A 64611-nucleotide genomic window follows, 5' to 3' on the forward strand; every position below is an offset into this window, starting at 1 on the left:
ACGCAGGGGCACCTCCTACCCCAATACCCCACGCAGGGGCACCTCCTACCCCAATACCCCAAGCAGGGGCACATCCTACCCCACGCAGGGGCACCTCCTACCCCAATACCCCACGCAGTGGCACATTCTGCCCCAAGCAGGGGCACATCCTGCCCCAAGCAGGGGCACATCCTACCCCAAGCAGGGGCACCTCCTACCCCAATACCCCACGCAGTGGCACATTCTGCCCCACTGCCCGCCACCACGGCAGCCGCTGCTCCGCCCTTCCCGCTCTCCCCCCCAGCCCCACGGCCGCGGCCCACCCGCCCGCCGCCGGCCCCTTACCCCCGAGTTGCAGCCCACATCGAGCCCCAGCAGCGGGCGCTTGGGCGCGGGGAAGAGGCTCCGCAGGAGGCCGCGGGGCAGGAGGCGGACGCGGCCCTCGGGCGGGTGGAACCGGGAGTAGTTGGGGAAGTTGCCGTAGGGAGCAGCGCCGGGCTCCGGGCCGGGAGAGCCCTCGCCTATGGGCGCCGCCATCTTCGAGCTGCTCCTCGCGCGCACCCCGGGCGAGCACCGGACGCGAGAACAAGCGTTCCGGGGAAGGAAGGTTCCGGGGGGGGGGGGACGGGGGGGGGGGACCGATCGCGCATGCGCCGATCTGTAGTGGGGCAATAAAGGGGCGATGGAGGGGCAATAGTGGGGCAAAAGAGGGGCAATAGCGGGGCAAAAGAGGGGCAATAGCAGGACAATGGGGTGGCAATGAAGGGGCAATAGCAGGGCAGTGGTGGGGCAATGGAGGGACAATAGTGGGGAAATAGTGTGGCAATGGAGGAGCCATAGTGGGGCAATAGAAGTACAACAGTGGGGCAATAGAGGGGCAATAGCGGGGCAAAAGAGGGGCAATAGCAGGACAATGGGGTGGCAATGAAGGGGCAATAGCAGGGCAGTGGTGGGGCAATGGAGGGGCAATAGTGGGGAAATAGTGTGGCAATGGAGGAGCCATAGTGGGGCAATGGAAGTACAACAGTGGGGCAATGGAAGTACAACAGTGGAGCAATAGTGGAGCAATAGAAGTACAACGGTGATGCAACGGAGGGGCAATAGCGGCTCAATGGTGGGGCAAAGATGGGGCAATAATGGGGCAATGAAGGGACAATGGCAGAGTAATAATGGGGCAGTTGTGGGACAATAATGGGGCAGCAGCAGGGTAATATCAGGGTAATGGGGAGCAATGATGGGGCAATAGCAGGGCAATGGGGCAACAGAGGGGCAATAGCAGGGCAATGCTCAAGCACTAATGGAGCAATGGCAGGGCAATAATGGGGCAATTGTGGGCCAATATCAGGGCAATGGCAGGGCAATAATGGGGCAATTGTGGGCCAATAGCAGGGCAATGGCAGGACAATGGTGGGGCAGTAAGGGGGCAATAGCAGAGCAATAACAAGGCAATAATGGGGCAATGGTGGGGCAATAATAGGGCAATGGTGGGGCAATAGCGGAGCAGTAAGAGGGCAATGGAGAGGCAGTAACAGGGCAATAATGGAGCAATGGTGGGACAATGACAGGGCAATGGCAGGCTGCAGCCTTGGTGGGCTGACAGTTCAGTGATGGGGACAAGGAGCAGCTGCCATGGGACCAGCACAGCCCGAGTGCCCCAGCTACAGTCCTCCTGGGTCCTTTTGAGTGAAAAGATGGATTCTGAGTGATTTGGTGTAAAAAAAAAGGTCTCATCACACCAGGGATGGGTCCAACCACGCAGGAGTCACCTTTGCCCAGAGCTGCCATGGGGATGCTGTGGCGCAGAATAGGGGTGCAGGCTTGGGGAGATCATAGGACCCTAGACTGGTTTGGGCTGAAGGGACCTCAAAGCTCACCCAGTTCCACCCCCTGCCATGGGCAGGGACACCTTCCACTGGTGCAGCTTGCTCCAAGCCCATGTCCAACCTGGCCTTGAACCCTGCCAGGGATGGGGCAGCCACAGCTTCTCTTGGCAGTTCATAACCCTTCCCTCACAGGGAAGAGCTTCTGCCTAAGAGCTCATCTCAGCCTCCCCTCTGGCAGGTTCAAGCCATTCCCCTTGGCCTATCCCGACAGGCCCTTGTCCAAAGCCCATATCCAGGTTTCCTGCAGCCCCTTTAGGCTCTGGAGCTGCTCTAAGGTCTTCCAGGAGCCTTAAATCTCTTAAGGACTGATCTTAAAAGTCGTTTCCAACCCAAATCATTCCATGACCCTAAAAACACCCCAAATATCCCCAAATGCCCCGCCCCAGCCCCACTCCCTGACCTGAGGACTTCACCCTCCCCATCCGGCCCCCCCACCCCATCCTGAGCCCCCAGCCCCAAGACACCCCCAACACCCTCCCCCAGCACCCTGGGGTCACCCCGGGGTCCTCCTGTCCCTCGCCCCCCCCCCCCCCCCATGTACCCGGCGGCGACGCGTGCGTGAGCCCGAGCCTGGACTACAACTCCCGGCGTGCCCCGCGCGGGGGGGAGCCGCGCGCTGATTGGCTGCGGCCGTGGTTTGAACAGGGCGCGCGGCGCGGCCTACACCCGGCGGCGGCGGAGCGGGAGCGGGTGAGGGCCCGGGGGGGGGAGCTGCGGTGCCCCCTGAGGGGCTGGGAGGGAGCTGAGCCCCCCCAAAGGGGATTTGAGAATGGGGGAGGGAGCTGAGGGCCCCCAAGGGGGTTTCAGAGGGGCTGGGGGTAGCTGAGACACCCCCCCCCAAGGGGCTGTGAGAGGGGATGAAGGCAGCTGAGGGCCCCCAAAGGGCTGTGAATGGGGCTGGGGGGAGCTGAGGGCCCCCAAAGGGCTGTGAATGGGGCTGGGGGGAGCTGAGGACCCCCCAAAGGGCTGTGAATGGGGCTGGGGGGAGCTGAGGGCCCCCAAGGGGCTGTGAATGGGGCTGGGGGGGAGCTGAGGGCCCCCAAAGGGCTGTGAATGGGGCTGGGGGGAGCTGAGGGCCCCCAAAGGGCTGTGAATGGGGCTGGGGGGGAGCTGAGGACCCCCAAGGGGGCTTGAGAGGGGATGGAGGGTTCTGTGTTCCCCCCCCGCAAAGGGCTGGGGGGAGCTGAGCTTCCCCAAGGGGTTTTGAGAGGGGCTGAGGATGAGCTGGGGACCCCCAAGGGGCTGTGAATGGGGCTGGGGGAACCTGAGGTCCCCAAAGTGGTTTGAGAGGGGCTGGGGGGGACCTGAGCCCCTGCCCCCAAGGGTCTGTGAGTGGGGCTGGGGAGAGCTGAGGGTCCCCAGGGCGATTTGAGAGGGGCTGGGGGGGAGCTGAGCCCCCCCCAAAGGGCTGTGAATGGGGCTGGGGGGGGAGCTGAGGGTCCCCCGGGAGATTTGAGAGGGGCTGGGGGGAGCTGAGCCCCCCCAAAGGGCTGTGAATGGGGCTGGGGGAGCTGAGCACCCCCAAGGGGCTGTGAGAGGGGATGGAGGGATCTGAGCTTCCCCCCCCCAAGGGCTGTGAGTGCGGCTGGGGGGATCTGAGGTCCCCAAGGGGGTTTGGGAGGGAGCTGAGCCCCCCCCAAGGGGCTGTGAATGGGGCTGGGGGGAGCTGAGGACCCCCCAAGGGGCTGTGAGAGGGGATGGAGGGATCTGAGCTCACCCCCCCCCCCCCAAAGGGCTGTGGGTGAGGCTGGGGGGAGCTGAGCTTCCCCAAGGGGGTCTGAGAGGGGGTGGGGGAGAGCTGAGCACCCCCAAAGGTCTGTGAATAGGGCTGGGGGGAGCTGAGGCCCCCTCCCCCAAGGGGCTGGTTGCTCCGTGAGGGCCAGAGAATGAGGAAAGGAGGCTGCAAGCACTGGGGAGTGGGGCTGGGCTTGCCTGGGGTGGGGGGGTCTGAGAGTCATGGGGGTCCTACTCCTTTCCCTGCCTGTCCTTCTCCAGCCCCCCCCGAGCCGCCGGCCTGGTGTCAGGAATGAAGCACCTCAAAGGAGCTGATCCTGCTGCCCCGAGGGACGACTGGGAGGGCATCGAGGAGCTGCTGGCCCAGCTCTGGGTGAGCCGGGGGGCCAGGGTGCTCTGCTGCTGGAGCTGTGGAGGGGAGAACCCTCCCTGGGGCTGCCCTGTGCTGGGCTCTGACCCCATCCCCATCCCTAGGAATGCCTCTCGCCAGCCCTGGGCGATGCCTCCGGTGCCAGGCCGGCCTCGTGGCTGCGGCGGAGCCAGACCTGCGACCGGGTGCTGCGGGCGTGCGTGGAGCAGATGGGCAAGGCCGGCGGCAGCCCGGGCAGCACGGGCAGGCTGCTGAGCGTGGCCGAGGCCGCGTGCCAGGGCTACGTGAGCGCCGTGCCGCAGCCTGCGCCCCTCTACCTGGAGAAGATCCTGTACCACCTCCTGCGGAACACGGCCGGCCGGGCCGGCGGGGCCTGCTGGAGGGCGGCCGAGCTCCTCCGAGCCCGGCTCCTGGCCTCCCGCCCGGGCCAGGAGCCTTCCAAGGACTTCAAGGCCATCGCCTACAGCAGCTTCGGCTTGCTCTGGAGAGGGGGCTCCTCCCTGGCCGAGCCCCACTGGCCGCAGGAAGAGGCTCAAGCTGTCCTCTTGGTCCGCCTGCGAGCCCTGCGCTTCCTCCTGCTGCTGGAGGAGGATGGGGAGACGTTGTCCCCGCTGCAGCCTCCCTTCTTCACCTCCCAGACAGCCCAGCAGGCTGCTGCTGCCGCTGCCTTGTATGAGGCCCAGCGGGAGCCATCCTCAGCTTTCCTTGCCCAGCAGCTCGGGGACTTCTTGCTCGCAGTGCTGAGGAAGGAAGCGACGGAGCCCCCAAGCCTCCAGCAATGCCTCTGCTTCTTCGAGCTCACCCAGGAGCAGTGCCGGCACCTCTGCAGGTGCAGCTGCTACAGGGAGGCCAAGAAGGCAGTGAAGGAAGCAAGGAGCTTCCTGGGGGCCAGCAGCAGCTCAAAGTCCTTCGGTGCCCCCCTGGCCCTGCTGGAGACCGGGGTGCAGCTGAGCCAGGCTCTGGCTGATGATGCTTGCCCGGCAGAGCCGCTCTTCTCCCAGGCTGCAGCAGCTCTCGGGGACGTGGCAGCAGTCTCCGAGCGGTTCCTCCTGGTGCTGGCTGAGAGCTGCCAGTTTGTCAGCTCCATCCTCAGCGAGTGCATGAAGAGGAGCAAGCAGCAGCCCTTCGGCTGGGGAGATGTGCTCGACCTCTGTGCCTTCACCGAGGGGAGCTGCCGTGTCCTGCGCAGGCTGCTGGAGAGGGTAAGGCTGGGGTGACCACATAGCATGGTCCATCAGAGCCTCTGTGAGTGCCTGCTCCAGGCTTGATGCTCCCCTTAATCTATCAGTGGGGTTTCTCCAGCACCCCCGTTCTGAGCAACAGTGCTTGGTGCTGTCCAGGCTCCATAGATGCTGCTTTGCTCCTTCCAGTGTCTGAAGGGGGCTATGAGGAGGCTGGAAAGGGGCCTTCATCAGGGACTGGAGCAAAAGGGGTGATGGGTTCAGACTTTAACAGGGGAATTCAGGTTGGAGATAAGGCAGAAGCCCCTTCCCTGTGAGGGTGTTGAGGTGCTGGCACAGGGTGCCCAGAGAAGCTGTGGCTGCCCCATCCCTGGCAGTGCTCAAGGCCAGGTTGGACACAGGGGCTTGGAGCACCCTGCTCCAGTGGAAGGGGTCCCTGCCCGTGGCAGAGGTTGGAACTGGATGATCTTAAGATCCTTTCCAACCCAACCCAGTCTCTGATTCCCTGCCTGCCACAGGTCCCTCCTGAGGGTGTCAAACAGAAGCTGATGGTGAAGCAGCTCCTATACCGCAGCCTCCAGCTCTTTGCCAATGTGGCCTACGATGCCCTCCAGTGCTCCCAGGTACAGGGGATGGAGGGGACAGTCTCTGGCACTGGGGATGGGTGAGACCTTTGTAGTACTGGGTAGCTTCTGCCTTCAGAGGGAACCTTGGTGGGATTGGAAGGGGCTTCTGTGTGGGCTGTGGGTCCTTGGCAGCCTCTTGCCAGTCCCTTCTCCCCACAGCCATTGCAGGGCTGGCCAGGCCTGGAGCAGCTCCCAGCGGGCTGCAGGAGGAGCGTGGAGTGGATGCTGGAAGCACTGGAGGAGCTCCCTGAGAGCGAGCAAGCCAAGTACCTGGATGTCACTGGTCAGTGCTGTGGGGGGTGGCACCAAACCTGGCTCCTTGGCCATGGTTTGGGTCAGCCACAGTCACAGAACTCTGTGTCTGTGTCCCCAGGGAGTGACAAGGGGGTTCTCTGCCACGCACAGGACGTGGCTGGTGGGGTTGGGCAGGGGGTGACAGTCCCTGGTTGGACAAGGAGAGGGTCCTTCTCTCTCCAGCACATCTCTAATGGCTGGGTTTCCCCTGTGCAGTGTCGTGCACCTTCAAGCTGGCGTACATCTTCTACAGCCAGGATCTTCACGAGGAGGCCAGCTCCATCTGTGAGCCCCTCTGCAAGGGGCTGCAGGCACTGGATGCCTATGCATGTCCAGAGATACCTGCAGAGAGGGTAAGTGCTTGCTTGATGCTTCCAGGAGTAACAGGGCTGAACTGGGCACTCTGGTCCCAGTGCCAGGGGAGCAGGGGAGGGGATGGCACCAGCTGTGGCTCATGGAACAGTTCCACTTCTCTCCTCTGCCTCTGAACTGTTCCCTTTGCCTAGAAGGAAATTGGAGGATGGGACACGGAACGCAGTGAGTTTGCTCCTGTGGGAGGCTGAATCCTGTTCCTTCTGCTCTCCCTGCAGCTGCACAAGTGCTTCAGGCTGCAGGTCGAGAGCCACCGCAAGCTGGGCTGGCTGGAGAGGGCCCTGGCCTGTGTGGGGCAGTGGCTGCTGGCGCTGCAGGGCCATGCTGGGGACCTGCTGGCAGAGCCCATCTCCCTCTGGGTCCGAGTCAAATCTGAGGCTGGGAAGCAGGGGCACGAGGAGCTGCGCTTAAGGTATAGACCTGGGCTGGGTGTCCCGAGCTGTCCCCATGCTGGGACTGTGGTGTCCAGTGTGCAGAGCCCCAGCCAGCCCCAGGGGTCTGAGGGGTTGAGGGCTTCATGTCTCATTGTAACCAGTTCAACACTCTAAATCCCCTCATGATTATGGATGCACGGTACTGTTTGTGGAAGCGACAGGAATACGGATTTGGAATTGCCATTGATAGACTCACTTAACTGCATTAGAGCTAAAATTCAAACTAGCCAACAAGTAATTGAACAGGAAAACAAGTTAGGCCACGTGGTTCATTGAAATTAGTTTCATTGGGTGCCATCCCACATAGTTGAGGCATAAATCTCGCCTAAAAAGTGTCCCTGCTCTGGGGAGGAGAGAGGATCAAGCCCCTGGACTTGTTGGGGTCATATCCTCATCAGGAAGCTCAAATGCCCAATTTATACTTGGAGAAGTGGAGGTGAAGCTGGAGTCAAACTCCTGGCTGTGGTCATGGGGGGGGGGGGGGGCAGCTGCTTTCTCATCCTGCTGTATTTGGTGTGTAAATGAGAGATAATGAGAGTCTCGGCTGCATCCCTGGCACGAGGGGCATAACAGGACCATGACGCATCAGCATCACCCCCTCTTCCACCCTGCTGAGGCCACCCACATCAGGCTCCTGCACTCACTGCTCCCTTCAGCACATCTCCCAAGGCCTCGGGCCTCATCCCCATGCCCACCTGCTGCTCCCATTTCCCCTAGGACCCTGAAGGACGGCTTGAAGGGGCACAGCCTGGACACGGAGACCTTGGTGACCGTTCTCTTTGCGGAGCTGAAGGCCTACAAGAGCGTGCGTGCTGACACGGGGCAGGAGCGCTACAACGTGCTGTGCGACCTGCTGGAGCTGTGCTCGGAGGAGAGCGGCCGCCTGCACGAGCGAGCCGTTGGCCTCACAGAGCTGGCCCAAGTGTTGTGCTACCACAGCTACTCCCAGCAGACAGACTGGTGGGTACACACCGGAATACTGGGATCGTCTCCCAGGGTCCCTCAGAGCCCCCCAAGGAGCATTTGAGGGCCCTCAAGGGGAGTTTTAAGGAGCTGGAGTGGTACTGCTCTGGCTCTGCACTGTTTGGGGTCCCTGCCCTCCGATGCTCCAGGGGTTCTGTGGGCTGAAGGCAGTTTCTAACCCCTCTCTCTGGCAGCTCCTCCCTGGACTCTATCCAGGAAGCCTTGAGGCTGCTGGAGCTGGTGCCCAGGAGCACCCAGAACCGGGACCAGCTCCTCGATGATCGGGCACAGGCTCTGCTCTGGCTCTACATCTGCACCCTGGAGTCCAAGCTGGAGAAGGTGGGTGGGGGCTGTGGGATGCCGAAATGGGTCCGGATCCAGATCTGGAAATGCCTTGGGGCTCCATAGATGTGTGAGGTGCTCTCCTCAGCCTTGCTGGCAATGCTCAGCTCTGCACCAGGACCACCAAAAGCCACTCAGACCCCACTGGAAAGCCTGTTGCTGTCTCCTAACATGCTGCCTTCTCTTCCTCTGCAGAACATAGAGAGGGAGCAGAGAGCCAAAGCTCAGGGGCTGAGACACACGGAAGACTTTGAGCCCAATGATCTCAACTATGAAGGCAGGCTGCTGGAGCAAGAGTTTCTGTATGATGGGATCTCCTTCAACCTGGAGACAGAGACTGGTGAGGACACTGGCAGGTTTGGGCCCTTTGTGAAGAGGCTTTGTCTGGAAGCACCGGGTTTGAGATCAGGGTGTCTCAGACCCGTGGTGTGTCCTCAGCTCTGTCCAAAAACCTGGATGAGGCCTTTGCCTTGTGGAAGCAGCTCCTGGCAGCACCAGGCATCCCAGCTGTGCGCAGCCCTGAGCAGACTGTAGCCTCCCTGCGCCTTCTGGCAGCTCTTTACAAGCTGATGGCCAAGGTAACGCTGCTGGGGAGGAGGCTGATGCGTCATCAGCCTCCCCGGGCTCACAGAGCCCCTCTGAGGTGGACTCTGAGTGTAACTGGGGGTGTTCTCTGCCCATAGCCCTTGCAAGCCCTGGAGAGCTACCTCCTGGTCAAAGCCCTGTGCAGCGCACTTGGAGATAGCCTGGGCACGGCCAGTGCCCTGTGCCAGGTCACCAAGCTGCTCTTCCAGCTGGAATGCCCCAGCTATGCCCAGGTAAGGCTGGCAGGGAGGGAAGGGGCCGTGGGTTGAGCCCAGCCTTAGCTGTGGCTGCAGCCCTCATGCTGCTGTGGTGTTTTCCAGCTCTTCCTGGAGGAGACAGAGTCCTGCCTGCAGAAAGCCGACAGCAGTGACAGTTCCTACGTGGTGCTGCAGCAGAGCTGCCTCCTGCTGCGCAGCCACCTGTGCTGTGTCACCCAGCAGGTGAGCTCCTGCAAGGCCTCCTCTGCATCAGGAGCAGTGTTGGAGGCCAAGAGGCGGCTGCAGCAGCTGCTGTGTCCTCAACATAAGGACATGGAGCTATTGGAGCAAGTCTAGAGGAAGCCACGGGGGGGATCAGGGGCTGGAGCAGCTCCCATAGGAGCCAGGCTGAGAACATTTGGGCTGGAGAAGAGAAGCTGCGTGGAGACCTCAGAGCAGCTTCCAGTGTCTGAAGGTGGGCTATGAGGATGCTGGAGAGGGACCTGCATCAGGGACTGAGTGATAGGACAAGGGGTGATGGGTTCAGACTGGAACAGGGGGAGTTCAGGTTGGAGATAAGGCAGAAGCTCTTCCCTGTGAGGGTGCTGAGGCACTGGCACAGGGTGCCCAGAGAAGCTGTGGCTGCCCCATCCCTGGCAGTGTTCAAGGCCAGGTTGGACATAGGAGGTTGGAGCACCCTGCTCCAGTGGAAGAAGGGGTCCCTGCCAGTGGCAGGGGGTTGGAACTGGATGATCTTAAAGTCGCTTCCAACCCAAACTATTCTGTGTTTCTCTGAGCTCCATTTCAATACTGTGGGTAGGGACTTTGGGCATGGAGACACCCTGGCCTGCAAATGGTGACTCTTTCTCTCCCTGCAGATTGAAGAGGGTCTCTCCCTGTTGCTGAAGGTGCTCCAGAACATGGCTCTGCAGAAAGTCACCAAGGTCTGGTACCTGCTGCGAGCCCAGGTCCTGCAGCTGGTGGCCACCTACCTGAGCCTCCCCCTTGCTCGCCTCTCACTGGAGCTCCGGCAGCAGATCTTTGAGCAAGGTGAGCTGCTGGGGGATGTTAAAAGCCTCCTGCTGAGCACCAGGCTGACAGGGACCATGGGCAAAGCTCCATGCACATGTTTTACCTCTGGGCTTCTCCAGACCAGCCTGTTTGGGGTGAGGAGAGGGGATTTGCTGGGGCTGGGGAGGGTCTTGGTGCTGATACCCAGAGCTGCCCTCACACAGGGTGGAAGACACCCGAGACAGCTCTTGTTGAAGCCCAGAAGCTCTTCCGCAGCATCATCCTCCTGCTGATGGGCAGCAGTGTGCTGGGATGTCAGTCAACAGCATCTGATGGCCACTTTGTGGATTATGGTGAGTTGGTCACTCCTGTGGACCACAGTCCCCCTGCTCCTCCACGAAGAGTTGGGCTCCTTCCCTGCCTCTGTGAGGAGCAGCTCTGGTCACCTTCCTGTCCTGCCTTGCAGGGGACAACCTGTTGCTGAAGTGGCAAGTGCTGGCTGATGTGCTGGCCTGCTCAGAGCACCTCGTGGCTCTCCTCAGCAGATTGGAGGTGGTGTGTAAAGCCAAAGCCTTCTGCTTGGAGGCTGTCAAGCTGGCCATGAAACTGCAGGCCACACGGTGGTGAGTTCACTGTGGAGGGGAAAACAGCCTGGCCCTAGGCTTGGTTAGGGATGAGCTACCCTTATGCCCACAGGGGCTGTTGGTGTCTGTGTCCCTTCAGTGGGGGACTGGCCCTGGTGGGAGGGTTTGGCACTTTCTCAGCTTGGTCTGGAGCAAGCATCTGCTTTGGGGAACGTTATTCCATGAGTTCATCTTGTCAGGTCAGATGTGGGCTCATTCCTCGCTGCCCATCAGCTTCCCTCCCACACTGCCCTAGGGATGGAGTGAGAGCTGTTAGGGGGGTGGGTTCCCGTGAGGGCTGTTGTGGGGTGGTCCCTTGAGGGCTGTTTTTCCCCTCTAGGTCTACTTCCTTCTTGGTGCTGAAATCCCAGCTGGAGCTGCAGCAAAGTGAGCTGGAGCTGAGCCACTTGGACCTGCAGCAAGCTCTCTTCATCCTGGAGCCCGACAGTGGTGAGTCCCTGCTCAGGGCTGGAGGAGGGCAATGGAGGAGGTGAGCCCCAAGCCTGGGCAGCTCCAGAAAGATCTGCCTCGTGCAGGTGCTCCCCATCATCATGGGTGCAGAGGTGAGAGGTGACTGAGCCATGTTTTGGCTCCTCAAGTGACTCCTCCAGCCACTCAAGGTGTAGGTGGGGAAAGCAGCATCTTTGGCTCTGGTTTCTGCACCCCTCCTCGGGATGCAGGGGTCAGGGCTGAGCAGGGAGGACCCAAAGAGCCATCCTCTCCACCTGCAGAGTTGAAAACCAGCAAAGAGCAGCAAGGCTACATGAAGATCCTGCCCAGGAAGGGCAAACTGGAGGGCAGGAAGAAGCAGGACTCCATCTCCGAGCCCCCTGGGGAAGAAGAGGGTTTCCTGAAGGGCCCCACGCTGGCATTTGTGGCCACTGTGAGTGAGCCAGGGAAGGCGGATGCCCTCACTGCCTCCCCGGAGCTGAAGCCTGCGAGGAGGAAGAGGCCAGCCTTCCTCAGCCACCCCACAGCCTGCCCCTGCTGCCTCTGCTCCGACCTCTGCCTCTCTGCTCTCTGCCTGCGCTGGCTCCTCTCCTGTGCCCAGGCTGAGCTGGCAGCAGGCAGCACGGCCAAGGGGCTGGCTCTGCTCCGTGCCATGGTGCCGCGCTGCGCCGCCGTGGCCACCCGCTTTGCTGCCGTGCTGCAGGACAAGCTGAGGGACACCTCCACCAGCCAGGACCCGCCGGCACTGGAGCTGCTGCACGAGCTGCTGGCCTCTTGCTACGCCACCCTGGCCCTGCAGAGCCTGGCCAGCCCCCACCTGGCAGAGGAGCTGGAGCCAGGGTTGAAGTTCTTGGCGTCCTGCAGGCCCCACGTGCCCAGCCTGGAGGTCTCCAGGGCCACGCTGCTGCTCGCCAAAGCCACAGCCACCTTTGGCCACGGTGACTCCATGGATGCCATCTTTGCCAGCTCTTGGAGCCAGCAGCTGCCCACACCGACTCCGGCAGAGCCTGAAGCGGTGGCTGCGCCCCAGGCCCTCAAGACAGCCAAGGCTCAACCCCAAAGGAGCAAGAAGACACCCTTGGCTGTGGCTGTGCCTAAGCCCAGAGTGAAGAAGGGCCAAAGAACAAAGCCCTCAGCTGTGCCAAGCACCGAGGACGTGTTTGCTCTGAGTGACCTGGACACGGAGGTGCCCCCCATCGTCATCCGTCCGGTGACGGTGCCTTGCACCCCACACCAGAGACCGCGTCTCCCCTCTAAGGCCCGCGCAGCCCCGGGCCCCAGGACCCCCTTCACCATCTTCAGCGAGTCCTCCCCGCCAAGCAGCAAGGCCCAGCTCCTGCGAGCACCCAGAGCGCTGGGGAGAGTCAAGACTCGCCTGCAGGTGAGTGGGGAGGGAGGTGAGGGGCAGCTCCGTGTGCCCAGCACCAGCCCCAGCACCCTCTGTCCCTCTGCTCCAGGTGACATTCAGCGATGACAGTGACCTGGAGGCTCCTGCAGCGGGGGGGACCCCCACAGCTTCCCGCAAGCCCTCCTGCCCCCAGAGAGCTCGGTCCCCCCGGCCCACGAGGTCCAAGGGGAGCTCGCAGGGGCTCGGCACCCGCAGGAGCTGTGCTCAGCCCCGCAGAGGGCGGCCGGGCACCCACAGGGCTGGGGCTGCAGAGGAGAAGAGGGAGCGAGCGCCCCGCAGGGCTGCCAGCAAGAGAGCAGAGGAGGAGTGCGAGCTTCCCAGGGCCACGAAGGCAGAGGAGAAGATGGAGGAAGAGCTTCAGATCAGCTTTGAGGTGTTGCAGGACTCTGAGGAAGAAGCCAAAGCCCCAGGTGAGCTGGGCTGCCCCAGGATTTGGGGGGGGGGGGGGGGCTGTTGCTTTCATGCCCCCCTATGCACTTGCAGGGGGTTGTCCCCATCAGTCCCAGGCACTAGACATCTCTGTCCCTCCCCACAGTCAGCAGGCAGCAGGCTCAGTGCAAGCAGGAAGGTGCAGGCAAGAAGCACAAGCAGCAGGAGGCTGGTGAGGATGTCCTGGCAGTGCAGTGCCTGGGCAGCAGGGACACACTACACCCGGAGGGGACCCTGCCTGCAGCTGGTGGTGAGCACCCAGCACAGTGTGATGGGGAGGTTTGGGTGCTGGGGGGGGGGGGGGAAGCTGAAGCTGAGCCTGTGGCAATTGGTGGCAACTCTGCAAAACCATACTTAAAACGGGTAAAAACTGCAGGCAGAGGGTAAAAGAGCTGAGGAGGAGGCATGAGAGGGGCTGCTCCCCTTTTGTGTCTTTATCTTGACCACAGTGGGGTTTTCATCCCAGTTCCTCACCATTTCCTGAGGAAGGGAAGTGGGTGAGTGTCTGGGGGGGGGGCATCAGGCTGCTCACCAAGGGGAGCATGAGGCTGCCCTGTGAGCTTCCTGCACGTGGGATGCTGGTCTTCAGCTGGGAGCTGGTGGCCATGCTGGGGACACCACGTCTGTCCCCTCTGCTGCCCTCAGCACCACTTGGCGTGCGTTGCTCAGGGCTCCGTCACTGATCCTGCCCTGGGCTCTTCCTGCTTTGTCCCTTCCAGATGTCTCCTCCCTGGACACAGTCCTCAAGCTCCTGAAGGATGCTTTTAACTGCATCAGCCACTGCCCTCCCAGCACCCTGCACAGCCAGCTCTGCCAGCTCCTGGCTCTGGCCACGGGCAGCCGGGATCCCCTCTCCACCGCGTACCTGCTCTCCGAGTCCCTCTCCATCACCACCCGCCACCAACTGCTTGATGTCATCCACAGGAAGATCCAGTGCGTCCCTCCGTGTCCTCCCCCTTCACCCCAGAGCATCACAGAGAAGGGGCTTGCCCTTTTGGGGTGCTTATTCCCCTCCTGAGTGCCTTTTTCTCTGCAGCAAAGGGAAGAAGTCAGTGGGGGACGTGACCGAGCAGCTCAAGGGGCTCTGCCTGCAGGAGGGGAGCACTGCCCAGCGCAGCCAGCACCTTGCTGAGCTTGAGAGGCTCTTCATGTTCAGCTCCACGGGGCTGGGGCCTGAGGAACGGGACAGGTTTGGGATGCAGCTGCAACAGATCCCCAGCGGTAAGAGCCAGTGTGAGTCCAGTAACGCAGGCAGCCCATTGCCCAGGAGGGCGCTGGGTGACATTTGGGTGCTGTCCTTATGCTCTTGGTGTGACTTTCAGGGGTGACTGTGTGCATGCTGACCCTCACCAGCACCCAGCCTGGCTCCGTAGGGGACACGCTGCTGCTGACACGGCTGGAGGAGGGCAGCACCCCTGTGAACATCCGCATCCCCACGGCGCTCACCAAGGTGAGGGTAGGGATGGGACAGGGGCAGCCCTGCCATGCCAGGGGCTCAGGTCACTGCTCCCTTCCTCCTCCAGACCCCGCTGCGCTCGGTGCTGAGGGACTTTGACACCATCCAGAAGGAGCAGAAGGAAGCCAACGCCTGCACGGACAAGCAGGACTGGTGGCTGCGCCGCTTCGAGCTGGACCACAGGATGAAGGTGGGGGGGAAACCACCCTGTGGGGTGTATTTTGCACAGGGTTTGGGGTCCAGCCCCCCTCCCCCCCAGTGACTCTCTGACCTCTTGCAGAGCCTCATTGAGACCCTGGAGCTGCAGGTCCTGGGCTGCTGGAGAGGGGTCCTGCTCCCCACCAGCCCCGAGCCCACTCTGGCAGAGGAAGCCACCCGGTTGCACCCCCAGCTCCTCCAGTGTGGCTGGAGGGACACGGATCCCACCCTGCTCAAGGTGCTGGGCTTGGGCAGGAGTGCAGGGAGCTGAGCCCTTACCTGGCCTCTGCTCTCACCCTCACCTGGCCTCTGCTCTCACCCTCTTCTTCCTACCTGCAGGCACTGCTGAACGCTGCTCCCCTCCTCTCCCCCTGTGATGTTCAAACTGTGGCCTTCAGCCTCTGCTCAGCACAGCCCCGCCAGGCTCAGCAACTCTTGCAGGAGGCAGTAGAGAAGAGGAAAGCCTGCGCCAAGCAAAGCAGCAGCTCCCTTGTCCTGGTTCTGGATAAGGTGAGAGCCCTGCCCTGCATCACCTCCTCCTGGCTCTGCTGCCTCCCTCCTGCTCAAACCTTCCTCCTCCTCCTCTCCCAGCACCTCCAGAAGCTGCCCTGGGAGAGCATGGGGTGCCTCAAGGCTGTGCCCGTCACCAGGCTCCCTTCCCTGCGCTTCCTGCTCAGCTACTCCCTGGCACAGAAGGTGAGAGGATGTGGGGGGACCCCACGTAGCCCAGCCCTGGGGTGGGAGGGATCCCCCAGACCTTGCCCTTGACGTCGTGTGCCCCCTCCTGCAGCAGGCAGGGTCTGTGCTGAGCCGTGGCGTGAACCCCAGCAGCACCTTCTACGTCCTCAACCCGCACAGCAACCTCAAGGGCACCGAGGAGCGGTTCCGGGGCTGGTTTGAGAGGTGGGTGAACAGCTCTGGGGGGGCTGCAGGGGTTGGGGGGCGTCTGTGCCCCCCCACCCTGTTCTCACCAGCATTCCCACAGTGAGCCCGGCTGGAAGGGGGTGACAGGAGCAGTCCCAAGCCCTGAGCAGATGCAGGCAGCCCTCCTGGAGCACGACCTCTACATGTGAGCATCCCTGGGGCTGCTTGGGGCCACCCTGCGGGGTAGGAGGTGACACCAGGGCTCACCCAGGGGTGCTTTCTCCCTGTAGCTATGCCGGGCATGGAGCAGGCGCCCGCTTCCTGGACGGGCAGACCATCTCCCGGCTGGAATGCCGCGCTGTCACCCTGCTCTTCGGCTGCAGCAGCGCCCTGCTCGTCGTCAGAGGCAGCCTGGAGGGCTCCGGCATCATCCTCAAGTACATCATGGCCGGTTGGTGAGTTAGGGGGGGGTCTCTCTGTGAGACTGATGGGGGGGGGGGTGTGTGTGTTCATGCCCAGTGTGGGATCTAAGCCCCTTTTCCCTTGCAGCCCCTTCGTCCTGGGGAACCTGTGGGATGTGACGGACCGGGACATGGATCGCTACGCACAGGCACTGCTGGAGGGCTGGCTCAGGGGGGGCTCGGGGGCCCCTCTCCTTGACTACATGGCCCAGGCACGCCAAGCCCCCAAACTCAAGTACCTCATTGGGGCAGCCCCTGTTGCCTATGGGCTGCCTGTCTGCCTGCAGTGAGGGCTGGGGGTCCAGGAGGGATGCTGAGGCCCTTTGGGGTGCCGGGGGGGGGGTTGTTTTCTGTCTTATTTATTTTAACAGAAGTGCTTTTAGGCGTTTGTTCTGTACCAATAAAGCTGCTGCTCTTTCACCTCTGCCCCCCCCATGTGTGTTCCCATTTCCCTTCAGTCCCTAGGGCTGAACCCCCCCCCCCAGGGAAGGTCACTGAGGCTCCTGCCCCCCCCGCTGCTGGATGGGACCCAGAGCCCCCACTCTTGCGCCCCCATCCCTTGTTGGGTTGGGGGGAGGTCTGCTTAGGGCCCCTGTCCCCATGGCACTGCTGGGGGGGGGGGACACACCTTGGATGTCGCTCCCATGGGATGGACACGGTTCTTGGGATGCTGGAATGTGCCCCCCCCCCCCCCATCCACACCCCCCCAACGTGGGGCGGCTGCCGCCTCCTTCCTCCAGCCGCCAGGGGGCGCTGTGGGGCGGAGCAGCGAGAGGCGCGGGCGGCGCCGGAGCGTCGCGGCCGGCCCAAGATGGCGCAGCCGGTACCGGCGGGAGAGCTGCCGCTGCCGCAGCTGGAGCTGCTCAAGGGGCAGCTGGACCAGGTCCGGGGGGGGGCTGCGATGGGCTCTGTGGGGCGGGGGGGACCTGCTGGGCGGGGGTCATTGGGGTTGATGGGGGGCTCGGTTGGGAAGGGGGCATGTGTGGGTCTAGCGTGGGCTGTGGGCCTGGGGCGGATGTGTGGGGCCTGACTGGGGTGGGGGGGGGGGGGGGCTGTATTGGGCTGAACTGGGTTAAACTGGGCTATGGGGCTGGGGTTGATGTGTGGGGCCTGAGTGGGTAGGAGGGGATGTGCTGGGCTGAACTGGGTTAAACTGGGTTATGGGGCCATTGAGACATGGGGCCTGACTGGGTAGGGGGGACTGTACTGGGTTGAACTGGGCTAAACTGGGTTCAACTGGGCTATGGGGGCTGGGGTTGATGTGTGGGGCCTGAGTGGGTGGGAGGGGATGTACTGGGTTAAACTGGACTATGGGGCCATTGAGACATGGGGCCTGACTGGGCAGGGGGAACTGTACTGGGTTGAACTGGGCTAAACTGGGTTAAACTGGGCTATGGGGGCTGGGGTTGATGTGTGGGGCCTGATGGGTGGGAGGGGATGTACTGGGTTAAACTGGACTATGGGGCCATTGAGACATGGGGCCTGACTGGGCAGGGGGAACTGTACTGGGTTGAACTGGGCTAAACTGGGTTCAGCTGGGCTATGGGGGCTGGGGTTGATGTGTGGTGGTGGGGAGGCTATGGGGAGGCTATGGGGGGGCTATACTGGGCTCTGGAGGTTGGAGGGGATGTGTGGGGCCTGGCTGGGCAGGGAGGGGGGCTGTACTGGGCTATACTGGGTTAAACTGGGCTGTGGGGTTTAGAGGAAATGTGTGGGGATGGGCATGGGGGGGCTGTGCTGGCGCTGATGTATGGGGCTGGGGTTGATGTGTGGGGCCTGGCTGGGCTGTTGACACTGGGCCCCAGGGGATACTGGGGTGGGAACAGAGGGGGGGGGGGGGGGGGCTGCCTCATCCCCATGTCCCCATGCGTGACACGGGCCTGGGGACACCCCGATCCCCCCTTCCCGTCTCCAGGAGGTGGAGTTCCTCTCGTCCTCCATCGCGCAGCTCAAGGTGGTGCAGACCAAGTACGTGGAAGCCAAGGACTGCCTCAATGTGCTCACCAAGAGCAACGAAGGCAAGTGGGGTCTGTCCCCCCCCCACCCCGAGGCTGGGACCCCCCTCCCTGCCTTTGCACCCTAAAACTGCTTCTTCCTGCTCTGAGCCACCCCCCCAAGCCCCATCTGCCCCCTCTTGGTGCCGGCAGGGAAGCTGGGGGGGCCCTGATGTCGTTCTGGGCTCCCCTCACTCTCCTCTTGCCTTCCCCCAGGGAAGGACCTGCTGGTGCCGCTCACCAGCTCCGTATCCTTTTCCTGCTCCCAATTCCCACCCCTCCGGGCTCTCTGTGCCAAACCTTTGGCATCCCACGGTGCTGCCGGTACCCGGCACATCCCGGCTCCATCCCGGCTTTCCCATGGGAGCCACGTACCCCTCCCAGCTCCCATTCCCTGCTTTCCCTGACCCCCTTCCCAGATGTACGTCCCCGGAAAGCTCTCTGACGTGGAGCGAGTCCTCATTGACATCGGCACCGGTTACTACGTGGAGAAGGTGAGGGGATGGCAGGGGGATGCTGTCGGGTTTGGGCCTTGGAGTTCCCCATCACCCTCTTTATGCTCCTCCTCACTCCCTTTTCCCCCTTTTCCTCACCCAGGAAAAAGAGGGAAATGGGAGTGAAGGGGAGGGAAATAGAGGGTGAGGGGAAAAAGGGGAAACTTCTCCCTGCCCTTTCTTCCTCCTTCCCTTCTTCCCCCATGTTGCCTTCCCTGTCTGAGGGAAGAAGGGGACAGGGGAGAAACCTTTCCCTTCACCCCCCTTTTTCCTCCTCTTTCCCTTTTCCCCCTCTTCTCCCTCCTCTCACCCCCCCCTTTCCCCATTTCCCCCCCATCCCAGTCAGCCGACGATGCCCGGGACTTCTTCAAGCGGAAAATCGACTTCCTGACCAAGCAGATGGAGAAGATCCAGCCGGCGCTGCAGGAGAAACACGCCATGAAGCAGGGTGAGACCCCCCCCTTCCCTCCCTCTCCCCTGCCATGGGGGAGCCAGCACCCCCCTCCTGACCCCCTGCTCTCCCCCCCAAGCTGTGGTGGAAGTGATGAGCCAGAAGATCCAGCAGCTCACGGCCCTGGGAGCAGCACAAGGAGCCACCACCAAGGCGTAGCCTCCACCTTCACCCTGGGATGCAGCAGAGGCTCGGGGGGGGGGGGGGGGCTGTGGGGCACTGCTCCTCTTTCTCTACCTCTCCCCATTCCCTGCTGGCTCTTCCCAGCAGCACTGGACCCCTGTTTTTGTAGGCAGCATGGAATAAACGGGACTTCTCAACAGGGGGGCTCTGTGGCCATACCACTTGGAGCAGCCTCATCCCGGAAGTGCCCCCCTTCCCCTAAACACACTCCATGTGCCCCCAAACAGAAGAACTTTATTCCCAGCCAAGGCCCCATCCAGCCCCGCTCCACTGGCACAGGGACCCCCCCATGGCTCCCACCCCTGTCCCTCCCCCCAGTATCTACATCCATGGGGCCACCCCATTGCAGGGGGGGGCACCGAGGTCCAGTCCAGGGCCACTGGGGCTCACACGCAGGAGGGCACTGGGGTCTGGTGGGGCTTGAGGCACCTTGTCCCCTGCCTGTGGCAGTCCATGTGTCCCTGTTGAGGTGACAGCCTCGTCCCCCTGCCCATAGCTCAGTCCATGTGTCCCTGTTGAGGTGACAGCCTCGTCCCCCTGCCCATAGCTCAGTCCATGTGTCCCTGTTGAGGTGACAGCCTCGTCCCCCTGCCCATAGCTCAGTCCATGTGTCCCTGTTGAGGTGACAGCCTTGTCCCCCTGCCCATAGCTCAGTCCATGTGTCCCTGTTGAGGTGACAACCTCGTCCCCCTGCCCATAGCTCAGTCCATGTGTCCCTGTTGAGGTGACAACCTCATCTCCCTGCCCATAGCTCAGTCCATGTGTCCCTGTTGAGGTGACAACCTTGTCTCCTTGCCCATAGCTCAGTCCATGTGTTCCTGTTGAGGTGACAACCTCGTTCCTATGCCCATAGCTCAGTCCCTGTGTCCCCCAGCTCCATGTCACCTCATCCCCCTGCCTGTGGCTGTCCCTATGCCCTCAGTTGAGGTTTCACCTCATCCCCCTGCCCATACCTCAGTCCCTGTGTCCCTTGTTCAGGTGTCACCTCATCCCCCTACCCACCAGTCAGTCCATGTCCCCAGCTGAGGTGTCACCTTGTCCCCCTGCCCATTTCAGTCCCTGTGTGTTGAGGTGACACCTCATCTCCCTGCCCATAGTTCAGTCCATGGGTCCCCTGTTGTGGTGTCACCTCATCCTGGTACCCACAGCTCAGTCCCTGTGTCCCTTGTTACGGTGTCACCTCATCCTGGTACCCACAGCTCAGTCCCTGTGTCCCCTGTTACGGTGTCACCTCATCCTGGTACCCACAGCTCAGTCCCTGTGTCCCGTTACGGTGTCACCTCATCCTGGTACCCGCAGCTCAGTCCCTGTGTCCCCTGTTACGGTGTCACCTCATCCTGGTACCCACAGCTCAGTCCCTGTGTCCCCTGTTACGGTGTCACCTCATCCTGGTACCCACAGCTCAGTCCCTGTGTCCCGTTACGGTGTCACCTCATCCTGGTACCCACAGCTCAGTCCCCGTGTCCCCTGTTACGGTGTCACCTCATCCTGGTACCCACAGCTCAGTCCCTGTGTCCCCTGTTACGGTGTCACCTCATCCTGGTACCCACAGCTCAGTCCCTGTGTCCCCTATTACGGTGTCACCTCATCCTGGTACCCGCAGCTCAGTCCCTGTGTCCCGTTATGGTGTCACCTCACTCCCGTGCCCACAGCTCAGTCCCTGTGTGTTGAGGTGACACCTCATCTCCCTGCCCATAGTTCAGTCCCTGTGTCCCCTGTTGTGGTGTCACCTCATCCTGGTACCCACAGCTCAGTCCCTGTGTCCCGTTACGGTGTCACCTCATCCTGGTACCCGCAGCTCAGTCCCTGTGTCCCATTACGGTGTCACCTCATCCTGGTACCCACAGCTCAGTCCCTGTGTCCCCTGTTACGGTGTCACCTCATCCTGGTACCCACAGCTCAGTCCCTGTGTCCCCTGTTATGGTGTCACCTCATCCTGGTACCCACAGCTCAGTCCCTGTGTCCCCTGTTACAGTGTCACCTCATCCTGGTACCCACAGCTCAGTCCCTGTGTCCCCTGTTACGGTGTCACCTCATCCTGGTACCCACAGCTCAGTCCCTGTGTCCCCTGTTACGGTGTCACCTCATCCTGGTACCCACAGCTCAGTCCCTGTGTCCCCTATTACGGTGTCACCTCATCCTGGTACCCGCAGCTCAGTCCCTGTGTCCCGTTATGGTGTCACCTCACTCCCGTGCCCACAGCTCAGTCCCTGTGTGTTGAGGTGACACCTCATCTCCCTGCCCATAGTTCAGTCCCTGTGTCCCCTGTTGTGGTGTCACCTCATCCTGGTACCCACAGCTCAGTCCCTGTGTCCCGTTACGGTGTCACCTCATCCTGGTACCCGCAGCTCAGTCCCTGTGTCCCATTACGGTGTCACCTCATCCTGGTACCCACAGCTCAGTCCCTGTGTCCCCTGTTACGGTGTCACCTCATCCTGGTACCCACAGCTCAGTCCCTGTGTCCCCTGTTATGGTGTCACCTCATCCTGGTACCCACAGCTCAGTCCCTGTGTCCCCTGTTACAGTGTCACCTCATCCTGGTACCCACAGCTCAGTCCCTGTGTCCCTTGTTACGGTGTCACCTCATCCTGGTACCCGCAGTTCAGTCCCTGTGTCCCCTGTTACGGTGTCACCTCGTTCCCCTGCCCGCAGCTCAGTCCCTGTGTCCCCAGCTCCGCGTCACCTCGCCCCTGCCCACAGCCCAGTCCCCGCGCCCCGGTGCCGCGCTCAGGGCACGAAGAGGGGCTTGTGGACGCGCTTGTGGCGGTTGAGCGTGGCGCTGCGGGCGAAGCTCTCCCCGCACTCCACGCAGATGAAGGGCTCGTGCCCGTGCGCCTGCGCCCGGTGCCGCTCCAGCTCGGCGCCGTCGCGGCAGCTCTGCCCGCACTCGGGGCAGGCGGGGGCCTGGCCGCGGGCGGCGTGGACGCGCTGGTGCTTGAGCAGGTTGGTGCTCTGGGCGAAGCCGCGGCCGCACTGCGCGCACCGGTGGGGCCGCGCGCCCGAGTGCGTGCGCTGGTGCTTGATGAGGTTCTTGCTCTGCGTGAAGCTCTTCCCGCACTGCCCGCAGCTGTAGGGCTTCTCGCCGGTGTGGATGCGCTGGTGCTGGATGAGGTTGGAGCTCCAGCTGAAGCTCTTGCCGCAGTCCCCGCACCGATACGGCTTCTCCCCGGTGTGGGTCCGGCGGTGCTGCACCAGGTGCGAGTTCTGGCTGAAGCTCTTCCCGCACTCCCCGCACGTGCTGGGCCGCTCCCCGGTGTGAGTCCGCTGGTGCCGCAGCAGCTTGGACCAGTGGCTGAAGCTCTTCCCGCACTCGTTGCAGATGAAGGGGCGCTGGCGTCCGCCCCGGTGCCGCGTCCCCCCCGCTTCCTCCTCCTCTTCCTCCTCGCCGTAGCCCCCAGCCGACGTGGCGGCGCCGGAGCTGGGTTGTGCCCCCCGTTTCTTGGCTTTGGGGGGCAGGGGGCTGTGCGGGATCACGGTCTGGATGATCTCGTGGGGCAGGACCTCGTCCTCGCAGTCACTCACGATGCCGTCGTCGGCTGCGGGGAGGGGAGAGAGAGAGGCTGGGGATGGGGCTGACACCCCCCACAGAACCACAGAACCCCAGCCTGGATTGGGTTCAAGGGGCCTTAAAGCTCCCCCAGCTCCAATCCAGCTCCAGGGACCCCTTCCACTGGAGCAGGGTGCTCCAAGCCCCTGTGTCCAACCTGGCCTTGAACACTGCCAGGGATGGGGCAGCCACAGCTCCTCCGGGCACCCTGTGCCAGCGCCTCAGCACCCTCCCAGGGAAGAGCTTCTGCCTCAGAGCTCATCTCAGTCTCCCCTCGGGCAGGTTCAAGCCATTCCCCTTGGCCTGTCCCTGTCCCTCCCATCCCTTGTCCCCAAGCCCCTCTCCAGGTTCCCTGGCAGCCCCTTCAGGCCCTGGAGCTGCTCTCAGGTCTCCCCTTCCCGCAGCAGAGGGGCAGGATCCCCTCCCAGAGCTGCTGCTCCCACTCTGGGGGTGCAGCCCCGCACTGGGGGGGGTGTTCTGGGCTCCAGCGCTCCCTGAAGCCAGCTCATGAGGAGCTTCCCATCAGGTCCATGGGGACAGGACCCCCCCCCACCCCCCCCTCGCCCCCTCCTCACCGATGTAAACCCTCCGGACCACGTCCCCCTCGTCCGAGTCGTGCAGCTCCACCACGCAGGGCTCCTCAGGCTCCATGGGGGCGGCCGCCGGGGGGCGCTGTGGGGCAGGGGGAGCCCTCAGCACCCCCACCTCACACAGGGGGACACACTCCCCCCCCAGGCTCCCCAACCCCATCCCCAGCTCCTCCCACATCCCCTTTAGCTCAGGTTGAGTCGGAGCCTGGCCTGAACCAGTGGGAGGAGTGGGGGGCGAATGGTCCCCCTGTGCCCTCCCAAATCCCCTCATGCACCCCCAAATCCCTTTGTCCTGCATCACATCCCTTCATTCCCCCCCCCCTCAACCCTCTGTGGGATTCCCCTGTCCCTTTGTGCCCCCCAGTCCCTTCATGCACCCCAATCCCTGTGTGCCCCCCAACCCCCCCCCCATCACCCCCCATTACCTGTGCCCAGGGGGGGTCTCGGGGGGCTCCTGCTGCTGCTCCCCACGGCTCTGCCCTGGCGCTGGACCCCAAAACACACACAGGAGGTTACAACCCCGCGGGGGGAGGATTCACTTGTTCCCCACCCCAGGGACCTGCCCCCCATTCACCCCCCACAGGGAGGCTGTAACCCCCCCGGTTCGGGTCCTGCAGCACTGGGGGGGTGAATCCGTCCCTGGGGGTCCCGGTGCCGGAGGGGAGAGGCCTCGGTGCGGGGGGGTCCGGGACCCCCCCGAGCATCCCCGGTTCTGGTCCCGGTTCCCCCCGTGCCCCCCCCCGCTCACCGGCCCCGTTGCGGCGGCTCCGCCGCTTCCGCCGCTTGCCCGGCCCGAGGGGGCGGTGGCTCCGCGGGCCGGCCCCCGAGGGGGGCTGGAGGGGGGGGGGACCCCCGGTACCACCCCCGGTACCGCCCCCGGGCGCGGGGCTGCGCCGGCAGCAGGGCCGGAGCACCCCGAGGTGCCTGCACCCCCTATTGGGGATGCTCTGTGCACCCCGCAAGCGCCTGCATCCCCATCCATAGCGCCTGCAGCACCCCAAAAGAACCTTGGTACCAACAAGGGTGCCCACTGCACCCCCAAAATGCTTGTCCCCCCTCCTGGGGGGCCTGGATGCTCGCTTTACCCCTCTCCATGGTGCCTGGAGCACCCAAAAGGGCCTTATCCCCCCCCCCGGGTGCCTGATGCACCCCAATAGGCGCCTGTACCTCACCTCCTGTATTGCTTTGTACACCCCAACAAAAGTGTCTGCGTCCCCATCCATGGTGCCTGGAGCACCCAAAAAGGCCCTTAACACCCCCCCAGGGTGCCTGATGCACCCCAATAGGTGCCTGTACCTCCCTCCTGTGATGCTTTGGGCACCCCAAAAGTGCCTGCATCCCCATCCATGGTGCCTGCAGCACCCCAAATGCTCCTGTACCCCCCCCCCCCAGGTGCCTGGTGCTCCCTAAAAGGTGGCTGTACCCGTCTCCATGGTGCTTGCAGCACCCCAAAAGAGCCTTAACTCCCCCCTCAGGGTGCCTGGAGCTCCCCCAGAGGTGTCTGTACCCCACTCATGGGGTGACTGGAGCACCCCAACAGTGTCCACATCCCCTCCCCCTGAGGATTCCCAGTGTACCCAAGGTGCTTGTACCCTCCTCCCAGGTTGCCTGCTCCGCCCCAAAACACCTTCACCCCCTCCCAGGATTCCAGTGCATCCCAAAAGTGCCCTTGCTGGTCCCCTGGGGTGCCTTCATGCACCCCAAAAGCACCTGCATCCCTCCCAGGATGCCCATTGCACCCCAAAGGTGCCTGTATCCCTTTTCCTTAGCGACTGATGCACACCAAAGGCATCCGTACCCCCCAAACCCGTGGTCCCCGAGCAGTGCCTGTACCACCCCAAAGATGCTCAGTGCGCCCCACAGGTGCTAAATCCCTCCCAGGATGCCCATTGCACCCAAAGATGCCTGTATCCTTCCCATGGTGCCTGATGCACCCCAAAGGTGCCTGCACCGCACCACCCGCAGTCCCCCAGCAGTGCCTGTACCACCCCAAAGATGCTCAGTGCACCCAAAGATGCTACATCCCCCCCAGGGTGCCCTGTGCACCCCAAAGGTGCCCACAGGCCCCTCTTGGGGTGCCCAGGATTGTGGCCCCCCCAAAGCTGCTCAATGCACCCAACGCACCCCAAAAGCTCCCCAGAGCACCCCCAGGTCTTCCAGTGCCCCCCAGAGCTGGCCCAGTGCAGGGTATGGGGGGGGTGCCAGGTCCCCTTCCAGGCGCCCCACACACACATCCGATGCCCCCCCATCTCCGGGCTGTTTTAGGGGGTCTTGTGGTTATTGGGGGCTAAAGCAGCCCAATCCCCACCCCTGCGCCGCACCCCGAGGGGGGAAACTGAGGCAGTGACCCCCCGCGTCCATTGACCCTAAACGGGAGGCCCCCCCTATGGAGGGGGGGGGGTCATGGCAGCGTTCCCTTTATTGGGGGGCTGGGGGGACCGAGCTGAGCCCCCCAACACATCAATGGGGGGGGCACAAGGGGTCTCGGAGCATCGCGCGGGGGGGCACAGGCGCTGCAGGGCTTTTGCCCCCCAAACCCTCCCCATTCCCCCCCCCTTTTTCCCCTCCTCTCCCTGCCTCAGTTTCCTCCCCCCCCCCCCGTTGATGCCCCGGGGGGGGGGGCGCGGCGCGGGGGCCGAGGGGCACAAAGGAACGGGGAAGCCCCGGGGGGACCCCCCCCACCCCCCTTCCAGCACCGCTCCCACAGCGGCTCCGCAGCCCCGGCCCCCCAAGATGGGGGGCGAGGGGGGGTCCCCATCCTCCTGCATCCCCCCCCCCCCCATCACCCCCAAGGGCAGCGGCTCATCCATGTGTGTGTGTCCCCCCCAAACCCGCCGGGCCCCCACTCACCTCTGTGGGGCTGGAGCGCCTGGGATCCGCGATGGGAACGGGCGCAGGGCTCGGAGCTGGGGGGGGGCTCTGGTGAAGGGTCCGGGTAGGGGTTGGGGGGGGGGACGATGCGCGGAGCTCGAGGCTGCTGCGGGGGAGGCCGGGAACAGGAAGGTCCCAGCCTCATCCCATTCCCCGGCCCCGCTGCCGCCGGATGCGCTTTTCCCACTCGGAGCACGGAAAACACGGGGGGGAGCCTCGGATAAAGGGGGGGGGGGCAGCCCTCGACACCCCCAAACCCCACAGAGAGGATGAGGGGGGGGAGGTCCTCCCTGGTGACGGGAAATCCGGGATTCAACCGGGATTCGGGTGTTTTTATGACCGCTCCGCTTGGGAAACGTTCCGGAGGGGGATTGGGAAGGGGGATGGAACGCGGCTGGGTTTGGGGGGGGGGCAACGGGAGGGGAAATGAGCGGCCGGATCCCCCCTTTATCCCCCCACATCGCTTTGTGTAACGGTTCGGCTCCAGCCCCGCGTTTTCCGCCCCCCCGGCGAAGGAAAATGGTTGGGAATGGTGCAAGGAGGCCAGAACGGGAGCGCGGGATCGGCCCCAGCACCCCGAGTGTTATAGGGGTGCAATGGGGGTGCAAGGGGGGATCTCCCCCCCCCGGGCCGCTGCGGAATCCGGCCCCGCGGGCACCGGGATCGCGGACGGGAAAAGCCTGCCCATGGCGGCGCTGGGATCGCGCCATTGACGCGGCCGCCGCCCCGGCCCCGGGGGGATCCGGATCCCTGCGGTGATGCCCGGGGAGCGCCGCTGCTCGGGAGCCGTTTATTGAGGGTCCCCGGTTTGGGGGGGTGGGGGGGGGGGGGGCTGAGCCTCGGCCCCGCTCCTGCCCGACGCGGCCCCCCGGCCCCGCGATGCCGGTGCCCACTGGTGGGGATGCGCCCCAAAGGCATCTCTTCCTGGGGCACTCATCCCGGTGTCCCCTGCATCCCCATCCCAGTGTCCTCATTCCCCATCCCAGTGTCCCTCTCCCCATCCCAGTGTCCCTCTCCCCATCCCAGCGTCCCTCTCCCCATCCCAGCGTCCCTATCCCCATCCCAGCATCCTTTTCCCCACCTCGGTGGCCCGTCCAGCATCCCAGCCCTGGAATCCTTGTCCCCATATCAGTGTCTCCATTCCAACATCCCCATTCCAATATCCCCAACCGTGAGTGTCCCCATCCCCATCCCAGCATCCCCATCTCAGCGTCCCCATTTCTGGTGTCCCCATCCCATCCTGGCATCCTCATTCTAGCGTCGCCATCCTGGTGTCCCCATCCCAGCATCTCCATCCCTTCATCCCACCCCCAATGTTCCCATCCTGATGTCCCCATTCCCATCCCTTCATCCCCATCCCAGTAGCTCCATCCTAGCATCATCATCCTGGCCTCCTCATTCCGGTGTCCCCATCCTGATGTCCCCAAACCCCATCCCTTCATCCCCCATCCCAGCACCCGCACCTTGGTGTCCCCATCCCAGTGTCCCATCCTGGCATCTTCATCCTGATGTCCTCATCCCAGTGTCCCCATCCTGATGTCCCCATCCCTTCATTGCCATCCCAATGTCCCATGGCTGGTGCTCCATCCCCATCCCAGTGTCCTCATCTTGGACTCTCCATCCCCATCCTGATGTCCCCATCCCCATCCTAATGCCCCCATCCCCATTCCAGTGTCCCCAACCCAGTGTCCCCAACCCAGTGTCTACATCCCAGTGTCCCCATCTTTGACTCTCCATTCCCCATCCTGATGTCCTCATCCAGTGTCCCCATCCCTTCATCGCCATGCCAATGTCCCCATGCTGATGCCTCCACCCCAACCCATTGTCCACATCCCAGTGTCCCCATCTTGGACTCTCCATCCCCATCCTGATGTCATCCTGGTGTCCCCATCCTGGTGTCCCCATCCCTTCATCGCCATGCCAATGTCCCCATGCTGATGCCTCCACCCCCACCCAGTGTCTCCATCCCAGTGTCCCCATCTTGGACTCTCCATCCCCCATCCTGATGTCCTCATGCCAGTGTCCCCATCCTAGTGTCCCCATCCCTTCATCGCCATCCCAATGTCCCCATGCTGATGCCTCCACCCCAACCCAGTGTTCCCATCCCAGTGTCCCCATCTTGTACACTCCATCCCCATCCTGGTGTCCCCATCCCTTCATCGCCATCCCAATGTCCCCATGCTGGTGCCTCCATCCCCATCCCAGTGTCCCCATCTTGGACTCTCCATCCCCATCCTGATGTCCCCATCCCCATCCTTGTGTCCCCATCCCGCTGTCCCCATCCCAATGTCCCCTTCCTGATGTTCCCATCCCAGCATCCCCATCCCGATGTCCCCATCCCTTCATCCCCATCCCAACGTCCCCATCACACGGCGTGAAGCTTCTGGTGCCGGCGGAGCTGGGCCTTGTGCCGGAAGCCATCCCCGCAGTCGGCGCAGACGTGGGGCCGCTCGCCGGTGTGGGTGCGCCGGTGCCGGATGAGGTTGGAGCTGACGCTGAAGCGCTTCCCGCACTCCCCGCAGCCGTAGGGCCGCTCCCCGGTGTGGGTCCGCTGGTGCTGGATGAGCGCCGAGCTCTCGCTGAAGCGCTTCCCGCAGGCGCCGCAGCCGTAGGGCTTCTCGCCGGTGTGGATGCGCCGGTGCGTCACCAGGTTGGAGTTCTGGCTGAAGCCTTTGCCGCAGGCGCCGCACCTGAAGGGCTTCTCGCCCGTGTGGGTGATCTGGTGCCGCGCCAGGTCCGAGCTGCGGCTGAAGCCCTTCCCGCACTCGCTGCAGATGGTGGGGCGCAGGCGGCCCCCCCGCAGCCCCCCCAGCAGCCCCAGGCCCCCCGCTTGTCCCGGTGCCTTGGCTGCTCCACGGGCCGGTGCCTTCCGTCGTGGCCGCGCTGGGCGCACGGGAGAGTCCCTGCCCGAGGCCGGCGGGATGGGGTGGGCTGTGGGGAGAGGAGAGCTGGGCACCAGCAGGACGCACTGGCATGGGTGGCACCGAGGGGTTGTGTCCCCCCTGTGCCGTCCCCTCTGTCCTCTTCTCCATCCCTTTTCCACCTTTTCTATCCCCGCTTCCCCTTCTCCATCCCCGCTTCCCCTTCCCCATTTGTTCTGCCCCTTCCCCACCTCCTCTTCCCCTTTCTCCATCATTATTTCTCCATCCCTTTTCTAACTCCATGCCCTCTTCCCCTTTTCCATCCCTTTTCCACCTTCTCCATCCCTTTTCCACCTTCTCCATCCCTTTTCCACCTTCTCCAACCCATCTTCCCTTTCTCTGTCCCCTCTTCCCCCTTCCTCTTCCCCTTCTTCATCCTCTTTCCACCTTTCCCATCCCCTCCATCCCCTTCTCCATCCCTTGTTCCCTTCTTCATCCCCTTTTCCACCTTTTCCACCCCTCTATCCCTCCTCCATCCCCTCTTCCCCTTCTCCATCACTTTTCCACCTTCTCCAACTCATCTTCCCTTTCTCTATCCCCTCTTCCCCGTTCCCTCTTCCCCTTCTTCATCCCATTTCCACCTTCCCAATCCCCTCTTCCCCTTCTCCATCCCTTCTTCCCTTCTCCATCCCCTTTTCCACCTTCCCTATCCCTCTGTCCCTTCTCCATCCCCTCTCCTCCTTCCTTCATCCCCTTCCCACCTTCCCCATCCCTCTCCACCTTCCCCCATCCCCTCTCCGGTTTGGGGACAGCAGTGACACCCCTGTCCCACTCCCAAGCCCAGGCTGAACTCCCGGTGCAGCCCCTGCTGCATGTCCTGCCCCCGGGATCAGATCATCCCCATGCCATGGGATTGGGACATCCCTGTACCCCGGGATCAGGGCATTGTCATGAAGTGGGATCAGAACATGCCCACACCATGGGATCAGGACGTCCCTGCACCCCAGAACTGGGGACATTCCCATGGTGTGGGAGCAAGGTACCCGAGATCAGATCTTCAGCATGCCATAGGACGGGACATCCCACGATGTGGTACTGGGGCATCCCTGCATCCTGGGATCAGTGTCCCCTGCACAGTGATGGGGGATCCCTGCATCCCTAAACTGAGGCTCCCCACACCACACAGCAGGGACATCCCTGCGCCCTGGGACTGGAGCATCCCTGTGCTGTGGGGCTGTGACATCCCTGCACTGTGAGATTGAGGTATCTGGATGCCATGGGGAACCCCTGCACCCCGGGACTTGGATTGCCCCACAGCATGGGACATCCGCTAACCGCAGATCAGAGCATCCCTTCACCATGCACCGGGACACAGCTGTGCTGCAGGGATGCGGTACCACCATGCCACTGGACCTGGGTACCTGCACCCCAGGACTGGAGCATCCCCTCCTTCTGTAACCAGGGCAACCCCACACCAAGGGATGGGGGCACCCCCATACCCTGTAATCAGGGTAACCCCTTGCCATGGGAATGGACATCCCTGGATCCCTTATAACACACCCCCATACCCCAGGAACAGGGTATCCCAATGCAATGGGAATGGCACATCCCTGCACGCCAGGGCTGGGATACCTCTGTGCTGTGGATCGTTGTAGCCCCATACTTAGGGGTATCCTTGTGCCATGGGAATGGAGCTGCGATACCCCTGTGCTGTGACATCGGGGTGCCCCCATGCCATGGGAACAGGACATCCCCCATCCCCTGGAGCACCCACATAGCAGGAATCAGAGCAGCCCCACACAATGGGAACGGGAGAACCCCCATAAGAAACTCAGCACCCCACAAGGAAACCACCACAGCCCCTCACACATGGCCAGGAGCTGCTTTTTTTTGGGGGGGGGATGTGTCTCACCTGCGGGGGTCCCCTCTGGCACCTCCTGTGGGTCCCGGGCGGGCGCTTGCCCCTCCGCATCCATCGCTGCCATCCCAGCCACGCTCAGACGGGGCGATCCTGACCGGGATGGGGGGGCAAAGAGATGGGGTGACACGTGGGGGGGGGGGGGTCCCCATCCCATCCATGCCCCAGCTCCTGATAGTGCGGGGGGGGGCACCAAGCCCATGGGTTGCGGTTTGAGGCATCCCCATCGCGAACCCCCCCTTCCCCTCCTGACACCACCCCCCAATCTGGGGAAGGGGCCGCGCTCCCCCCGAGCATCGCCATCATCACGGGAAGGGGGGAAAGGGGCGGGGGGGGGGGTGTCCCCTGTTCTGCCTCTTTTTTTTTGGGGGGGGGGGGTCCCGGCCCCACTCACCGCTGCAGCCGGGCCGGCCCGGGGAGGAGCGGGGCCGCGGCGGAGCGGGCTCTCCTCATGGCCGCCCTCGGCTGCCGCATGGCGAGGCCGCGGGGCCCCGGGGCTGTGCCCCCCCTCTATGGGGTGGGGGGGGGGGGGGGGGTGGTATTTGGGGTGTTTGCCCCCCCCCCATTGTGGGTTTGGGGGGGGGATTTGGGGGTGCCCCGTCCATGGTGGGTCTGGGGGCACTAGGCCTCGTTGCCATGGTGACACCGGGAGCGGGGTACCCCCCGCCATGGCTCCAGGTTGGGGCCGAGGAACCCAGGGGGTCCTCAGGGAGACAGCGGATTGGTGGAGAGAGAGGAGAGAGGCGGGGCTTGCGGGCGGGCACGGGAGGCGATTGGAGGAGAGCAAAGAGCGGGGGCGGGCACGCGACACCGCTGAAGGCGGGGAAGAGGCGGAGCCTCGAGGGACGCCGGGAGCCGGATTGGTGGAGAGGTGGCGTGGCATCTGCTTGCGCATGCGCTGAGGCGTCACTTCCGGGTGGCGGCGGCTTCCGTCTGTCTCTGGGCCTGGAGCGGCCGCGCTGGGGCTGCGCGAACCCCGGGACCCCCCCACGGGACCCCCCCACGTGACCCCCCCCGGGACCCCCTTAGCACCGGGACCCCCCCACGGGACCCCCGTTAGCACCGGGACCCCCCCCACGGGACCCCCGTTAGCACCGGGACCCCCCCACGGGACCCCCGTTAACACCGGGACCCCCCCCACGGGACCCCCCCCACGGGACCCCCGTTAGCACCGGGACCCCCCCCACGGGACCCCCTTTAGCACCGGGACCCCTCCACGGGACGCCCGTTAGCACCGGGACTCCCCCCACGGGTTTCCCCCACGGGACCCCCCCCACGGGATCCCCGTTAACACCGGGACCCCCCCACGGGACCCCCGTTAGCACCGGGACCCCCCCCCCGCCCCTGCCCGCCGCCCCGGAGGGGGAGCCGCTGAGGGCCTGAGGCCGGGGGCTCGTCGGGGCCGCCCGGGGCATGCTGCCGTCGGCCCCGCACTATGTGGTACATCATGCAGAGCATCCAGAGCAAGTACTCGCTGTCGGAGCGGCTCATCCGCACCATCGCCGCCATCCGCTCCTTCCCGCGGGACAACGTGGAGGATCTCATAGGCAGGGTGAGACCCCAGCCAGGCCCGCAGGGGCTTAGGGGAGGGCTCCGCGGTGGGACGCCCCGTCCGGTGCCCCGAAGCTGCGGGTCGGGCCGCGGGTATGGGTCCCCGCTGTTGGAACACCCGGGAGGGTGAGGGGCTGGTGGGGCTGGAGCCCGTCCTTGCCCCCACGGAGGGTGGATCTGGAGCTTTGCCTAGGTCGGGGCAACCACGGGTACCAGCACAGGCTGGGGATGGAGGGGTTGAGAGTAACCCTGAGGGGAAGGACTTGGGGTGTTGGGTGAGGAGAGGCTCCCCGTGACTTGGCTTCAGTGGGCACTTGAGCCCAGAACCCCCCCGTGTGCTGGGTGCATCCCCAGACCGTGAGCAGCAGCTCAGGGAGGGGATCCTGACCCTCTGCTGTGCTCTGGGGAGACCCCCCCTGCAGTCCTGACCCAGCTCTGGGGCAGCAGCACAAGAGGGACGTGGAGCTGCTGGAGGGAGGCCAAGGGGATGCTACAAGGGCTGGAGCAGCTCTGCTCTGGAGCCAGGCTGAGAGAGCTGGGCTGGGGCAGCCTGGAGAAGAGAAGGCTCCTGAAGGGGAGACCTTATCGTGGCCTTTTAGTTCTTAAAAGGGGCCTGTAAGAAAGATGGAGAGAGACTTTTCAGCCTAGCCTATTGTGACAAGATGAGGGGTGATGGTTTTAAACCAGGAGAGGAGATTCAGTCTGAATGTGGGGAAGCAATCCTTTGCAATGAGGGTGGTAAAACCCTGGCACAGGCTGCCCAGAGAGGTGGTGGATGCCTCATTCCTGGAGGCATTCCAGGCCAGGCTGGATGTCGTTCTGGGCTACCTGATCTAGTTGAAGGTGTCCCAGCTTATTGAGGGGGAATTGGCCTAGATGAGCTTTAGGGTCCCTCCCAACCCAAGCTATTCCATGATTCACCTCAGCCCGGGTCACTCCTGTGGGCACTGGAGAGCCCTGGCTGCGCCTGACGGCTCCAGGCAGCTGGTGAGCTATTTTGGGTGGTGAGGCCACTGCAAAGCATCATAAACCTCCTTGGAGACACCCTTGGAAAGCCCCCGAGCCCCCGGGTTCAGCTCAGGGCTGTGTCCCACCAGGGATGCTCCCATGCCATGCCAGAGCCTCACCGGTGGCTTCTGAACCACTGCTGGTGAGCCAGAGACCCCAATTCCCTTTCCAACCCCTCCTCTGGGCCCATCCAGCCTCACACCAGCCATTCCTTAAGATCCCTCCGGAGCAGAGAGTCGGCACATGGAGGATAACCACCTCCATGGGTCACACCAACCCCCTGCAGCGCTCGATGTCTTCAGGCATCATTTAGTGATGATAAATGAACTAAACCCAAAGCCTGGAGCAATGCATGAGCTCCTGCCCCTCAGGGAGCTCCGTGCAAGCCCTGAAGCAAGCCCCCAGGCTGTGCAGGAGGGGTGATGACACTTCTCCATTAACAAACCTCGGGGGGGGGGGGGGCTGGAGGTGCTGTTTGGGTTGGAAGGGCCAGGCTGGGCCGGTTTGCTGGTCCCAGCTGGGCTTTGCTGTGCTCTCCAGGGTGCAGATGTGAACTGCATGCACGGGACGCTGAAGCCGCTGCACTGCGCCTGCATGGTGGCTGATGCCGACTGCGTCGAGCTCCTGCTGCAGAAGGGAGCAGAGGTAGGCCTTGAAACTATAAAAGCACGGTAAAAAGATAAAGGGCCCTTTGAAACAGGGGGCTGGGGAGTTGGGAGGCTGGGGCTGGAGCCCGTGAGATTATGTGGTACTGTTTTTGTGTTGGTGGAGGCCAGTGTGAACCTCGTGGGGCTCAGTGAGGCCAAGGGCAAGGTCCTGCGTCTGGGTCGGGGCAATCAACACGGACACAGGCTTGGGAGACCTTAGAGCAGCTCCAGTGCCTAAAGGGGCTACAAGAAACCTGGAGAGGGGCTTTGGACAAGGGATGGAGGGACAGGACAAGGGGAATGGCTTTAACCTGCCCGAGGGGAGACTGAGATGAGCTCTGGGGCAGAAGCTCTTCCCTGTGAGGGTGCTGAGGCGCTGGCACAGGGTGCACAGAGAAGCTGTGGCTGCCCCATCCCTGGCAGAGCTCAAGGCCAGGTTGGACACAGGGGCTTGGAGCACCCTCCTCCAGTGGAAGGTGTCCCTGCCCGTGGCAGGAGGTTGGAGCTGGAGGAGCTTTAAGGTCCCTTCCCACCCGACACATTCCATGATTCTATGGTTTCGTGCCCCTTGCAAGGTAAAATGGACCCAGGTGAAGGTTTCTCATCCCACCAGGGAGTGCAGTGTTTGTGCCTGAGGTCTTGGGGTGCCCTTTCATCTGGGAGATGGAATCCTGAAGGAAATGAAACCTCTATGGTGCCTCATTTGTGGCACTTCCTTCTGGCTGCTCTTCAGGTCCCGTCGTCCCCCCCACCTCATCTTCCCACCCACTAGACTTGGGACGTGGGAATGCTTTCACGCCATGGAGCTTCCCTTGATGCCCTCAGGAGCCCTGAACCCATTCTCCTCTCTCCCCTCATCCTGCAGGTGAACGCTCTGGATGGCTACAACCGCACAGCCCTTCACTACGCGGCGGAGAAGGACGAAACGTGCGTGGAAATCCTCTTGGAATACGGCGCCAACCCCAACGCCCTGGACGGGAACAAGGACACCCCCCTGCATTGGGCGGCCTTCAAGAACAACGCGGAGTGCGTGCGGGCGCTGCTGGAGAACGGCGCCCTGGTCAACGCCCGTGACTACAACAACGACACCCCCCTGAGCTGGGCCGCCATGAAGGGCAACCTGGAGAGCGTCAGCGTCCTGCTCGACTTCGGCGCCGAGGTCCGCGTGGTCAACCTCAAAGGGCAAAGCCCCATCTCCCGTCTGGTGGCGTTGCTGGTGCGGGGCTTGGGGACGGAGCGGGAGGATTCCTGCTTCGATCTTCTCCATCGCGCCATCGGACACTTTGAGCTGAGGAAGAACGGGAGCATGCCCTGGGAGGTGACCAGGGACCAGCAGCTCTGCCAGAAGCTCACCCTGCTCTGCTCGGCCCCGGGGACACTGCAGACGCTGTCGCGTTACGCCGTGCGCCGCAGCCTGGGCGTGCGGTTCCTGCCGGAGGCCGTGAAGCAGCTGCCTCTGCCCACCTGCCTCAAGGAGTACGTGCTGCTGCTCAGCTAAGCCAAGGACGGGGCGCCGGGAGGATGAAGGACGAGGATGGTTTGGGATTCGTGGGTGCTGCATTCCCCTCCCCACTCACTGGTGGTCAGCCTGCTCTGCCCAGCAGGGAGCCAGCCGTGCTGCTGTGCCCTCAGCGCCTGCTCGGCGGCTCCTGCCACGCTCTCCCTTCTTGAGATGAACTGACCCCTTTTCATGGCAGATTACACCCCAGCTGATGAATTAACCTGGCTTTTCCCCTCTGTTTTTTTTTTGCCCTGGGGAAAGGAAAGCTTTCTAGGCATGAGGAGAGCAGGGAGAGCCTCCTTTGGAGGCAGGAACGCAAGAGGAGGTGTTCTCAGGCCCACAGAATCCTGTGGGACGTGGATTAAGCCTCCTTAAATGTATGTAGTGAACCTGTGTGCAGCCAGCACCTTCGCTCACCGCTTGGACCCACACATGGCAACAACGCCCTGCAGATGGGAAGAGCTTGTGTGTCCTCATCCCCTCAATGCCTGGAAATGTGTTTTTCCCTTCTTATCTCTAAGATGTGTCACTGCTGGAGAGGGGAAGAGGGTGGGAGCACCCCAAAAGCCAACACTTGGCTTCCTGCTCCAGAGTAGCTCCACTCGGAGCTGGGGATGCTCCATGCACCTGAGCAGGGGGTCTCCCCCCATCTGCCAACACCATAACCCCCCCAAGCCCCTCCTTAGCTTTGGTTTTCACCATTAACTCACTGTTGTTGATTTTATGTGTGTGTGTGTGTGTATGGACTTCAGGAGGAGGAGTGAGGATGTGCTGGCAGGGGGCACCGGGCAGGACCCCCGCGGGCAGCACCCATTCTCCCTTTGCTCCGTCATGTATCCATGGAAATAAACTTTGGAAAGTGCATGTGTGTCACCCACTCGAGGCTGGGGATCAGTCCCACTCCTTTGGGGTCCTCACTGAAGCAGGGAGGGTGCCTCAGGATGGGGTTTGGGGGTGCTGCTGCTGGTGGTCCCGTTCCTGTGCTTGGGTTTGGCACCTGACACAGGCCCCATCCATGGTTGTGCCTTGGCAAACACTCATCCCTCTGAGCTCTGCATGGGTTTAACCTCTGAGCACAGCCTGAACCCTCTGATCCACCCTTTACCCCTTGGCTTGGGGAAGGGTTTGGGATGCATCATCCTCCCATGTGTGCATTCCTCACCCTGGGATCCTCCAGGAGAGCTGCCCATGCTCAGGGAAGGTGACATCAGGTGCCTCAACTTTGATCATTGCTTGATACTTGGAGGGGGGGGAACTCAGATTGGAAATGTTGGATTCCTCCCTGTTATCCTGGGAGACAAAGCCAGTGGGCCCAGGGGTGTGTGCAGGAGCCATATTCACCTTCCCATGGGATGAGCACCGGAGGCTGGAGCCTGATCCACGTTTGCCACCATGAGTGAGTGAGGGGTTTATTGAAGCATCTTCACTGTGAATTGTTAAGACTAAAGTGGTGTCCCTGGGGCTCTTGCTCTCAGCTCATTGTGACATCCCACCTACACATGGGGAGCTGCTTTTCTCCTTTAAAAGCCCATAAAGTACCTAAACCAACCCCAGATTTACCCTTAGGAAGCCCTGTGATTGGGGAAAAGCAGCTTTGTGGCACAGCAGCGGGTGCCCTTGGGGTGCAGGGCTGCTGCCCTGGCTGGGGCAGGGGAAGCCTCTCAGTTGTTGGACTCGAGTGAGATCCCTTTGCGTGTGATGTGCTCCAGGTGGGCTGTCTCTGAGGTGTCCAGCTCGATGTTGTACTTGGCCAGGATCTTCAGGATGGGGCGAAGCTTCAGCCACCACTGCTCCTTCGGGATGCGGTGCCTGGGTGGGAGACAGACAGCAACGTGATGGTCCTGCATGGGGACCACGTGCATCACCCGAGGGCAGCATTCCCAGCCTGCACTGATCCTTCCTGGGGCTGGAGCTCAGCCTCAGGAGCAAGGGAGCAAGGGGGCACCTACTCGAAGTCCGTCTCCTCCTTGAGCTCGGTGAGGGGCTGGAAGACGAGGCTGCGCTTGCGCATTCCCAACAGGCAGGCCGAGTCCTTCGTGTTGGCGAAGATCCGGCCTGGGAGGGAGGGAGGGAGGGAAGGAGGAGGCTCAGGAGGGGGAAGCACCCCTACATCTGCATGGGGGCCTTTACATTGAGGTGTGGGAGCTGGGGGGTGCTTTTGGCAATACCCCCCCCCCCCATGGCAGTGGGGAAGTGAGGCAGAGAAACCCCCCTTAGCACAGCACCCACCGTGCCGGGTGCACTCCTTGATCTTCCCAGTGATCCAGGCCACAGCCTTGGCACCCATTTTGGTGCCAAAGTTCCTGTCGAAGGGGGTCGGGGTGCCGCCCTGTGCCGGAAAAATCATGGAATCATGGAATGGGCTGGGTGGGAAGGGACCTTAAAGCTCCTCCAGTTCCAACCACTAGAGCAGCTTGCTCCAAGCCCCATCCAACCTGGCCTTGAGCATCTCCAGTCCCTGGTGCACAGGTCCCCCTTCCCCGGGGACCACCTTCCTGTTGCCTGGGGGGTTCCCTACCTGCTGCATGTGCCCCAGCACGTTCTTCCTGCAGTCGAAGATGCCCTTCCCTTCCTCTGAGTAGAGGTTGTAGATGAAGTCCGTGGTGTAGTTCTCGTTGCACCGCTCATTCCTGCACCAAGGAAGGGAGATGGGCTCATGGGGGTGACATGAGCATGACAGGTCTCAGCTCCCCCCCATCCCAACACAGGCACGGACCTGAGCACCAGCCCCCTCTTCACCGTCGTCTTCATCTTCTCAGTTAAATGCTCCACGTTGACCTACGTAGAGCAGGAAACAGGCATTGGGAGCGCTTGGAAAATGGGAATTAATACAGCTCCTACCGCCATGGGGCTGCGGCACTGCCCGGAATGGGGGCACCCAGCGTGAGGGGGGGTCCCCAACCTGCAAGTCGTGGATGTTAAAGCGTTCCTCATAGATGTAGGCAGCGTCAGCACCGCCCGCCAGCCCCGCCATGGTGGCCAAGTAGCCGCAGAAGCCGCCCATGGTCTCGATGATGAAGACGCGGCGCTTGGTCCCCGCCGCCGACTGCTTGATGCGGTCGCAGGTCTGCGGAGGTGCAGGAATTGGGGTGGAATAAAGGGATTTAGGTGAATGCTGCTGTTACACGGGGAGGGGGGCGCGGGGCTGCACCGTGGTGATGGTGTTGAGCGCGGTATCGGCGCCGATGCTGAAGTCGGAGCCGGGGACGTTATTGGAGACTGTGGCGGGGATGACGCAGAGTGGGATGCAGAGCTCCTCGAACTTGGCTCTTCCCTCCATCAGCTCCAGGCTGCCCGTGAAAGCCTGGGGGACATGGGGTGTTGGTGCTGCTCTGGTGCTGGTGCTGGTGCAGTGCTGGTGCTGCCTGCACCCACCACCCCATTCACCTCAAAGCCGCCGATGATGATCAGTCCATGGATGCCAAAGCTGCTGATGTTGATGCTGATTTCCTCAAAGTATTTCTTGGGCAAGGTCCTGGGGGGGGGGAGGAGAAGCATCTGTGGCTGATCCTGCCCGGGGTGGGGGGCTCAACCTGGGGACCCCCCCCCTCCACATTACCTCTTTGTCCCCAGTTTGGATCCTCCCAGCCCTATCCAGCTGCCGACGCGCTCCCAGCTGATCTCTTCTATCTGGGGGTAAAGCAGCATGATAAAGGGGTACAGGAGGAGGATTTGGGGGTCCGTATCAAAGCGTTACCGGGGTAACCCAGTGCTCCCCATGCCAGGACCATCAGCAGGATGAACCATGGTGGGGCTGGGGTTGAACCTCCCCATCCCGGGGGATCCCCTTTCCCTATGAGGCCGTGTCTGCTGGTTTGGGGGCCATTCCCTGCCCTCTGCCCCCCCCATTCCCAAGGCTCCCACCTTGCCCTCAGCGAGCCCCTCGAAGCCATCGTGCACGGCCAGCATGCGGTGCCCATGGATGAGCCCGATGCGCACGGTTGACCTGACAGCGGCGTTCATGCCGGCAGCCGGGGCACCCACGTTGAGCACAGCCAGTGTGTAACCACTCTGTGGGGGACAGAGCCGGTGTGGGGGATCTGTGGGGCTCGGGGGGGGTCCCCGTTACCCCATCCCTGTGGCCGTACCTTGGTGGAGGGTGGGCGGATGTGCGCCAGCAGCTTGTAGACATTCCAGTTGTTCTGGAAGCTCCTGCAATGGGGGAGGTGTGTGAGGGACCCTGGGGTGGCCGCGGCTCAGGGTGCTCTGTGGGGTCGGGGTGTGGGTGCTCACCGGCCCCGCAGCTTCAGGGCATCCTCAAAGCGGCCCTCGTTCATCGCTGTTGTCACGTCTTTGGTCTGTGGGGAGCAAATGGCATTTGGGTTGGGTTGGATTGGGTTGGGTGGGTTTGGGTTGGATTGGATTAGGTTGTGTTGGGTTGGGTCGGGTGGGTTTGGGTTGGATTGGGTGGGGTTGGATTGGGTTGGGTTGGATTGGGTTTTGTTGGGTTAGGTGGCTTTGGGTTGGATTGTGTTGAGTGGGTTTGGTTGGGTGGGTTTGGGTGGGATTGAGTTGGGTTGGGTTGGGATGGGTTGGATTGGGTGGGTTTGGGTTGGATTGAGTTGGGTTGGATTGTGTTGAGTGAGTTGGGTTGGGTGGGTTTGGGTTGGATTGAGTTGGGTTTGATTGGGTTGGATTGTGTTGAGTGGGTTTGGTTGGGTGGGTTTGGGTGTGATTGAGTTGGGTTGGATTGGGATGGGTTGGATTGGTTTGGATTGGGTGGGGTTGGGTTGGATTGAGTTGGGTTGGATTGTGTTGAGTGAGTTGGGTTGGGTGGGTTTGGGTTGGATTGAGTTGGGTTTGATTGGGTTGGATTGTGTTGAGTGGGTTTGGTTGGGTGGGTTTGGGTGGGATTGAGTTGGGTTGGATTGGGATGGGTTGGATTGGTTTGGATTGGGTGAGTTTGGGTTGGATTGAGTTGGGTTGGATTGTGTTGAGTGAGTTGGGTTGGGTGGGTTTGGGCTGGATTGAGTTGGATTTGATTGGGTTGGGTTGAGTTGAGTGGGTTTGGTTGGGTGGGTTTGGGTTGGATTGGATGGGTTTGGGTGGGTTTGGGTTGGGTTGGATGGGTTTGGATTGTGTTGGTTGAGTTTGGATTCTGTTGGTTGGGTTTGGGTTGGGTTGAGTTGGGTTAGGGATGAATTGGGTAGGTTTGGGTTGGATTGAGTTGGTTTGGGTTGTGTTGGGTGGGTTGGGGTTGGGTGGGGTTGGGTTTGGGTTTGGGTTTGAGTTTGGCTTGGGTTGGGTGGGTTTGGGTTTGGGTTTGGGTTGGGTGGGTTTGGGTTTGGGTTGGGTTGGGTGGGTTTGAGTTTGAGGTTGGGTTGGGTGGGTTTGGGTTTGGGTTGGCTTGGATTGGTTTGGTTGAGTGGGTTTGGGTTGGATTGAGTGTGTTTGCACCCTGTTAGGTGGGTTTGCACAGGACCGGGTGGGGTTGGGTTGCATTAGATGGGTTTAAATTACACTGGATGGGTTTGAATTGCATTGGATGGGTTTGCACCACGTTGGATGGGTTTGCACAGCACTGGGTGGGTTTTCATGGTGTTGGATGGCTTTATATGGCATTGGGTGGGTTTCCACATTGGGTTTGACCCCCTGGGGGCCCCGTCCCCTACTCACCACCTGCACACACTCCATCAGGGGCAGGCGCACGGCCTGGTTGCCCGAGAGGCTGACGACGCAGGCGGGGGTTTCGGGGGTCGCCTCCAGCAGTGCCATGACGGCTTCAACCCCCATGCGGCTCCCCTGCAGGGACAGGGCTGGGATGTTACCCCCAGACCCCCCAGACCCCGATCTCAAAGGGCTGGGGGGGGGAGCTGCCTACCAAGATGCGGTCGAAGGCAGAGGGTGTCCCACCGCGCTGCACATGGCCCAGGATGGTGACCCGGGTGTCGTATTCCAAACGTTTCACCACCAGCTGCAGGACAGGGATGCGCCTGAATCCGGCCCCACAGCAGCACCGGGAAAGGGCTGGGATGGGGATGGACCAAAAGGAACTTCTCCCCCCGCCCCTGCTCACCGTCTTGATGTCATCGGCAGTGATGGCTTTGCCGTGCTTGTCGATGGCGCCTTCGGCCACGATGATGATGTTCAGCCTCGAGCCGCCCAGGCGGGTCTAGGGGGGAGCCGGGGGTGACAACGGGGACAGGGATGGGGACAAGGCACCCACCGGAGCCCATCCTACCTCTGTCAGCCTCCGGCACAAGTGATCCTCCCAGTCATCCTCAGGGGGGGACTCAGGGATGAAGACCCAGTCAGCACCACAGGCCAGGGCAGTGATGAGCGCCAGGTACCTGCAATGGGGGGAAAGAGGTGGTTTGGGGGGGGGGATGTTTACCCCAGTTTTTGATGGGTGCTCTGGGTGGCAGCACAGGGACGTACCCGCAGTGGCGCCCCATCACCTCCAGCACAAAGGTCCGCTGGTGGCTGCGGGAGACACGGGTTTCATCCTTCATCCCACAGACCCATAGGTCTTGGGATGGATTGGACTTGGGATGCGATGGATTGGACCACATTGGAGTCCCCCCTGGCATGGGGGACACAGGGGGGTCCCCATCACCTCTGCGCCGTGGTGGTGATGGCATCCACGATCTCCATGATGCGGTGCAGCGCCGAGTCGGTGCCGATGGTCATGTCGGTGCCGCAGAAGTCGTTGTCAATGGAGCCCACCATGCCCACGATGTTGAGGTAACTTGACTTCTTTGCCTCCTCCACCGTGATCCCTCCTGCAATGTTGGGACACCCCCTTTTCCCTCTGCATCCCCCCTCGAACATCTCCTGGGCCAAACCTCCAAAATGGGAAGAAACCCCCGCATTTTGCGTGTGAAAACTCCATGTTTTGCACATGAAACCTGCACGTTTTGGTCCCAAACCCCCTTTCTCGCCCCACAGAAGCACTTGTGGGGCTCACACACATACCCGTTTTGACCAGCTCATCCAGGAGGCTGCTCCACTCGGCTGCAATGTTGGGACACCCCCTTTTCCCTCTGCATCCCCCCTCGAACATCCCCTGGGCCAAACCTCCAAAATGGGAAGAAACCCCCGCATTTTGCGTGTGAAAACTCCATGTTTTGCACATGAAACCTGCACGTTTTGGTCCCAAACCCCCTTTCTCGCCCCACAGAAGCACTTGTGGGGCTCACACACATACCCGTTTTGACCAGCTCATCCAGGAGGCTGCTCCACTCGGCGCGGAAGGTGTCGGCACCGGTGAGGCTGCCGTCGCCGCCGATGACGCAGAGGTTGGTGATGCCGCGCTTCACCAGGTTCCGGGCGGCTTTGAGGCGTCCCTCGCGCGTGCGGAAATCCTGGCAGCGGGCGCTGCCGATGACTGTGCCCCCCTGCGGGACCCCAGCAGCCCTGCATCCGTCTGCTCATCCCTTCCCACCCCGCTCCCAGCTCCGGTGTGGGTTATGCCAGGCGCCGGGTGGCACCGAGCCGCCTCCACCATCACGCTCACCAGTTGCAGCATCATGGACACGCTCTCCCACGTGGCCTCCTTGATGTTGTCCCCACCGTCCACCAGCCCTTGGTAGCCCTGGGAGGGGGGGCACACACATGGACACGCGCATCCTGGTGTCGGGAACCCCCCCCTTCCAGCTCTTTGGTGCTTTGGGAATAGAGGGGGGGGTCAGCACCAACCTCATGCACAAAGTAGACCTTGGCGCCGGTGTAGATGCCGACCCGCACCACAGCACGGACGGCTGCGTTCATGCCTGGGGGGGGGAACAGGAACAGCGTCACTCTGGGACCCCCCCATCACCCAAGGGACCCCCAAAGTCATCGTACACCCACCTCAGCCCCCCCAAATCGTGTTCCCCCCCCCAGCTCCGGCCCTGCAGCTGCCTGGGTTATTTTTGCCCCAGTGACATTTACCAGCGGTGCCGCATGACACGGGGTGACAGCACCGGGGGGGGGGGAGGGGGGGGGGGGAGAGATAGGGAGAGACCCCCATGGGCTGGAATCCCCCCCACACCTTCCATTGCAGTGCCCCCCCCCACTGAGGCCACTTGGATGGAGGACAAGTTCTGGGCTGAATTATTGCACTTTTGGGAAACCCCAGGATTGGTTTGGTGCCCGAATGCTGCTGATGTCCCTTTAAACTCCATGGGGCACATGCACCCCCCCCTGCACCCCAAAACTCCCCCTTGACTCTCCCCCACGGCTTTGTCCCCTCCAAGGTCACCCCCAAAACCACCACCCAGAGAAAAGCACCCATGCACCAAACCCAGCTCAGGATCCGGCCACCAAAACCCCAATTTCACCCCATTTCTCCCCAAAGCAGGGGCCCAGTCCTGGGTTTTGGGGTGTCCCTTACCCTGCGCGTCCCCCCCGGACGTGAGCACGGCAATGGCTTTGCCGATGCCCATGTTCTCGGCGTGTCCATGTCCATGTCCCGACGGGTTCTGAGCCATCTTCTTGGCTGGAAAAAGAGGGGGATTGGGCAAAACTGAGAGGGTGGAAGGAGCGAGGTGCCCTCGGCTGCGCCCATCGACTGCGCCCACCGCTGGTACCCACCGCTGGTACCCACCGACTGCTCCCCCCGACTGGCACCGGCCCCTACATGGGCCCAGGGGGAGGGACGGACCCGCTGGTGGGGGGGGTGTCCCCTCCCCGGCAAGGGGGGGACGGCCCTGAGGGGACTGGTGTGTCCTTACTGGGGCCAGTCTGTGCTGCTTACTGGGGCCAGTCTGCTTCGTTACTGGTTTTGTTACTGGGCCAGTCTGTCCCCTTATTGGTACTAGTCTGTCTCCTTACTGGTACCAGTCTGTGCTCCTTATTGGTGCCAGTCTGTGCCCCTTACTGGTACCAGTCTGTGCTCCCTACTGGGGCCAGTCTGTCTCCTTACTGGAGCCAGTCTGTTCCATTACTGGTACCAGTCTGTGCTCCTTACTGGGACCAGTCTGTGCTCCTTATTGGTACCAGTCTGTGCACCTTACTGGGGCCAGTCTATGCTCCTTACTGGGGCCAGTCTCTGCACCTTACTGGGGCCAGTCTATGCTCCTTACTGGGGCCAGTCTGTGCTCCCTACTGGGGCCAATCTGTGCTCCCTACTGGGGCCAATCTGCGCTCCTTACTGGGGCCAGTCTGTGCTCCCTACTGGGGCCAATCTGTGCTCCCTACTGGGGCCAGCCTGTGCTCCTTACTGGTTCCAGTCTGTGCCCCTTACTGGTACCAGTCTGTGCCCCTTACTGGGGCCAGTGTATCCTCCTTACTGGGGCCAGTCTATCCTACTTACTGGAGCCAGTCTATCCTACTTACTGGAGCCAGTCTGTGCTCCTTACTGGGGCCAGTCTGTGCTCCTTACTGGTACCAGCCTGTGCCCCTTACTGGGGCCAGTCTATCCTCCTTACTGGAGCCAGTCTGTGCTCCTTAGTGGGGCAAATCTGTGCCCCTTACTAGTTCAAGTCTATATTCCCTGTTGGTATCAGTCTGTATTCCCTGTAATTACTGGTCTGCCCTCCTTACTGGTACCAGACTGCACTCCACACTGGCACCAGTCTACGGGCGTTACTGGTCCCAGTCTATGAGCGTTACCGGCACCAGTCTATGGGCGTTATCGGTCCCAGTCTATGGGCGTTATCGGTCCCAGTCTATGGGTGTTACCGGCACCAGTCTATGGGTGTTACCGGTACCAGTCTATGGGCGTTACTGGTCCCAGTGCCCCCCCTGGGGGTACCGGCGGGCACTGACCTGGCGGGCCCCCCCCCCTCGGGGCGGGCGGGAGGAAGCTGAGGAGGAGGAGGCCGGCGGCGAGGGCCAGGAGCGCCGAGACCAGGAGCCGGGAGGCCTCGGGGGACAGCTCGGGGACGGGGATGGGGACGGCCACCATAGCCCGGCACCGGCACCGGCGGCTGCCGCAACCGGATTGGCTGGGATGGAAGCGGCTGTAACGGGATCGGCTGTAACGGGATCGGCTGGAATGGGATCAGCTGTAGGGACCAGCTATAATGGGATCAGCTGTAACGGGATCGGCTGTAACGGGATCAGCTGTAGGGACCAGCTATAATGGGATCGGCTGTAACGGGATCAGCTGTAGGGATCAGCTATAATGGGATCGGCCGTAATGGGATCGGCTGGAATGGGATCAACTGTAGGGACCAGCTATAACGGGATCAGCTGTAATGGGATCGGCTGGAATGGGATCAGCTGTAGGGACAAGCTATGATGGGATCGGCTGTAACGGGATCAGCTGGAATGGGATCAGCTGTAGGGACCAGCTAGAATGGGATTGGCCTTAATGGGATCGGCTGTAAAGGGATCGGCCGTAATGGGATCGGCTGCAATGGGATCAGCTGGAATGGGATCAGCTGTAAGGACCAGCTATAATGGGATTGGCTGTAATGGGATTGGTTGTCATGGGATCGGCTGTAGCGGCGTTGGCTGGAATGGGATCAGCTGTAGGGACCAGCTGTAATGGGATCAACTGGAATGGGATCGGCTATATCGGGATCAGCTGTAATGGGATCGGTTGTAACAGGATCTGCTGTAGGGATCAAGTATAATGGAACTGGCTGTAATGGAATCAGCTGTCCCATGGGGCTACAGCCTCCCAGAGATGACTCCCATAGGGTGACACCCCTCATAGGATATTCCCCTCCTCGTAGAGTGCCACCCTATAGGGTAACACCCCCATAGGGTGTCACCCCCCCATAGGGTGAAAACGCCCATAGTGGGACACCCCCATAATATGACACACCTCCTATAGTGTGACACCTCCCATAGGGTAACACCCCCATCGGATGACACTCCCCCATAGGGTGACACCCTATAGGGTAACACCCCCATTTTGTGACTCTCCCCCCATAGGGTGACACCCCCCCCATAGGGTGACACCCTATAGGGTAACACCCCCATTGGGTAACGCAGCCCTCCCCACGTGCTTCCACCCCTTGGACCTCCGCACCGCCAGGGGGCGCTCTCCCCACCCGCAGCGCACACGCTCCTCTCCCCTCCCTTCTTCCCCAACCGCCTTCCTCTCCCCTCTCTGGCGTCACTTCCGGCGGCGCCGCGCCCGGTGTCAACTTCCGCTTCCGTCCGCCTCGCTGCCGGCAGCCGCTACCGGGCCCGGGAAGAGCGCGCGCGGCCGTTGGGCACTTCCGCTTCCGGTGGGGCCGGGCCCGGGGCAGCCCCGGAGCCGCCGCTGCCCTGAGGCGCTGCTCGGTTCCCTCCGCTTTCAGACGCGACCCCCAGCGCCTCCCGCCCGGCCCCTCGGATGCCGCCGCGGAGCCCATGAGGATGGAGGCCCGGGAAGCCCGCGCCGGCCCCGGCTCCGCGTTCGAGGCCTTCCTCCTGCCCGCGCGGGCCGCCCCGCGGCTGGAGAGCAAGGTGCGGGTCGACCCCGACGGGGCTGGGAGGGGAGGCGCCTTTGGGTCCCTTTTGCCTCTCCTTTGGGTCCCTTTTGCCTCTCCTTTGGGCCCCTTTTGCCTCTCCTTTGGGCCCCTTTTGCCTCTCCTTTGGGCCCCTTTTGCCTCTCCTTTGGCTCCCTTTTGCCTCTCCTTTGGCTCTCTTTTGCCTCTCCTTTGGGCCCCTTTTGCCTCTCCTTTGGGCCCCTTTTGCCTCTCCTTTGGCTCCCTTTTGCCTCTCCTTTGGCTCCCTTTTGCCTCTCCTTTGGGCCCCTTTTGCCTCTCCTTTGGCTCCCTTTTGCCTCTCCTTTGGCTCCCTTTTGCCTCCCCTTTGGGCCCCTTTTGCCTCCCCTTTGGCTCCCTTTTGCCTCTCCTTTGGCTCCCTTTTGCCTCTCCTTTGGCTCCCTTTTGCCTCTCCTTTGGCTCCCTTTTGCCTCTCCTTTGGCTCCCTTTTGCCTCTCCTTTGGCTCCCTTTTGCCTCTCCTTTGGCTCCCTTTTGCCTCTCCTTTGGCTCCCTTTTGCCTCTCCTTTGGCTCCCTTTTGCCTCTCCTTTGGCTCCCTTTTGCCTCTCCTTTGGCTCCCTTTTGCCTCTCCTTTGGCTCCCTTTTGCCTCTCCTTTGGCTCCCTTTTGCCTCTCCTTTGGCTCCCTTTTGCCTCTCCTTTGGCTCCCTTTTGCTTCTCCTTTGGGTCCCTTGAGGTCCTTTGGGGTGCTGTGAGAGCCCCTTGTTCCTGTGGGCGTGGAACACCCCAACCCCGTGTGGGCTCTGGCTGTGGGTGGATGGATGGGGAGCCCACGCCTGGGTGTGCTCAGCCCTACAGCTTCACAAGTGCAGTCTAGGGCCAGCATCACCGTGATGCTGACTGTGCCTTGCCTTGCAACAGATGAGGTGAAGTTTGCTTTCTCCTCAGTCTCCCCATGGCCAGCAGAGAGGATTTGGAGGGGGGGAATGGGAGAGCCAGGGCTGCTTTGACTGCGTTGTAGCCCAGCACCAGTGATTCCTGATGGATCACAACGTGACCGGGGAGGAGCTGTCCCTGTCTCCTTCCCCTGTGCTTGTCACCCCGGGGGTTCAGGTCGAGCTGGGCTGCTTTAATCAACCCCTGCATCTTCTCCTGCAGTTTTTACCCACCAAGATCAGCGGTTTCACCTGCCCTGCTGGCAACGCCTCCTGTGCCCTCAATTACAGCCCAGGTAAGGCGCTGGTTCCTGCCCTGCAGCAGCAGCTTCTGCCTCTCACCCCCCAAAAAAGCAGCTTGGGGCTCTCCCTTGACCGCTGTGGTTCTCCCCTGCAGAAGTCCCCAGCCCTGAGAGCTACCGGGCACCGGGGGAGCCGCGAGCCTTCGGCCCCAACGCCAGCAACGGGCAGTGGAGGGGGCTGGCCCCGGCGCTGGGCTCCTCCGTGCCGCAGAAGCCGAGGGTGAGCCGAGGCTCTTACCTGGATGCTCGCAAGAGCCCCAGGTACGTGCAGCTCCCTCCAGGTTTAACCCTCCCCACGGAGCGCTGGGGGGGGGTGTTGGATTTTACCCCCGCAGACCTCTGGTATCGATGCAGAGTGAGCTCAGGCTGTGTTCACAGGAGTGTAGGTGGAGGTTGGTTGATGTATTTTGGAGTTTATAACCTCCCTGGGGAAGTCCCAGCTTGGTTTGGGTTGGGAGGGAGCTTAAAGCTCCTCCAGCTCCAGCCGCCTTCCACTGGAGCAGGGTGCTCCAAGCCCCTGTGTCCAACCTGGCCTTGAACACTGCCAGGGATGGGGCAGCCACAGCTTCTCTGGGCACCCTGTGCCAGCGCCTCAGCACCCTCCCAGGGAAGAGCTTCTGCCCCAGAGCTCATCTCAGTCTCCCCTCGGGCAGGTTCAAGCCATTCCATGATCCATGTGTTTTTTCCCAGCCTGGGGGTGGGCAGAAGCAGGGCGAGGGGGGGACCCTGCTGTTCCTGGGTGTCTCCAGGCAGGGTTCAGCCATTTTGTGGTGCGTGGATGGAAGCAGGAGCGGGAGCTGGAGCCGGCGGGAAGGTCTGGCCGGGCTTTGCAGGTTGGGGCTCCTCGGCCTCGCAGTGCCATCTGGTGGCATCCGTGTGGCCGCACAGGCCTCGGGAGCGGTGCAGGATGGAGCCGCGGGAGAGGCAGAGCCGTGAGACGGCTCTTAAACCACCGATTCCTGCGTGCGGTTGGGTTGAGTTGGGTTGGAAAAGGATGAAGTTGGGGGCTGAAAGCCTCCTGGCCTCAACTAAAAGCTGGTGTTTGCCGTCTCCTCGCAGTGGGACAGCCAACAGCTTCGTAGGCAAATCAAACCACCACTGCCATGCGTCCGCTTTCCCCATCAAACCCGCGCAGAGCCCCTCGTGGAGCGGCCCGTGCCGCCGCAGCCTGCTCAGCCCCAAGAAAACCCCGCGGCGGTTCATCAGCACGGCTGAGGAGGTGAGGGGCTGCTCCGTGGGGACGGGGGGGGTTCCTCTTTTGGAACATGAAGCACCTGAGGTGGCTGTGAGTGCTTCTCCTGGGCTGGATTTGCTCCCTGCGCCAGGCAGGTGCTGCCTTCTGCTCTGCCTGTGTGCAGCCTTCAGCTGCGGTTGGTCTGAGCCAGGCTGATGCTCGGACTCTTCAGTACCCCTGGATGTGTTCATGTGCTTCGTGGGGATCACAGTGTCCGTGTTGGAGCTGTGTTGCTGAGACTCTGCTTGTTCCCCTGCAGACTGTGCGAGAGGAAGAGCGGGAGATCTACAGGCAGTTGCTTCAGATGGTCACAGGAAAACAGTTTTCCACGTCCAAGCCCTCTTCACTGTTCCCCTTCCATCTGTGAGTGTCCGGTGCTCTTCCCCAGCCAACAGCACCACGTGCATCCGCTGGGATCTCACTTTCTGTTGTTCCTAGGTCCCGGTGTTCCAATTCCAGCAAACCTGTCGTGAAAGAAGCTCCCAGCCAGAACTCGAAGCTCTTTGAAGCTCACAGCGTTGCACCAGCCACTTCAGCACCCAGCGTCCTCAGAGCACAGGAGCAGGCGTCCCACAAACCATCGCTCTACTCTGCCCCCAGCTACTCCTCCAGCATCTTTGAGTCCAGTAACTCCAGAGCCCAGCAGCAGCAAGAAAACCCACCAGCATCTAGCACGCAGTCTGAAGGTAAAATAACCCCAAGCAAACCCAATATGAAACCTAAAATCGGGCAGTTGGACTTAAATGTATGTGGCAAACCCACTTTTTCCCTCCCCGTCTGTATTTGGACTGGGGAAGTGGACGGTCATGGTGCTGGTAACAATATTCCCTAAACTTTGCTCTTTTTAGGGTCAGACTCTGTCATTTTGCTCAAAGTAAAGGATTCCAGAACCCCAGCACCGAGGTAAGAGGCTGTGGAATGGAGGAAGGGGTCGGTTACATGGAGCTTTTGTAGTTCCATGGAGGTGACAATGCAGAGGGAAGGTGACCAGCTCTGGCTCTAGCAGTGGGGCTGTCCTCAGCTAATACAAACCAGACAACTCCTTTCTCCCCACATGGAGAGCACTTACACCTCTCTTCTTTGCCCCCTTTCCAGCCTCCCGTTCTTCCAGGCAGAACTATGGATCAAAGAACTGTAAGTACATGTTTTCTGCTCCTTTTTCCTGCCATGGAATATCCTACAGGGATAAGGCACTGATGTGTTCACGTGAACTGTGATTTCAGGACCAGCGTCTACGACTCGCGAGCTCGGGAGAGGTGGCGGCAAATAGAGGAGCAGAAAGCCTTGGCCTTGCAGCTGCAGAGCCAGGTAACAGGGGGCAGGTGCTGCAGGAACTGGCTTTGTGGGGCTGGAACTTCAAACCAGAGAACAGAAAGCAAATTGGAAAGGGAACAATGACAAAATTCCACTCCTTCATGGGTCTTTGTTGCTTCCCCTTCCCATGGCAGCGCTCTCAGTAGTGTCACTGCCAGGATAAATGCTTCCTCTCCATGTCCCTGTCTGTATTTCCTGATGGAACTGACCCCATGTAGCTCCCTCTAAAGCCCTGGCGGTGTGACTTCCTTGGACACCACCTTAATCTGAAGGTCTGTCCTCCAGCGGTTGCAGGAACAGGAGCACTCCGTGCAGGATCGGGTGGATTTGAATCTTCGAGTCCCCTTGGAGAAGGAAATCCCTGTCACGGTGGTCCCAGAAGAGAAGGAGGATGCCAAGTCAGCCGATGGTGAAGAGGAGTTCCCTGAAATCACTGAGGTAAGTCCAGGATCTAAATCCAACCATGATTTCCTGCCATCCATGCGCAGGAACAGGGAGCTGTTCCCTTCTGCGTGTACATCTTGTAGCAAGTTTGTCCTCTGAGATGGAACTAAAGCTGGGTTTGGATCCAGCCTTTGTGATGGGAATAGCAGGAGCTCTCCCTTCTGATGCTGTGTCCTCCCTGTAGGAAATGGAAAAGGAAATCAAGAGCGTGTTCCGAGGTGGGAACCAGGACGAGGTCCTCAGTGAAGCTTTCCGGTTAACAATCACTCGGAAAGACATCCAGACCCTCAACAACCTGAACTGGCTCAACGATGAGGTGAGGACCTGCTGAGGTGTTCTTATTCCACTCAGCTGAAGTGAACAAAGGGCTCTGCCCTCTCTGGGCTGAAAGAACTGGGAAGGAATTGCAGCTGAGGGCTGTGATTCCCACTCTGGAGCAGATAACCTGTGGAGAAACAGCTGTATAGATCAAGAAAGCTAATACTGGGAGGAGTGGGACTGCCCATGGGCATGAGCAGGGCCAAAAATCCAAGTAAACCTTCACTATAGAAAGCTGCATCCCTAAATCTTCATGGATTGTGAAGGTTTGAAGGCTGCGGAGCTGTTCCTTCAAGGAACAGCTCTTCAGAGGGCCGGATGGAGGCAAACCCAATTCCTGACCTGGTTTTGCGCCTTATACAGAGGTGTCAACGCTCTGATGTGTCCTGCCTGCTTTTTCTTCCCCAGATAATCAATTTCTACATGAACCTGCTGATGGAGAGGAGCAAGGAGAAGGGGCTGCCAGCCGTTCACGCCTTCAATACTTTCTTCTTCACCAAGTTAAAAACAGCGGGGTACCAGGCGGTGAAGCGGTGGACTAAAAAAGTGGATATCTTCTCTGTGGATCTCCTCCTGGTGCCCATCCATCTGGGAGTGCATTGGTGCCTAGCAGTGAGTGCTGCACTTATTCCCAGTGGGATAGAGCTGGAATTTCTAGTCTTACAAATTCATGTTGGACTGAGGCTAGAACTTCCCGGTTCATGTCAGTGGGTGCAGGGTGTGTGGGGGAAGTTCCGTGTTTGTGGCCAAAATTGAGGTGCAGAGCAAGTAAAAAGATAACTTCTGGGTGTGTTTCCAGTCTCTAAAGGAGGAGCAGGCAGCTGGGGAGGTCACCTTAGGCCAAGTCCTTCTCTGGAGAAGGATCTCATTTCCAGTTCCCACAAACTCACCTTTAGAGACGTTGCCGTGGGATCAGTTCAGAGATGTAGGTGATAGATGCTGAGCACCTTTCCCTCCCTCCTGCCCCTGATCTCCTTCTGTCCCTTGGCTGCTGGCACCTGTGTGGTGACACCTCCCACGTGGCTTTGAAGCTTGGCTCAGCCTCCTTAGCTCAAAGCTCCTCTGAGGGCTGTTGAACTCCCCGCAAGGGCAGCGCTCACATGGATGGGAGGTGGAAATGGGGCCCTCAGAGAGCACTTTGAGGGGACACTTGTGTCTTGAACTGCTTCACTGTGCACACGTCAGGTGGAGCAAAGGCTCTGTAAACCTATCTGAGGCTTGGACAATGAGGATAACGGTGAACAATGAGGGTAACAGAGTGCTCTTGTGTGATGTGAGGAGAGCCTGATGGGGCGATTCAAGTGGTTTCATAACACAGCAGCAAGGGGGGGTGTGGGGAGGGCAGTACCGAGGCTGTTAGAAGCCCTCTGAAATGCCTCTCTGCTATGAAATGCTCTAAACTTAACTTCTTTTTATCAGCAGAGTGTGCCAGCAAAGGGGGGAGCTCCCTGTGCTCTGTGTTGGTAACAAATCTCTCCCTCTCTGTAGGTTGTAGACTTCAGGAAGAAAACCATCACCTACTATGACTCCATGGGTGGAATAAACAGTGAAGCCTGCAGGATCCTGTTGTGAGTAACACTTTGAGTTGGGCCTGTTTAAAAACGGGACAGCCTCTTTGCTCTGGAAGCCACAACCCTTCCGTGGGGACAGTCCCTTTCTGGGTCCTGAAAGGAAGATTCAGAGGAACATCCTGGTTGTCACCACGGTCTGCAGATACAGAGGTGGTCTGTGAGTGTCCTGTGCTGATGTCTTGTCTTCATCTCTTCCCAGAAGATCCCTCAGTGAGGCTGGGGTTACCTTCATGGGTATAGGCAGGTTTCAGACCCTTTCTGTTAAGTACATGAGGCTTTGTCAGTCTTAGAGCGTCATCTTGGGCGTTATCTTTAGAAGGAAAACAGCTTCTCACACCCTGAGGGGTCAGGGTCCTGCCCTTATCCTGCAACCTCTTGAAGAAATGGCACCTCCTGGCTCCTTCCTCCAGGTGGGAGCTTTTCCTGCCTGTGGCAAAGATCCACTCCATAGCTGAGCCCTTTGTTTTGAAGAGGCTCTGGAGAGCACGATGTAGGATGTGGGAATGTCTCTTGCATCAGGCCGTGGATAAAGGCGTGCACGGTCTCTTCTGTACTGAGCTCCAGCAGGGTGTCACACGCTGTGCCATGCCCCCCAAACCAGAGCTGGGTGAAAGCTGTTCTCGTGGCTTCAAACTGCAGAGGAGGTCTTGGTTTTCCCATCCTGAGCGATGCTCCAGGATGGAGCGGAGCTGCCTGCTCTTCGAGGGAGGTGCTGGTGGTTCAGATCCAGAACTGGTTTTCCATGCTTGGAAGCCGCTCCTGAATGGAGTGAGATTAAAACCGAGCTGCTCCTTGGCTCATTGTGAAGGCTCCTGCTCACGTAGGGCCGTCAGGCTTGATACAGATCACACTGAGGAGGGATTTAGGAGCTGCAGTCGCCGGCTCCGTGGCTCCAGCGCTGACCCCGGCTCTGCCGTCGCTTCTGGTTCTCGTCTCCGCTTCGCTTTCATGCTGACTTGGGAATGTGATCCCAGCTCTTCTGGCATGAGGCTGAGTTTGGCAGCAGAGGTGTCACTCATTCAGCTGAGGAATGTGAATAACGAGAAAGAGCAGGCAAATGCCGTTTCCAGTCCATTGAGCACCTTTATCTTCCTGCTCAGGTGCTCTGCAGCCTGCGTGTGCTGGGTTAAGGTAAAGAACTGTAAAGCAGCTGTTTCCCTTTTCCACCCTGCTCTGGGATGTTTGTCTAAAGGGAAAGGAAAAGCCTAAAGGCTTTGGAGATGGCTTGGGGCAGCAATTCTTAGGTTCACTGTGTGGCTCCTGCCATTAGAATGGGGCAGGCAGAGCCCTGGGGCAGGGATGCTCTGGGGAATAATCAGTTCCTTTCAGCCCGAGTTTCTCTGATCGGAGGATGTCCAGTGAAGTGAAGCACCTGAGAGGTCCAAGGAGAGTCAGGGACTCCTTCCCGTGCTTTGTTGAGGGGTCTGACAGAAGGAAGCAGGTCCCCAGCGTGGTGTTAGGGGATATCAGAGCATACAGAGTGTTTCAGCCATGCAGGGCGAGTGGTAGAGAGCCAGGATTTCAGGTCACTGTTGCCCTGGACATAATTGTTTTCCCTCTGTTTCCTTTTAGGAGGCTTTTATTGGTTGAATGCAGTGGGAGGATCACACCGGGAAGAAGGGACGGAGGTCCTATTCATGGTTAGTGACCCTTTCATGCTTTCAATCTTTAGAGCTTCCTAAAGGTGGTGAGTGTTGTCCCGTTGGCCAGACTTTACAGAGGAGGGAAACTGAGGCCCAGGGAAGGCAACTGATTAAATACCAGGGCCCCTGGCCTGGTTAGGGGTGAGTAGGGACCCCACGTGGCCACGCTTTGGTGGCTGCCCTGCTTTGTTTCAGCATCTGGGCTTGGGGGTGAGACCTGGAGAGGATTTTAGGGAAGCTGCCTCTGGTTTTGGGGGTTTCTCTTTGGGAAACACGGTGCTCGGTGGCTCAGCTCTGCTGGAAAGGGCTGTGCTTTGGGGCAGACATAAACCAACCTGTTAAGATTAGTGAAGAACTTGATTCTCTTGCAGGAAGATGGGAGGAGAGCTCAGGGAGCAGAGCTCACAAAGCACCTCATGCCTGCAAAATCTCCTTATCTCCTGCTAGCAGCTGTGGTTGAAGTGCTTCCCTTCACGTGCCCTTTGCTTCAAGGCTCTCAGACATTTAGCAGCCTGCTGTGGAGCTGATTTCAGCAACTCCCTGAGGCACCTGCTCAGGTTTTTGTGTGTGTCTGTGAGCACCGTGGAGGGCCAGAATCCATTTCAGGCGTAGGAAAGCCTGCAGTGATTGCTGGGGCATCTCAGGCATGTTGGGCTTTGATTTGGCATGTAATTCCACTTCAGAATTCCAGGTCAGGCTGCTTCCCCTTGAGGTCCTGACAAAGTTCATCCATTAAGTTCTGCCTCGTGGAGTTGTCTCATGAGTTGAAGTCAAAGCATTTGCTTTCAGCCTCCTCAAAGGGGGTTTAGGCTGTTTCCGAGTCAGGACTGATGCTGTGATCTCATGTTTGCTGATCGCCTTGCCCATTGCTGGAGGCTGCTTTTGGGAAGCCAGAAGGCCCAGGTGATGGGCACAGTTAACATGAGCTGCACACAGTTGGTTATTCCTTCCTCTCCCAGGAAATACTCCAAATTCCCTGTTTGCTCTGCGTGTGTCGGCATCGCAGCTGCGGCTTGTGGGAGCTGCAGGTGAAAGTGGATGTGCTGAAGCCACCAAAGCTCCAGCATCATTTCAGCATCACTGGCTTCTTCCCTGGCTGCCAGACGAGTCTCACGCTTGGATCCTCTCTGCCTCCACTCCATCTGTCCATGTAGAGATATTGCTTGGAGGCTCCTTGTGTGATGCATCCTTGTATTTATCAGCACAGCTTCACTCCCAGTCTCTTATCGTGCAGAACAGAGGGGGCTGGGGGCTGCTGCTCTTTTTTTAGCTGAGGGTTCAAGTGGCTTCTGGAGTAGGCAGTGATTGCCAGGACTTTATTATTACTGCAGTGAGGCTGTTGATACGTTAATGTTTGTAGTGTGGTGCAGATAACTTGCTGCTTTCCTCTGCGCTGGAGGCTCAGCTCGCCCTTATTCTCAACCTGGTGCAAGAAGGTTCTTCCCCACCCATTAGTTTTTATTTGTGGAGATGGGATATGGAGACTTCTGATGCTCAGTAAAACGTTGGTTGGGGTTGGTTGTGGACTGAGATTTACCCCCTGCTGATCTTGTCCAAACTGCAGCCAAGCAGAAGCTTCCCAAGAGCAATTACAGCAGTTGCTGGCAGCCAGCAGACCCTGAGCCGGGATACTGGGAGCATCCAGCTAATGAAGGCTGATAGAAAACGCTTGTCTAGACCTGATCTGCTCTCAGGGGACTGCCAGGAGGAAACTCCCCTCCGTGACACTTCCATATCCAGCAAAACCTGTTTGTTTCTGGCTGTTTTCTAGAGGCACCGTCACTAGGACGGGGCTGGTTTCATGTTCAGGCGCTGCTGGGCTGTTCTGCTGCCACTTCGAGGGCTCTGTTCAGTGGCCTCTGGGTGTTGCAGGGAGTCTTTGGCCCAGAAGAGGTCTTTGAGTAGTTCTTTGGAGTTCTGATAGAGAAACCCCCCTGACTGGCACCAAGGCAGCAAGTTTGAGCCTGCATCTATGGGGCTTGTCTGCAGGTCACATCACCCCTTCTCCCATCGCGTCGCGGCGTTTACTAACAGCAAGATGTGATTTAGCCAAGTCTTTGTGGATCAGATTGCTGAAAGATGGCACATCTCCCCATGCTGGCAGCCAAACCCGCCTCCCTCTCCATGCCAGATGCTCTCTTGACCCCTCCATTCGAGCCAACAGCATCTAATCCCTTGCTTTTTCCTTTCCAAAGCGTTCTGATCGCAGCTGCGAGAGTGAGAAAGCTCCTCGGGCTGTTCTGAGAAGATGCCAAACGTGAAGGAGCTGGTTTCTGTAGACCTTCCTGGTCCTGCTGGTAGCCAGCATGAGCAGAAGGTGCCTGTGAAGCTGCATGTCACTTAACAGCACCAGCAGCCAACAGAGAGGAGCTCCTTTAGGGCCATTAACAACACCTTGGGCCCATCACCTCATCTCCTTGGGCTCCTTCTAGTCCACCTTTGTCTGTGTCCTTCCTGAGCTTCTCTTTCTGCACTTCCCAGTGAGCAGAATAGTTCAGGATGTTCATACCTGCACAGGGAAGAGTGTGGCAGCAGCTTGGGATGGTCTTGGTGGAGTTCCTAAACTTTATCAAGGAGGAAGGAAAAGCCCCACACTTCCCTGTTCTTCCGTGGACTCATTTAGGCCAAACTGGTGGAAGCCTCCTTGTGCAGAGGAGGTGGGGAAGTACCCGTGAGCTTTCCTCATCCTCCAGCTCCAGGGGCTGCAATAGGACTGGCTCTGAGGCCCCTGCTGAAGGCTTGTGCAAGTATTTGACATCCCACCCTGCTCCTTCTCCTGTGTGTGCTCCCAGCTTGACTCAATCCCTGTAAAAGCATCTCAGGACTGTGGCGTGGCTCTTCCCAGGGCTGCCTCCCTCCATCCCCAAGCCTTGCACCTTATTGAGAAAAGCAGGGTCATCTTCTCTGCTTTTCCTCCTTGCAAGCCCTTGCTGTCTGCCCTCTGTGGTGGCAAGAAGTCCTCAAGGAGGAGTGGAAGGGAAATGTGGGAGAAGAGCTCCAGGAGATCATCTGCAGCGAGCTGAACCCCACTGCCAGCCTGGAGAGGAGCATCGTGGGATGCTTTACCCATGGAGTGACTGCTCCAGAGCTGCTGGATGCTGTTAAAGCTCTGACATGTTTGCTCTTGCCTCCCTTTTGTGCTACACAAGACCCTCAGGAGGTACCAGTGTGCAGGGCACCCTCGGAGCTGGAGCCCAGCTCTCCGGTCTCCCATTGCAGGCGCCTGTTGAGGCATCCCTGGGGCTGCTGAGCTTCTCCTTGCCCTGAGTCACCCTGTGATGAATTAGGTTTGTTCTCGCTGGTTTATTTGTGGTTTTGACTCTCTGCTTGGCAGGTACTTGTTTTGGATGAGGGCTGCAGTCCTTCTTGGTCCTGCTTTGCCTGCCTCAAAGCCCAGGTCTGTGGAGCCCTGTTTGAAATGGCCAATACCGAGACGAAAATATTGGACTTCCATATTGCATTAATTCTGCAAACATGGCAGAGGTGTCCTGGGTAAACTGCCACAGAGCCCACTGGCTGCCTTCCCCTCTCCTCGAAGTAAGCATCTCTTTGTTCCCTTATTCCTACAGGCAATACCTAAAACAGGAAAGCCTTGACAAGAAGAGGAAGGAGTTTGACACCAATGGCTGGTCGCTGCTGAGCAAGAAGAGTCAGGTGGGTGCGGGCAGGCAGAGGGTCTCCTGGGCTCTCTGCTGCACCTTTCCCGGCTGGTTTTCCCAATGGATGCGTTCCTGGTGTCCCTCACAAATCCCAGCTCTTCAGTGGCTGCTTTGCTGCAGATCAGCCCCACATGGAAGCAGGGAGCTGGGTGCTCCGGTGCCACCTCGATTCCTGCTGCCCACCCTCTTGTCTTCATCCCCCCTTGCTCACACTGGCCCCATGAGGACTCATTGGAGAGAGGTCCTTCACTTGGAGCCCTTCATCCTTAGGAGCTGGAAAGCGGCTCCTCTGGGAATGACGTTTGGTTTGTGTCCTTTGCCCCCAGGAGATCCCACAGCAGATGAATGGCAGTGACTGTGGGATGTTTGCCTGCAAATACGCCGACTGCATTACCAAAGACAAGCCCATCAACTTCACCCAGGTAAAGCCCATCCCGATGTGTCCCTCATCCTCAGGGAGTGATGGTCCATGTTCTGATGTTCCAAGTGCCCTTTCTTTCCTTCCCTGTGGGTTTCAAGTGCCCCCAGCCCATGTGGGGATCATAGGGGAGCTTCTTGGAGCAGAGGTGACAGAAGGCACTGGGGCAGCTCTTTGCATCATGCGGATGGTTTCTCTCAAGCCATCCTCAGGTCTCCCATGTACTCCAATCCATGGGGCAGGTCACTAATGCCACTGGGGGAAGCTCAGACCCATAATGAACACCACTTACAGCCATAAACACCGAAATTCCCTGGGGAAGTGGGGTGTTGTAGCCCAAATCTTGGGGAATTTCAGTGTTACTTCACGTTGTTGGCCTCCGTGGGGTATCCCATGCATGAATATTTTATTTCTGATGATTAGAGAACATCATCACTTCTGTTATTACCCGGATCTCATCCATTGTCCTGTTTTCCATATATTTTGCCCTAAGAAAAGGCACCACTTCCAAAGCTGCACCCAGGAGAGGGGCTTTGGACAGGGATCTGCAGGGACAGGCCAAGGGGAATGGCTTCAACCTGCCCGAGGGGAGACTGAGATGAGCTCTGGGGCAGAAGCTCTTCCCTGGGAGGGTGCTGAGGCGCTGGCACAGGGTGCCCAGAGAAGCTGTGGCTGCCCCATCCCTGGAAGTGCTCAAGGCCAGGTTGGACACAGGGGCTTGGAGCACCCTGCTCCAGTGGAAGGGGTCCCTGGGGCTGGGTTGGAGCTTTGAGGAGCTTTAAGGTCCCATGCCATGGTTCTAGGGGAGCCTGGTTCGTGCTCCAGACGTGTTGGAGCGGCTGATGTGTGTTCCCTTCTCCCCCCACAGCAACACATGCCGTACTTCCGCAAGCGCATGGCCTGGGAGATCCTCCACCGCAAGCTCCTCTGATGCCCTCGAGCCCAAAGCCGCTTCCCCGTGAGGTTCTCTCCAAGTGCCCTGAGCATGGACCTGCCCTTGGGGCTTCCAAGCCCCCCACGAGCAAGCTCTGCATCCTGCCGTTGATCAGGCGCCATCACAGACCAACCCAAGTGTTCAGAAGCACACTTGCTTTTCCCTTTGCTCTTTTGGGTTTTGTATTTCCAGACCTGTTTTTTTTTGTTTTGTTTTTTTTTTACGAACAGTTTCAGGTGCTGAGACTTTGTGGGGGCAGCTTCAACCATCCAAGGAGCTTTTCATCTTTCCCTTTGGCAGCTCTCGCTGCCAGCTTTGGGCCCACGGTGTGACTCTGGCTGGATTTCAGGGGAGGGGAAGGCACTCGAGGTGGCTCTGGGCTCTTGGTGCGCTGGAGGAGCGCTGAATCGGGTGGGCAAAAGCCTGTTTGGGGGTGGATGTGGAGGGATTTGCTTGTAGAGGGTTGTGGGATTGGTGGGTTCTCTACTCGTGTATCACCTCCCCTCCATCCTCAAAGCCAGGGTTTTCCCACCCATCACCAGCTCTGCCCCTTAGCACCCATCGGATGATAACCTGGTACCTCTGGTGCTTGGGACCTGGTGGTGGGTTTCAGAGGGCTGGGGCAGGTCGGGCATCCCTCAAGGGCAGGACTTGGGGGATCTTTGAAAGCAACTTGGTCAAAGCAGCTTTTGCCGGAGGTGTTTTCCTCCCTGAGGACTTCATCTCCCAGGTCTGGAAGCCTCCAAGTGTTTACAGATATTCAGGTACAAAACTAGAGCCGTTCCCTTGGCTTTGTGCGCGTTGCCAAACGTCCCTGGAGCCGCAGAACCAAGTCTGAGGGTGCTGGGGTCGGGCTGCTTGGGTTCACTTCTCCTCTGCCTTCGCCTCCGCGCAGGAGCTGGGGCTGCAGCAGCCTCCGGCACCTCTGGCCTGGTGCGAGGGCCTCTTGGGATGGGATCTGGGCTCTGTTGGAGCAGGATCTGGGGTGGTGGCGCGGGCTGAATGGCTCCTCTTTCTCTCCATGGTGTTTTGCACATGTTTTGCCCGGGGCTCGAGGCTGATGCACGCCCAGAGGTTGCATTTGAAGGCAAAGCCCCACCGAGTTCGGTTGCGAAGCGCTCCCAAAGGTATCTCCGAGTCCACCCAGGAGCAGGAGCAGGGTGTGGGGGGCCACGAACCACTTGGAAGTGCTTCAGCCCTTCCAAAAAGTGGGATTTTGGGGGGGTGCCCCCCTGCTTGTGCCCATCACTGCCTGGAGCCCCTCGCTCCTCCAGGCCTGGTGCTGGGCTCAGGCTTTCAGCTGGTGCCATGTGGGAGGGAGCGATGCTGAACCTGCTGCTTCCCTGCGCTGTGGAAGGGAGGATGGAGCCAAGGTCCCACTTTTGTACTTTTGTCTCCAAGAGGGAGGATATTTTCTACGTTTTTCTCTACCTGTAACAGTAGTTTTGTACCAAACCTCTCCCTTTTCCCCTTCCCCCATTGCTCCCGCCAGGTTGTGTTCTTTGTAGGCTGGGTTCTGCCCCTTCCCCTCTCCCCTCCGTGTGTTTTATACCGAGTTCTTTTTCTATCTTTGACTGCAAGTAAAGATCTGAAGCGAAAGAGCAGCCCCGGATCTGTTCTCTTCGTGGGTGCCTGGGTAAAAGGAGCTGGATTCCCTGCGCAAGGGGGTGGGAGCAGCGCTTGCATGGAGGAGGCTGCTTGGTGCCAATTCACCACCTGGTTCACATCCATCCCCTTCCAGGCAGCGGTTTCAGCCCAATGGGATGGAGGAGGGAGAGATGCAGTTGAAAGGTCTGTATGGGTGTTATCACCCTTGATCTGCTGCTTGTGGGAGGTGGAACGGGGGCTCTGTCCCTGTAACCTGCTTTAGCGCTTCACCCCCCGCCCCAAGCTGGAGCTTCCAGCCCCACTGCCTCACTCCAGGAGCAGTTCTGGGCCTGAAAGAGCCCCTTACACTGTCCCAGGACAGAATCAACACATCCCTTGTTTGCCTTGGCCTCCAGCTCCCGGCGCAGCCGAGGAGCGAACGGCCCCGTCAAAGGCGGTTTGTGCCTGGGACCCCGGCGAGGCTCCCACCCTCCCTCTGCGGCCACCGGAGCTGCATTGAGCATTGATCCCTCCCCTGCTCCTGGCTTATTAATAGCATCAATCAGCAGGCCCGGGCTGGGGATTTTCAGGTCATATTGACTTCTGCCTCCTTCCTGCATCCTTGTTCCTAGACATGAGCAAGGCCTTCGCCCGCTGCTCCCAAAGAAGCAGTTGTGAGCGGCTCTGACATTCCTCACACACACACACACACACGTGGCTTCTGTAAACACCCTGGTGCTGTCTCCCAGCCCGGCCTCAATGCTCCATTCATCTGCTCCCAAAGCTCTGCCTGGAAGTCGGGAATTGCCTGCCCCGCTCCGTGCGCTGTTAGAGCCCTCAGGGTGGGATTTGCATCTCCCAAGGAGGGGGCTCGTGAGGGGCTTCCCGTTAAATCCTTGGGGAATTGGGGCGGGTAAAGGGCTCGGGAGCTGGTGCTGCTCCGGATGCTGCTGCAGTGGTTTGGAGCAATGCACTGGCCACAGCCTCCATGGCTTATTATGGGAAAGGATCAGGCTTGGGGCTGCTCTTCTGCAGGTGAGGTCGTTCCTCCTGCCCCAGGGACCCGTCTCCATCCTTCCCTCCTGAAGCAAAGGGCAGGACCCAGCCCAAGGGGTCCTTATGAGACCCTCAGTGGTTGTGCCTGGGGTTGAAGCCCAGAGAGGTTTGGGTTCAAAGGGCCTCAAAGCTCCAATCCAGCTCCAGGGACCCCTTCCACTGAAGCAGGGTGCTCCAGGCCCCTGTGTCCAACCTGGCCTTGAGCACTGCCAGGGATGGGGCAGCCACAGCTTCTCTGGGCACCCTGTGCCAGCGCCTCAGCACCCTCACAGGGAAGGGGCTTCTGCCTTATCTCCAACCTGAATTCCCCTGTTAAAGTCTGAACCCATCACCCCTTTTGCTCCAGTCCCTGATGAAGGCCCTTTCCAGCCTCCAGGGAGGAGACACCGGTGGGAGTCCGGATGCATGGACCATGCCTGGGGATCTTCCTCTCCATGGGACCTCCTCACTGGAACCCCCGGGTATCCCAGCACATCCCATCACCCCAGATCCCATCGGCAGAGCACCTGATGATCTTCAAGGTCCCTTCCACCCCATGCTATGATCCCATGCTGCCCCGGGCGCAGACAAGGACACGGGGATGAGCACTGATCCCTCTCCCACCGCTCGGTGCCGCATCCATCGCAGCTGCCGGGAAGGGAAGAAGAAGGGGATAAAAGGCAGCCGTTGGGGACAGCAGTGCCCTTTGTGGCTGCGTGTTGGGATTGGCATCCGCATTGTCGAGGAAGCGCTGCCCAGCCGAGGCCCGGATTTACGGCGTGTGCGGACACAGACGCCCCTTGTGCCAGGGGACCTGGGGGGGGGGCACACACATGGATGTCCCTAGGTCCCAAACCCAGGGCTCGATGCCTACTGTGAGCCTGCAATGGGCTGAGGAGGAGTTTCCATCCGAGCTCCAGGTGATTTTGGGGTCCCCCCCACCCCACTGTGGGGGCTTTGGAGGGGGGGATGCACGCTCTGCTTTGGGTCCAATTCTTGATATTTAGGAACCTGGCAGGGAGGTGATGCCCAAATCCCTCTTTCCCCCCCCATCTTTGCTTTCTTGGGGTGTTGGAATCACTTGGAATCTCCCCCACACACACACACACCCCCCCCATTCCCATGGGCTCTAAATCCCAACCCCATCCACCGGATCCGGCCGGGATGCAGGATCCAGCCCTGCTGCGGGTTGGGATGCGCCGTGACTCAGTTTCCCTCTTGGGGAGGGGCGGGACCACCCCCCCCCCCCCCCCCCCATCTCATCCCTCTGCATCCCTCTTCCCCCCAGGCACCATCGCGGAGCCGTTTGTGGTCCCTAAACCAGCCGAGGCGCGGGGGGGGGGGGGGGGGGGGGGGCTGCACAGTCCAGGTCACTCCTGATTGTAATTGGTGCTAACGACAGCCCCCAGGCAGGGTCCCCCGGGCCCCCCCTCACCCGCTAATCCCTCATTAGCCCTCGCGATCCCGCTGCTTCAGTTCCTCTCCCTTCCCAAGCCGCCCCGAGCCCGGTCTCCGTTCAAGCCGCGGGACCCTCGCTGCAGCCCCGGCCGAAACGGCGCTTTCGGGGGGGGGGGGGGGGGGGTTGGGTGTTTTTTGCCTTGATTTATTTAATTCCTGCTTTTTTCCTCCCCCCCCCCTTGCTTTTTCCAGCATCCTCGTCCCGGCACAAAGCCGCGCTCTGTGCCCCGGCCCCGGCACGCCGCGGGGCAGCGCTCGGGGTGCTGGCTCCCTGCCACCCCAAATAGATGCCTTTGGAGGTGGGGAGAGGGGGGAAACCCGGCATCAAAGGATGCTCAATCCCACGTTATTCCCTTGCTCCTTGCTCCAAAGGGGTGAAATTCCCTCCTGCACCTCCAGGTTCGGAGCTGGAGTGGGTTTGGGGTCCCGGATCCCGAGATAAGGGCTGTGTCCTGACCGTATTTGGGGTGGCTTTTGGGGTCTCCTTGTGGACTTGGGATGGATAGTGGTGGATTTGGGATGGGTAATTTAGCGGTTGGGGTGGATAATGTTGGGTTTGGGAGGGATAATATTGGGTTAATTTGGGGGTTGGGATGGATAAATTTTGGGTTCAAGATGGTTAAATTTGGGTTCAAAATGGATAAATTGGGGTTCAAAATGGATAATTTGGGATCTGGGATGGATAATTTGGGATCTGGAATGCAGAACAGTGGGGCTGTTGCAGCAGGGATGAGCTTTGGGGTTTGTTTAACCTGGGAGGTATTTATAGCCCCTGAAACACCCCCCGCCCCCTCCAGGGATGGATCCTGCCCCATAACCCCACCACCACTGCTTAGCTCTGCCTTTGGGGGTGCTGAAGCCCCCCAAGTGGGGGGGGTGCCATCATCCTGCCTGGTTTAGGGCGCTTGGTTCCGGTGTCGGGGACAGGGATGGGGACAGCAGTGTCAGAGCACCCCTAGCACGCAAATCCCCCCCCGCTT

The 64611-nt window shown here is 60.6% G+C and overlaps 8 protein-coding genes across 12 annotated transcripts in view; 4 read left to right on the top strand and 4 right to left on the bottom strand.

The window, feature by feature from the left end:
- The window catches only part of BCDIN3D (BCDIN3 domain containing RNA methyltransferase), a 3448-nt gene extending 2927 nt beyond the window's left edge, over positions 1–521 (bottom strand). The window contains exon 1 of the mRNA XM_061442950.1: positions 325–521. Within this exon, the coding sequence (XP_061298934.1) occupies positions 325–516 (192 nt within the window). The 5' untranslated portion in view covers positions 517–521. The remainder of the gene's footprint in view (positions 1–324) is intronic.
- A 3343-nt stretch (positions 522–3864) lies between these two features.
- On the top strand, positions 3865–16173 carry ESPL1 (extra spindle pole bodies like 1, separase). Of its 2 annotated transcripts, none has more exons than XM_061442940.1 (30): positions 3865–3969; positions 4071–5168; positions 5666–5770; positions 5933–6056; positions 6284–6420; positions 6658–6851; positions 7591–7833; positions 8031–8175; positions 8374–8518; positions 8617–8756; positions 8862–8996; positions 9084–9203; positions 9839–10010; positions 10196–10324; positions 10438–10594; positions 10935–11044; positions 11326–12425; positions 12502–12862; positions 12988–13131; positions 13601–13814; positions 13918–14102; positions 14204–14331; positions 14405–14527; positions 14618–14773; positions 14875–15045; positions 15127–15231; positions 15326–15438; positions 15521–15604; positions 15690–15854; positions 15949–16173. In XM_061442940.1, exons 1-30 carry the CDS (start codon positions 3889–3891, stop codon positions 16148–16150), a joined length of 6486 nt encoding a protein of 2161 aa, XP_061298924.1. In that variant the 5' UTR covers positions 3865–3888; the 3' UTR covers positions 16151–16173. The 2 variants fall into 2 exon arrangements, with proteins under 2 accessions (XP_061298924.1, XP_061298925.1); XM_061442941.1 differs by having other exon boundaries at positions 15329–15438.
- A 414-nt stretch (positions 16174–16587) lies between these two features.
- On the top strand, positions 16588–19063 carry PFDN5 (prefoldin subunit 5). The gene is made up of 6 exons (XM_061442936.1): positions 16588–16743; positions 17776–17878; positions 18071–18102; positions 18274–18348; positions 18691–18796; positions 18879–19063. The coding sequence occupies exons 1-6, from the start codon at positions 16672–16674 to the stop codon at positions 18956–18958; spliced, it is 468 nt and encodes a 155-aa protein (XP_061298920.1). The 5' UTR covers positions 16588–16671; the 3' UTR covers positions 18959–19063.
- A 2600-nt stretch (positions 19064–21663) lies between these two features.
- Positions 21664–23195, bottom strand: LOC133263243 (zinc finger protein 22-like). The gene is made up of 2 exons (XM_061442957.1): positions 23105–23195; positions 21664–22518 (listed from the first exon to the last, which is right to left on the bottom strand). Exons 1-2 carry the CDS (start codon positions 23178–23180, stop codon positions 21710–21712), a joined length of 885 nt encoding a protein of 294 aa, XP_061298941.1. The 5' UTR covers positions 23181–23195; the 3' UTR covers positions 21664–21709.
- Positions 23196–28304: 5109 nt separating this feature from the next.
- Positions 28305–30946, bottom strand: LOC133263245 (zinc finger protein 853-like). The gene is made up of 2 exons (XM_061442959.1): positions 30764–30946; positions 28305–28921 (listed from the first exon to the last, which is right to left on the bottom strand). Exons 1-2 carry the CDS (start codon positions 30924–30926, stop codon positions 28356–28358), a joined length of 729 nt encoding a protein of 242 aa, XP_061298943.1. The 5' UTR covers positions 30927–30946; the 3' UTR covers positions 28305–28355.
- Positions 30947–32131: 1185 nt separating this feature from the next.
- ASB8 (ankyrin repeat and SOCS box containing 8) lies at positions 32132–36338 on the top strand. Its single transcript, XM_061442958.1, has 3 exons — positions 32132–32321; positions 33869–33973; positions 34841–36338. Exons 1-3 carry the CDS (start codon positions 32205–32207, stop codon positions 35471–35473), a joined length of 855 nt encoding a protein of 284 aa, XP_061298942.1. The 5' UTR covers positions 32132–32204; the 3' UTR covers positions 35474–36338.
- Positions 36339–37137: 799 nt separating this feature from the next.
- Positions 37138–45329, bottom strand: PFKM (phosphofructokinase, muscle). The gene is made up of 23 exons (XM_061442956.1): positions 45167–45329; positions 43791–43895; positions 43115–43188; positions 42933–43010; positions 42624–42813; positions 42033–42198; positions 41855–41899; positions 41658–41766; positions 41493–41588; positions 41298–41390; positions 41093–41218; positions 39710–39774; positions 39565–39628; positions 39341–39487; positions 39036–39106; positions 38864–38951; positions 38628–38780; positions 38379–38543; positions 38193–38254; positions 37995–38106; positions 37706–37805; positions 37426–37531; positions 37138–37285 (listed from the first exon to the last, which is right to left on the bottom strand). The coding sequence occupies exons 1-23, from the start codon at positions 45303–45305 to the stop codon at positions 37138–37140; spliced, it is 2502 nt and encodes an 833-aa protein (XP_061298940.1). The 5' UTR covers positions 45306–45329.
- Positions 45330–46668: 1339 nt separating this feature from the next.
- Positions 46669–59754, top strand: SENP1 (SUMO specific peptidase 1). Of its 4 annotated transcripts, none has more exons than XR_009741455.1 (16): positions 46669–46801; positions 47938–48010; positions 48112–48277; positions 49076–49235; positions 49510–49613; positions 49689–49936; positions 50099–50153; positions 50346–50384; positions 50474–50558; positions 50850–51002; positions 51193–51324; positions 51735–51938; positions 52815–52894; positions 54470–54537; positions 58110–58194; positions 58526–58589. XR_009741455.1 is itself a non-coding variant. In XM_061442960.1 (16 exons), exons 1-16 carry the CDS (start codon positions 46706–46708, stop codon positions 59546–59548), a joined length of 1839 nt encoding a protein of 612 aa, XP_061298944.1. In that variant the 5' UTR covers positions 46669–46705; the 3' UTR covers positions 59549–59754. The 4 variants fall into 4 exon arrangements, 3 of the variants coding, with proteins under 3 accessions (XP_061298944.1, XP_061298946.1, XP_061298945.1); XM_061442960.1 differs by lacking the exon at positions 54470–54537 and adding an exon at positions 59486–59754 and having other exon boundaries at positions 58526–58621; XM_061442962.1 differs by lacking the exons at positions 58110–58194; positions 58526–58589 and adding an exon at positions 57875–58012.
- The last annotated feature ends 4857 nt before the right edge of the window (positions 59755–64611 follow it).

This window comes from Pezoporus flaviventris, unplaced genomic scaffold (genome assembly GCF_033815535.1).
Source record: "Pezoporus flaviventris isolate CSIRO_AGI_PZ_B2104156 unplaced genomic scaffold, CSIRO_AGI_Pfla_v1 ptg000257l, whole genome shotgun sequence".
Classification (NCBI taxonomy): Eukaryota; Metazoa; Chordata; class Aves; order Psittaciformes; family Psittacidae; genus Pezoporus; species Pezoporus flaviventris.

Bases quoted from the DNA above. Each gene is read 5' to 3' on its own strand.
- PFKM (XM_061442956.1), bottom strand. From the start codon at position 45,305: ATGGTGGCCGTCCCCATCCCCGTCCCCGAGCTGTCCCCCGAGGCCTCC. The intron at 42,814-42,932 runs GTGAGCGTGATG...GGGGTCCCGCAG, and splicing joins TGTCCATGATGCTGCAACTG to GGGGGCACAGTCATCGGCAG. The intron at 39,775-41,092 runs GTGAGTAGGGGA...TGCTCCCCACAG, and splicing joins TGATGGAGTGTGTGCAGGTG to ACCAAAGACGTGACAACAGC.
- SENP1 (XM_061442960.1), top strand. From the start codon at position 46,706: ATGAGGATGGAGGCCCGGGAAGCCCGCGCCGGCCCCGGCTCCGCGTTC. The intron at 48,011-48,111 runs GTAAGGCGCTGG...TCTCCCCTGCAG, and splicing joins TGCCCTCAATTACAGCCCAG to AAGTCCCCAGCCCTGAGAGC. The intron at 50,154-50,345 runs GTAAGAGGCTGT...CCCCCTTTCCAG, and splicing joins TCCAGAACCCCAGCACCGAG to CCTCCCGTTCTTCCAGGCAG.
- PFDN5 (XM_061442936.1), top strand. From the start codon at position 16,672: ATGGCGCAGCCGGTACCGGCGGGAGAGCTGCCGCTGCCGCAGCTGGAG. The intron at 18,103-18,273 runs GTATCCTTTTCC...CCCCCTTCCCAG, and splicing joins TGGTGCCGCTCACCAGCTCC to ATGTACGTCCCCGGAAAGCT. The intron at 18,797-18,878 runs GTGAGACCCCCC...CTCCCCCCCAAG, and splicing joins GAAACACGCCATGAAGCAGG to CTGTGGTGGAAGTGATGAGC.
- LOC133263243 (XM_061442957.1), bottom strand. From the start codon at position 23,180: ATGGAGCCTGAGGAGCCCTGCGTGGTGGAGCTGCACGACTCGGACGAG. The intron at 22,519-23,104 runs GTGAGGAGGGGG...CCCTCCCCGCAG, and splicing joins GGTCCGGAGGGTTTACATCG to CCGACGACGGCATCGTGAGT.
- ASB8 (XM_061442958.1), top strand. From the start codon at position 32,205: ATGTGGTACATCATGCAGAGCATCCAGAGCAAGTACTCGCTGTCGGAG. The intron at 32,322-33,868 runs GTGAGACCCCAG...TGTGCTCTCCAG, and splicing joins TGGAGGATCTCATAGGCAGG to GGTGCAGATGTGAACTGCAT. The intron at 33,974-34,840 runs GTAGGCCTTGAA...CTCATCCTGCAG, and splicing joins TGCTGCAGAAGGGAGCAGAG to GTGAACGCTCTGGATGGCTA.
- ESPL1 (XM_061442940.1), top strand. From the start codon at position 3,889: ATGAAGCACCTCAAAGGAGCTGATCCTGCTGCCCCGAGGGACGACTGG. The intron at 11,045-11,325 runs GTGAGTCCCTGC...CTCCACCTGCAG, and splicing joins CATCCTGGAGCCCGACAGTG to AGTTGAAAACCAGCAAAGAG. The intron at 15,855-15,948 runs GTGAGTTAGGGG...TTTCCCTTGCAG, and splicing joins AAGTACATCATGGCCGGTTG to CCCCTTCGTCCTGGGGAACC.
- LOC133263245 (XM_061442959.1), bottom strand. From the start codon at position 30,926: ATGGGATGGGGACCCCCCCCCCCCCACGTGTCACCCCATCTCTTTGCC. The intron at 28,922-30,763 runs GTGAGACACATC...CTCTCCCCACAG, and splicing joins GCCAGAGGGGACCCCCGCAG to CCCACCCCATCCCGCCGGCC.